Source organism: Lasioglossum baleicum, chromosome 13 (genome assembly GCF_051020765.1).
Source record: "Lasioglossum baleicum chromosome 13, iyLasBale1, whole genome shotgun sequence".
NCBI lineage: Eukaryota > Metazoa > Arthropoda > Insecta > Hymenoptera > Halictidae > Lasioglossum > Lasioglossum baleicum.
This window is the reverse complement of record NC_134941.1, coordinates 1,056,232-1,128,320: the sequence shown is the minus strand read 5'-3', so window position 1 is coordinate 1,128,320 and position 72,089 is coordinate 1,056,232. Positions and strand designations below refer to the sequence as shown.

At 43.5% G+C, this 72,089-nt stretch overlaps 4 protein-coding genes across 4 annotated transcripts; 2 read left to right on the top strand and 2 right to left on the bottom strand.

Annotated features, from left to right (window-relative positions):
* Positions 1 to 9,876: 9,876 nt before the first annotated feature.
* LOC143215116 (uncharacterized) lies at positions 9,877 to 11,917 on the top strand. Its single transcript, XM_076436927.1, has 2 exons — positions 9,877 to 9,960; positions 10,382 to 11,917. The coding sequence occupies exons 1-2, from the start codon at positions 9,877 to 9,879 to the stop codon at positions 11,915 to 11,917; spliced, it is 1,620 nt and encodes a 539-aa protein (XP_076293042.1).
* A 24,934-nt stretch (positions 11,918 to 36,851) lies between these two features.
* On the bottom strand, positions 36,852 to 71,094 carry LOC143214783 (uncharacterized). The gene is made up of 2 exons (XM_076436171.1): positions 70,961 to 71,094; positions 36,852 to 39,676 (listed from the first exon to the last, which is right to left on the bottom strand). The coding sequence occupies exon 2, from the start codon at positions 39,663 to 39,665 to the stop codon at positions 38,349 to 38,351; it is 1,317 nt and encodes a 438-aa protein (XP_076292286.1). The 5' UTR covers positions 39,666 to 39,676; positions 70,961 to 71,094; the 3' UTR covers positions 36,852 to 38,348.
* Positions 41,182 to 46,166, top strand: LOC143214784 (uncharacterized). Its single transcript, XM_076436172.1, has 4 exons — positions 41,182 to 41,636; positions 43,802 to 44,242; positions 44,824 to 45,593; positions 45,977 to 46,166. Exons 2-3 carry the CDS (start codon positions 43,802 to 43,804, stop codon positions 44,995 to 44,997), a joined length of 615 nt encoding a protein of 204 aa, XP_076292287.1. The 5' UTR covers positions 41,182 to 41,636; the 3' UTR covers positions 44,998 to 45,593; positions 45,977 to 46,166.
* Positions 54,309 to 65,164, bottom strand: LOC143214785 (uncharacterized). The gene is made up of 2 exons (XM_076436174.1): positions 61,648 to 65,164; positions 54,309 to 61,542 (listed from the first exon to the last, which is right to left on the bottom strand). The coding sequence occupies exons 1-2, from the start codon at positions 62,092 to 62,094 to the stop codon at positions 61,510 to 61,512; spliced, it is 480 nt and encodes a 159-aa protein (XP_076292289.1). The 5' UTR covers positions 62,095 to 65,164; the 3' UTR covers positions 54,309 to 61,509.
* Positions 71,095 to 72,089: the final 995 nt, after the last annotated feature.

Sequence of the window (72,089 nt, the reverse complement as noted above, 5' to 3'; positions counted from 1 at the left end):
TTTTTGGGAAGCTAGAACAATTAGTTTAGTACAGGATGTAAAAATAATTTTTTCAAAAATAGTAACTGATCGGAATTGTAGAAAAAATGAGAGACACTTGGGGAAACTAAAACACCTGGCAGAAGACTGTGAAGGGGTAGAAAGAATTAACATAGGTATAGAAAAGATAGTACAGGAGAAAAGAGTGGGAGAAATTGTAGAATGGGTTAGGAGTATAGAGAAAAAAAGGAAAGAATTAATCACAAGGGATAATCAAGAGAGAGGCATGATTAGCGGGGAGACATTGGGATAGATCACATAGACAATAAGGTATTTGATGTGGCATGGGATATGGATGGATGGGTGGAGGAACGGATGAATGGATAAATAGAGGGATGAATGGCTTCGAGAATTATAATCCATGTACAATTTCTGGGCCACGAGGCTGAAATAAATAAATAAATACGTATTTACTTACTTACTAAAAATTGCATTTTACAACATCTTTATATGGGCCGACATTGAAAATTTAAAAAATACGTTTTGTAAATCTGTGTCAATTAAACATATTCTGAAAATTTCGTCAAAATCGGTCGACGTTGCAATGAGCTACAAACGTTTTAATATAAAATAATAATTCTTAAAAAATATTCTGTTATTTTACACCGATATACCCGACCCGACCCGTATCATGTTACAATGTTTCACTCCACTCCACGGCGACCGAAACCCTCGAGCTTCACTTCCCTTTCCTCCGTTCGTCATCATAGAATAGTGATTCCTGAAAATTGAATGTCTCTGGCCAGACTCGAGTTTTCGACATTTATAGCAAGCTTGCTATAATCGTATTTTATTTGTCAAAATTTAGTTTTCCATTTAAAATATTTTGTTGTTAAAACTCATCAATAGTTTTAAATAGTACTTGAACAATATTAAAAATGATACTGAAATATTGGAATATTACAATTTGGAATGAAGAGTGTAGCCGGACGAGGTAGTCCTCCGAATTATTTAAACAGCCGTTGCGCCATTCAATTTTCGGTCAATTTTTCCCATTTACTTGCATTAATTTAATCATATAATTGCATTTAATTGAAATTGATAATTGAGATTTTTTCCCGATTTTTTGGTTCAAAATGTTAATTACACAAACTGAAAAACACGCAAAAATTCGACAAATGCAGATTTATTTGAGAAACTGAAAAGTAGCATTGATCATATTTTTAGACTAGCAACATACCAGAACTTTTTTTACGACAGCGCGTAAACGACAAAGAGGGACTTTTCAATGACTCCAAGAAAAATGATAAACTTAATGACTCCGAGAAAAATAAAGAACTTAATGACGCTGAGGAAAATGAAAAATTTAATAACTCCAAGAAAAATGGAAACTTCAATGACTCTATGAAAAAACTTGACGGCACTGAGGAAAATGAAAAATTTAATAACTCCAAGAAAAATGGAAAACTTAATGACTTTGAAAAAAATAAAGAACTTACTGACTCTGAGGAAAATGAAAAATTTAATAACTCCCAGTTAACAAGCAGTCTTCAATGCCTCTTAAAAATGCAATTAATCATGTAGGGATTGATCAGGTGTTTCTCGCGATATTAAAAAATATTTACAAATCCTTTGACAAATTCTGCTTTGTGGCGTCAGGATACTGCTTTCGATATTCCATCACAGTTTGTATAGTATACATATATTATTTCTTCTATTTGTTTCTAGATAAAATTTTATTATGATCCTCCATTAGTTTAACGCCCCGTTCAGCGGTATCATTGACCACCTTCAGTCCATGTTTCAGTCAGACTACTTATTATTCATAATAACTTCTTTTTCCGATATTAGAACTATTTTCACCACGTTTTTATTAGCTCGCTTTCTTGTTCTTCTGTAGATTGGAGCGTATTAATGAATTTATTTATATATAATATCTCTGTCAGTTATGTATACATATATGAAAAACTCTTCAAACAAAAGTTGTAGTATATAAGGAGGTGGATATAGTATCAAAGAAAAAAAATTTTTTCAAAGTCATTATTTAAAGTTTTCAAGGTCACGGATGTTTTTCTATCAACAACTGTTTATGCTATATATGGATTCTTAAAGAGAAAAAAGACAAATTCAACGATATATCATAACGTCTATTTATGTCAAGATTTAAAAAATTCAAAATTTTCAAATTTGCTGCGCCTCATTTTCCCATGATCCAATCGGCCCCAACATTTTTCCAGATCATTTTCTCAACATTTGTTACAATTCTGGTTTACGGGACCAAAAAATTTCATGGTCGAAAAATAAAGTCCAGCCTAATGTACATATACGTAAATTACGAGAAGCAGTAAAGGGTGCTTAACGTCGAAGAAGAAAATCCTGGTAATTAAAACTTAATATGTACTACATTCTACGTTATTAGGATAATTGTAGTTTAATTATGATACATTTTATAAGCAATGAAATTAGAGCATCATTGCGAAAAAAGATGAGTTTACAATAACCTCAATATTTTATGAAATTCTATTATAATTATAGTTATGACTGTATTTTTTTATTATAGGAAGACAGAAGATCAAATAAACTTGTGTATGCTAGTATAAAATCAATTTATATATATTATACAACTTATTTTATTATTTGTTTGACAACTAATAAATCTACAAATTGTTTCATAAACTAAAAAATACTTCCTGCATTTTCGTATTCTCCAATCAGTCCAAATAAATACCATCAACCTGTTCTCGATCATATACCTATAGGTATAATGAGGTATTAATATATTTTTATTAATGCAATTATGACAGTAACAAAACGTTTCTATTTTAAATGAATACATATTTTGAACATAGTTTTTATATTTTTAATTTTTTGGAAGGTTAAAAAATGTAATTAAAAAAGTAATGAAAATTAAAAATAAAAAAAAATCCCCGCTGCACGGGGACTCGAATGCTAGCTCCAGATTGCCATTCATACGCTCGACGGCTCGACAGCCGAATTTCAGTTTCGTTTCCGCCGTAAAGCAATGCAACATGGCAACATGGCAAGTGCTAAAAATAGATTGTGGCTGGCATAAGCGCACAAGCAGTGCACACGGATATAGTACAGGTACGCTGGTGAGTGTAGCGCGCGGGCGCGTTGCTAACACGATACATACAGTGTCTTCTGCACCGACGAAATGCCGTCGGTGGCCTCCTGTTTCTCACTCCAGTCAGAATATATCCTAGAGGGCATAAGAGAACACCGAAAAATTTTAGGCTCGCCAACTCCCGTAAGGCTGGCAGTCTTTAATAGTATCTCGTCGGTGGCCTCCTGTTCCTCACTCCAGTCAGAATATATCCTAGAGGGCGTAAGAGAAATATTCGAGCGACACGGATGTCGTCAGATGTGCTAACAGTAAAGTGGGTTCTGTTTCTTGCTAAAGATGATGTAGGTTCTGTTCCATGCTAAAGATGATGTAGGAGCTGTTCCAGGCTAATGTTTCAGGCTAATGTCACCGACGAGATACTGTTAAAGACTGCCAGCCTTACGGGAGTTGGCGGGACTTGAATTTTTCGGTGTTCTCTTACGCCCTCTAGGATATATTCTGACTGGAGTGAGAAACAGGAGGCCAACGACCGCATTTCGTCGGTGCAGAAGACACTGTATTGGTATCGTGTTAGCAACGCGCCCGCGCGCTACACTCACCAGCGTACCTTTACTATATCCGTGTGCGCTGCTTGTGCGAGCCACAATCTATTTTTAGAACTTGCCATGTTGCCATGCTTTACGGCTTACGGAAACGAAACTGAAATTCGACTGTCGAGCCGTCGAGCGTATGAATCGCAATCTGGAGCTAGCCTTCGGGTCCCCGTGCAGCGAGGATTTTTTTTTTATTTTTATTTTTCATTACTTTTTTAATTACATTTTTTAACCTTCCAAAAAATTAAAAATGTTAAAACTATGTTCAAAATATGTATTCATTTTAAATAGAAACGTTTTGTTACTGTCATAATTGCATTAATAAAAATTGGTATATGATCGAGAACAGGTTGATGGTATTTATTTGGACTGATTGGAGAATACGAAAATGCAGGAAGTATTTTTTAGTTTATGAAACAATTTGTAGATTTATTAGTTGTCAAACAAATAATAAAATAAATTGTATAATATATATAAATTGATTTTATACTAGCATACACAAGTTTATTTGATCTTCTGTCTTCCTATAATAAAAAAACACAGTCATAACTATAATTATAATAGAATTTCATAAAATATTGAGGTTATTGCAAACTCATCTTTTTTCGCGATGATGCTCTAATTTTATTGCTTCTCTCGAATGTCCATTTCCTTCCGAGACAGTGCGTTTCTAAGTGTAAATAAAAAATGTTGATATAAAATGTATCATAATTAAACTACAATTATTCTAATAACGTAGAATGTAGTACATATTAAGTTTTAATTACCAGGATTTTCTTCTTCGACGTTAAGCACCCTTTACTGCTTCTCGTAATTTACGTATATGGACATTAGGGTGGACCTTATTTTTCGACCATGAAATTTTTTTGTCCCGTAAACCAGAATTGTAACAAATGTTGAGAAAATGATCTGGAAAAATTTTGGGGCCGATTGGATCATGGGAAAATGAGGCGCAGCAAATTTGAAAATTTTGAATTTTTTAAATCTTTACATAAATAGACGTTATGATATATCGTTGAATTTGTCTTTTTTCTCTTTAAGAATCCGTATGTAGCATAAACAGTTGTTGATAGAAAAAACATCCGTGACTTTGAAAACTTGAAATAATTACTTTGAAAAAAAATTTTTTTCTGATACTATATCCACCTCCTAATATACTACAACTTTTGTTTGAAGAGTTTTTTTATATATACATAACTGACAGAGATATTAAGGGGCGTAATTTGCACTATTCGGTAGCTATTTTCATAGCTACATGCTGCCGAATAATGAAAATTACGCCTCGTAATCGAAAAAATAGGACTTTTGAGGCAGATAGCGCCCTAGATCGATGTTTTATCTAGCGTTTTTGACTAGTGAAAAACCCCGTGTTTGTATTATCGAGAAATGAGTAAATGAATATCTTGCAATCCTGGAAGTCTCTCTACTACCTTAACTAAATTCATTAATACGCTCCAATCTACAAAAGAAAAACAGTTAAAATATCGGAAAAAGAAGTTATTATGAATAATAAGTAGACTGACTGAAACATAGACTGAAGGTGGTCAATGATACCGCTGAACGGGGCGTTAAACTAATGGAGGATCATAATAAAATTTTATATAGAAACAAAGAGGAGAAATAATATATACTATACAAACTGTGTGATGGAATATCGACAGCAGTATCCTGACGCCACAAAACAGATTTGTCAAAGGATTTTTTAATATTTTTTAATATAGAGAGAAACACCTGATCAATCCCTGCATGATTAATTGCTTTTTTAAGAGGCATTGAAGACTGCTTATTGACTGAGAGTTATTAAATTTTTCATTTTTCTCAGAGTCAGTAAGTTCTTTATTTTTCTCGGAGTCATTAAGTTTTCCATTTTTCTCGGAGTTATTCAATTTTTCATTTTCCTCAGTGTCGTCAAGTTTTTTCATATAGTCCAGTCGGCAGGTCGAAAAAAAGGCGTCTACCTGGAAAGTATTCCGAACTTAATGAAATTTTGACACGTCATTTAGGGGTACTCTGGGGTGTCGAATCTCAGTTTTCGACCTCGAGGACCCCGTGCTAACTTGGGGAGGGGGAAAAACCACGATTTTTATTACCTTGTTTTGGTTTTTCGCCTATTACTCAAAAACTGTGGGTCCTCAGAACTTTTGTTTTTCATTTTTGGAAAGAGCATTAAATTTCCTTCAAATTTCACTGGTCAATCTTTTTTTTTGACCCAACAGGCACCGATAGACAGGCGTTCAAAATTAGGAAATGTTTCTCAAAATGACATTTTGAGCCACGCATTGTGACATTTAGCAGGCAATTGCAAGTTTTTGGCTCATAACTTTAGTTTTTCAACATATCTATATATAATCTTCATACTACGGATACCCCTTACATTTTCACTATTAACTGAGGAGGATAGCACAATTTATTTACTTCAACCGAGTGGATTCAAGCCTTTTTATATTTTTGTTGGTATATGTTTAATAGCAATATAGATATTAATAATAAAAAAAAACATCCCCGATCGGACCCCGCCGTCGTTTTTTTCAGTTTTTGAGTAATAGGCGAAAAATCAAAACAAGGTAATAAGAATCGTGGTTTTTTCTCCCAAGTTAGCACAGGGTCCTCGAGGTTGAAAACTCAGATTCGACACCCCAGAGTACCCCTAAATGACGTGTCAAAATTTCATTAAGTTGGGAATACTTTCCAGGTAAAAGTACCTGGCGACTAGACTATACGCGCTGTCGTAAAAAAAGTTCTGGTATGTTGATAGTCTAAAAATATGATCACAATGCTATTTTTCAATTTCTCTAAAACACCTGCATTTGTCGAATTTTTGCGTGTTTTTCACTTTGTGTAATTAACATTTTGAACCAAAAAATCGGGAAAAAATCTCAAATATCAATTTCAATTAAATGCAATTATATGATTAAATTAATGCAAGTAAATGGGGAAAATTGACCGAAAATTGAATGGCGCAACGGCTGTTTAAATAATTCGAAGGACTACCTCGTCCGGCTGGGCCCTTCATTCCAAATTGTAATATTCCAATATTCCAATATCATTTTAAATATATTCAAGTACTATTTAAAACTATTAATGAGTTTTAACAACAAAATATTTTAAATAGAAAACTAAATTTTGACATATAAGATAAGATTATAGCAAGCTTGCTATAAATGTCGAAAACTCGAGTCTGGCCAGAGACATTCAATTTTCAGGAAACACTATTCTATGATGACGAACGGAGAAAAGGGAAGTGAAGCTCGGGGGCTTCGGTCGCCGTGGAGTGGAGTGAAACATTGTAACATGATACGGGTCGGGTCGGGTATATCGGTGTGAGACTACTAATCAAACAACAAAGCTTAATTATTTATCATTATTTTTTTATAGGATTTTCCTTAACATATTTGGTGAATTTTGTTTCTTTTTATGAAAATGATACCAAAATTATATAATTCCGATGATATTTGCTTATGCAATGAGCGACGCAAGTTTCGGACACAAAGAAGGACAGCGTCGGGAAAAAAAGAGACGCGGAGAGTCCTTATTCTTTTAAGATTTCGACTTCGACTTCGTCTGCTAGCTCTTCGTCTCGTCGCACAATGTACTCATAAATGAATCATGTTTCAGGAAGTGGTTCAGTTCAGAATGAAATAAAATAATGTTACACGCACTTTTTAAATAGCGTCATATATGGTGCAAGAAATATTCGTATAGAGTCAAATAGAATTATTTTTTTAGATATCTTCGTACGAAATACTGCCTCTAAATAACATTGTATGGATAGGAGCCGTCGAAAATTAGTTTAATTAGTTAATACTTTTATCTTGTTACTACCTCTACTTTAATAATTGCAGTCAATAATGCTGTCGAGCATTACAAGTATGGGATAAATAAGTAAAAAAATTAATTTTCTGTTTCCTACTAAGGATCTTAATAAGAACGATTGAATTTTGTCATTACACAACATAACAAAATATTTTTTAAGAATCATTATTTTATATATAACGCAATAATGTTCAAATTACTTTTAAATTCCAATACATTTGTAGAATATTACGTAGTAATTACTTCCATTTTTCCTACATCTATAAACTATCGATTATATTGTAAACAATTATTACAATGGTGATAATAAGGAAAATAAGAATGCAATAAGTGAATTATATATAGTATTATAAGGCAATTACAGAATAGGTAATGTCAGCATTCTACTATATCATTCTTCTTCAACTTGACGAATATCTCGTCGATTGTAGAACTTTTACCGCTGTGGTATATCAGATCACTGTAACTTTCCCGTTATCCCCGCGCCCACTCGCGCCCACTTACCGGTCCCGCGGAATAACACAGGGGCTGGCAGTCTTTAATAGTATCTCGTCGGTGCTCTCTGCTGCCAGCAGAGTAGTAATTATACAAAATAGTAATTATAATAGTATTATAATAGTATAATAGTATAGTATAATACTAGTGGAAAACAACGTAGGGGCAATAGTAGGCTATGGTGGGGGTATGGTTTAGTACCAGTGATGCCAAGGCTGTGGTACTGAGCATCATCTCCCCGAAACAAGTCTGAGCTATATCTACATAGATCTGAATTACGGTGCTTCTACAGTATTGATATTCTATTTAGACGCGTACTATCGCGTGTCCGTAAATTTGTCGGAATTTTTAGTACGCGGTGTGTGTGTGTGTGTGTGTGTGATCCGGAGATTTAAAGACAACAGTGCTCAGTGATAACACGTCGAACTCTAACGAACGAACGTTGATGAACTCTGGACACAATCTTCAGCATCATACGGTGGACCTCTCGCCCATATCGCCTCCTGCTGCAGACTTTGTCCATCAGCGAAAGATAAGTACCGATTATCAGCCATAATTTTCGACTGTGCGTTTTCGTAAATAGACTAGATTTAATCATACATATATACGGTGCGTGCGAGTACGTAGTATAATCATAATGGATAGGATCTGCATAATTGGTCAAAAGCGTACGTCGCTTAAACGACAAATAACGCAGCTCGAGAACTACATCACGTCGGGTCAATATGACGAAACGAATCTCAAAATGCGGTTGAATAGAGTCACGGAATTGTTTCACGCATACGAGGAGTTGAATGATGAACTCGCAATTATCGATCCTGAGAATAATCATTTGGACGAAATACAAGACATTCAGGATCGGTATTACGACATCGCAAGTAAAATTAAGTCTATGGAAGTCGCTGCACCTTCATCCGCGCCGGTAAACGAGACGCTCGGTAATTCATACTTAAATACGACCTTAGGAGAGGGACGACGGCGTACGTTGAAATTGCCGGTCGCCGAATTACCGAAATTTGACGGAAGCTTGGAAAAGTGGCTCTCATATAAGAACACATTTCTAACTATGATCGACGGGCGTACCGACATAACAGATTTAAAAAAGTTTATCTATTTGAAAAACTCGCTAATCGGTGACGCGCTGAACAAGATTTTGGTTTTCAATATAAGCGCGGATAACTATCAAAATGCGTGGCGTCTTTTAGTAGATTCGTACGAAAAACGGCGTATTCTCGTTTCAGAGCACTTAGACGCCATTATTGACTTAGGAACAGCAAATAAAATCCCAGCTAGCGGACTCGCGAAATTGGTTGACGATGTTCGTCAACATTTGAATATGCTACAATCATTAAAGGTTACTCCGGATAGTTCTTTGATTATTCGATTTCTAGAAAGAGCAATGCCTAGCGAGATACGTGAAAAATGGGAAGAGACACTGAGCTTGGACACTCTTCCTACGCTGGAAGAATTTTACAAGTTCATAAACGAAACGAAGTTCCGACGGATCACTCTAGAGAAGGGTGCCGTTCGCGATAACACCGAAACGGGAGTCAAGCGTCGGTCCGAACGGGAATCTCATAGAATCAAAACGCGTAAAGGTGAGGCTGGCGCGCGTGCCTTCGTTACAGCTACCGTGCGCACTTGCTCTTATTGCAACAAACACCATTTATTATATATTTGCCCGGAATTCGTAAAATTGCCCGTGTCCCAACGTTGGGACATTATAAACCGAAAGAATTTGTGCCGAAACTGTTTGCGATCTCATAGCGGAAAATGTCGGTCGTCACGTTGTAAACATTGTGGGCGTTTTCACCATTCGTTGCTGCACAATTTCGGCACGCGACAACCTTCTACCGTACAGGCTGATACTATGCTAAAGTCCGCGAATGGCGCGGCTGAACCGGGTTCAGCATGACTATCAAGGCTCGCATTGACCGCCGCGTGTCGCGTTCCTCGCTCACAGTTAATAATGAGTGCAATAGTTCGCATCCGAAAGTACAACGGAACGTTCATTGAAGCTCGGGCACTTCTCGATACCTGCGCGACGGCGCATTTTATGACTGAGACTCTCGCACAACAGCTAAACCTTCCTACCCAACCATGCTCGATTGCGATTAACGGAATCAATGAGATGGCCACGATATCAAAAGATTTGATTCAGGTTACGCTCCGATCGCTCCACAGCGACTTCCAGAAAACATTAACGTGTTTAACTGTCTCGCGAATTACGGATTCGGTACCCGATGAGGTATTTCCACGCGAATCAATAGCAATTCCTGCTAACATACGTCTTGCCGATCCTGAATTTCATATTCCGCGGCCCGTTGATATTCTGATTGGCGCTGGGGCCACTTTGTCATTGATATCGATAGGGCAGATCAACTTATCTCGCGATGACTGCGATCTAATTTTACAGAAAACCCAACTTGGATGGGTGGTAGTAGGCGGAACAACAGACAGCGCGGAAAATCGAGTTATCTCGTGCAATCTAGCAGAGTTGAAAGAACAAATCGCGAAGTTCTGGCTGATTGAAAACGTGGACGCAGAAACGTCGAAACTATCCGTAGAATCGTTATGCGAGACTCATTATAGCGAAAACACGACGCGTACTGAGAGCGGACGATACGTAGTACGATTACCATTTCGTGCCGGCGATAGAGATTTCGGCGACATGCGACAGATCGCCTTACGTCGGTTCCACTCACTTCAGCGAAAGCTCAACGCAAACTCAATTCTTAAGGAAGAATATCACAAGGTGATGCAAGAGTACATTACGCTTGAGCATATGTCATTGGTCACCGACGACTCAACTACTGGCTACTATATGCCACATCACGCCGTCGTAAAGGTCACAAGTACGACTACAAAAATCCGCGTCGTGTTCGATGCGTCGGCCAAGTCGCCTAAAAATATGTCATTAAACGATGGACTTATGGTAGGTCCTACAATACAAGACAAACGTTTCGAACATTTGTTACGATTCCGCACGTATTCCTATGTCATTACCGCCGACATCGAAAAAATGTACCGACAAGTCTTAGTTCACCCACAAGACCGCAAATATCAGCGTATATTCTGGTATCACGACAATAGAATCAAAACATTTGAACTAAATACCGTTACCTTTAGCGTATCGTCCGCTCCGTACCTCGCTATCCGAACCATACAACAGCTCGCGATCGACGAAGGCGCAGATTTCCCATATGCTTCCGAAATTTTGAAACGCGATTTATACGTTGGCGATCTTTTGACAGGTGCAAATTCTTTGGAGGAGGTTTTAATTGTTCGCAATGAGGTGATCGAACTCCTGAAACGCGGCGGTTTCACTATTCGGCAATGGGCCTCGAACCACAATCACGCCCTTGACTCCATAAGCGAAAAGCTTCTCGGAACGGATTACGCGACCGATGAGAGCCCGGTGATAAAGACCTTAGGCATCGGATGGCACGCGCAGGGGGATAAATTGGTATATACTGTAAATTCATCAGAATCTCCCACGAAATCGACAAAGCGCGAAATTCTATCTGAGATCGCCAAAATTTTCGACCCTCTCGGGCTTCTGGGACCAATAATTCTGACTGCCAAGGTTTTCATGCAGGAATGTTGGAAAACGAAGCTCGATTGGGACGAATTGGTTCCGCTAGCGCTGCATACGCAATGGCTAACCTTCTCGAACCAACTTCCGTGTATAAACAATTTATCGATAGATCGGAGACTTTTGCTCGACAATCCTACCAGCATCGAAATTCATGGATTTTGCGACGCGAGCAAGGTGGGATATGGCGCGTGTATCTACATTCGTTCCCGCAATCAGAAGGATCGCACCCTCGTTCGTCTGGCATGTGCTAAATCGCGAGTTGCACCTCTTAAAGAGACAACTATACCGCGGCTCGAACTATGCGGTGCGTTAACGTTGGCCCGGCTTTATCAAGAGACCGGGGTTGCTTTGTAACGATCCGACTTCGCGATGCCCTGTAGCTCAAGAGTTACCAGGGTTCGTTAGGATGGAGGTAATGAAGGTTGTGCGAAGTCTGGTAAAACTCAGGTTTATTTAATAATAATTCCTGGTGCCTGGACGAGTTTCTGGCGGCGGCGATCTCTGTCGTGACAGCGGTAGCTGACGCGACGACGGCGACGGCGGAGGTTCGTGGTCCGGCGAGAACGCGGCGGAGAAACGGCCGGCGAACAGTCAGCCTGGTCGGTCAAGGCTCGGTCGGCGCACTTACAACTAACACTACACTAATTTACGGCGCACTTACAACTGACACTACTCTACTTACGAACTACGGACGCGGGTTAAAAGACGGGCCGGGTGCGGTCCGGACAAGCGAGACCATGCTTCTGGCGGACACGGTGCGTTGGCGATTCCGGACTATGCTACCGCGGCTGGATTCTGGACGCGGGTAAAAACGGCGATCTCGTCGTCCAGCGGTATCTGGCACGACGAGCCGGTCTGGTACGGTGCGCGAATATTCTCGCGACTTGCGGGAACGTCTTTCCGGAGACGGTGCTACGGATGCGCGGATACGTCGCGGATTCCGGTACGTCGCGGTTTCGACGGGGAGCGTCTCCTGGAGCGGTCGTCTCGACCTGCGGACTGGACGGCCTCGTCGTCCAGCAGGAACGTCTGTACACTCGAACGGAAGCCCCCGATCGAAGAGTACCGAAGCGCTCGCGTCCTGGACGCACCCAGGAGTATTCGAGCTCGTTCACTGACTGGCGAGGATGAGACTGTCTCCAGGTGAACTCCGGTGAAAATTCGTCTCGTTCTGCCTTATATAGACAGAAGACGAAAGCACGGACCACGAAGAGTGCCGCTCGCGTCGCGGCTGATTCTTCGCGGTGATTGGTGCGGGCCAGTTTCGGCAAAGTCTACAAATATGACTGCCGTTCGATCGCTCTTACTCTTAGGCCTAGACGCGGCTCGCGACGAGACGTTGTCTCGTCGCAGCTTTTAAGTTCTCAGTTAATCGTGTTCTTTTCTGGACAGATTCCACCATAGTATTACAGTGGCTAAAAAAGTCTCCAACCGTGTTGAAGGTTTTTGAATCGAATCGCGTTGCGGAAATCCAGGCCATCAAGGAAGCGGAATGGCGGCATATCAAAACAAAAGACAATCCGGCCGATGCATTGTCTCGCGGACAACTTCCTGCGACATTCCGCGAGAACGATTCGTGGTTCGAGGGACCCCATTGGTTACGCGAACACGAGTCTACTTGGCCGGCAAGTTTAAACATTACTGTCAAGGAGTTACCGGGTTGTAAGAAAAATACATGTTTAACATTACAGCACGACAGATGCGAATTTTTTCACAATTTTTCTTCGTATAGAAACCTCACACGTGTAATCGCGCGTTGCTTACGTGTGCGGCGATCTAACAAATATACGGGCGAGTTGTGTATAGCAGAAATAAGCAACGCGGAATGCGTCATCATCAAAACGATACAAAGAGAACAATTCTCCGAGGAAATTGAACGCATTTCGGCATCGAAGGAAGTAAAAGGCAGTCGACTCGCATCGCTGAGTCCGTTTCTGGACGAATTCGGACTTCTTCGTGTCGGCGGTCGGTTACAGAATGCCAAAATTCCCTACACACAGAAACATCCGATTCTTTTACCATCTTATCATCATGTTACTGATCTTATAATCCGTGAAATACACGAACGCACGTACCATGCCGGTATTCAAACAACCCTATACACCACTCGCCATCGTTTCTGGCTCCTGGACGGAAAAAATCAAGTGAGGAAAGTCGTACGACGATGCGTTCGTTGCATCCGTTTCCGACCGTCTCCGTTACAAGGAAAAATGGGAAATTTACCCAAATCACGTGTCGAAGAAACGGCGGCTTTTACTCACACCGGTGTAGATTTCTTCGGGCCGTTCTTTATTAAAGAAAAAAAGCATCGCAATAGAAACAGCGTAAAGGCATACGGTTGCGTTTTTATTTGTATGTCGGTCAAGGCGGTCCACATCGAAATCGTAAGCGATCTTACAACCGAGGGTTTTCTCGGCGCCTTCAGACGTTTCATCGGGCGTCGAGCTATACCTGCACACGTATATTCGGACAATGGTACTAATTTTGTCGGCGCGAATAACCAGCTACGCGAATTGTATGCATTGTTCGAATCCACAGAATTTAAAGAAACCGTCAACGAATTTGCCGTAAGCAAGTCCATAACGTGGCATTTTAATCCACCGTTAACACCACACTTTCGGAGGCATATGGAAGGCCGCTGTAAAATCGTTCAAGCATCATTTTAAACGGGTTATCGGCGAACGTCTCTTCACGTTTGAAGGTCGACCACTTACGATGCTACCGGAAAATAATTATCTTTCCGTTCCAGAGAACCGGCTAACCTCTTGGAAGGTAATTTCGAAGGCTCGACAAGACTTTTGGAAACTATGGTACCAAGAGTACCTCAATGAATTACAAAAGCGCCAAAAATGGTTCACAACCCGTGGCGAACTCCAGGTCAATTCAGTTGTAATCCTGATGGACAAAAATCTACCTTGCATGCGATAGAGGCTGGGCAGAGTCATGGAGGTCCACCCCGGCAAGGATGGCGAAATCCGAGTCGCCACAATCAAAACCACCAACGGCGTTATCAAGCGGAACATCACGCAATTGTGTCCATTGACTGAACACACATAACGAGACGTGAACATTACATTGGATTGTCGGCGTTTGAATCCCGCGGAACTATAGCGACGTAGTTTATAAGTTAGATTTATTACTCGTCCACTCGCAACGGGGGGAGCGTGTTCGACCGCGACCATAAATTTTCGTCGCGACGAAGAGGGTTTTCCTTTTTTTTTTGTACTCGAGTCAAGGGTACGAAGTGAGGACCGAGAACGGTCTACGTCTCGTGACATAGACCAGACAGGATGTTCTTTGTTCACGGTTTTAGTGCGGGTCAGCCTCAATATAAGCATGTGCGCGCCATAACGTAAACCATCGGTCGACTGCGCGGCGCCGAATTTTCCTGGGGTCTTCGAGCGAAGACAAAAGGACGGTTGGGCCCCAGATGAGGGTAGTCGGAAAGGCACGATCGAGACAGTCGTAGAAGGTCGTCCGGTAGAGTCACTTCGATATCCTTCGGACAAGGATCAGAGAAGAGATCGTGTGATTTGAACCACGGTAGTGTCCAGTGTGAACGATATTGCGCGATATTGCAAATCATGTTTGAACATGATCATAACGAACATACATACATACCAACATAAGGGATCCCTCGGAGTCGTACTCCGCCAGCTCGTGCCGCAGCACACACTACATACTTGAGGGATCCCGCGGAATCACGATTTCCGCCAGGTCGTGCCGTAGCACACCTCTACATACACTCGTGTGGATCCCATGGAGGAGTGTCTCCAACAGGTCGTGCCGTAGCACACATTTATCCATATACACCAAGGGATCCCTCGGAGTCATACTCCGCCAGGTCGTGCCGCAGCACACACTACATACTTTAGGGATCCCGCGGAATCATATGGGATCCAGTAGAACTCCGAGTCGTATACATAACGCTACCATACATACACTCGTGTGGATCCCATGGAGGAGTGTCTCCAACAGGTCGTGCCGTAGCACACATTTATCCATATACACCAAGGGATCCCTCGGAGTCATACTCCGCCAGGTCGTGCCGCAGCACACACTACATACTTGAGGGATCCCGCGGAATCATATGGGATCCAGTAGAATTCCGAGTCGTATACATAACGCTATCAATACATGATAATTCATTATTAGCGCTACTCTAACGCTCACATCTTCATCGTTATTTCTTTTGTAATCAATGTTGAATTCTATATTTCTGGGGTTTTTATGCCGCAAGGCTTTTCCCCAATGAGCCAATAAACTATTCAAGATATTTCGGCTCAATTCTATTTTCTTTATTTATAATTCATTCCTTTTCCACTTTTATATCCTAACACTATTTTTTTGAAATACGGGATTTCTCCATGTTGGAGAGATTTCGACGATACAGCAAGGGTCCGGCTCCCGACGTTATTCGTCTCGCTAATGCACATTTGGGGCCCGAACGTAGTCACAATCGCTAGATAAAAGATCAATCTAGCGCGTGAGCTCGTAAAAGTGGCCTAATTTTGCGTTTTCGAGGCGTAATTTGCATTATTCGGCAGCATGATGTCTGCTCGGGAGGCTCTGTAAGCAGGCGTGAAAGCCGGACCGCGCGGCGCACTCAAACACTCACCGCTCGGGCAGCGTGTACGTGTGCCTAGGCGGATTGCAAGGGTCCGGCTCCCGACGTTATTCGTCTCGCTAATGCACATTTGAGACCCCTACGTAGTCACAATAGCTAGATAAAAGATCAATCTAGCGCGTGAGCTCGCCCAAGTGGCCTAATTTTGCGTTTCCGAGGCGTAATTTACATTATTCGGCAGCATGATGTCTGCTCGGGAGGCTCTGTAAGCAGGCGTGAAAGCCGGACCGCGCGCCGCGCGGCGCACTCACACACTCATCGCTCGGGCAGCGTGTACGTGTGCCTAGACGGATAGCAAGGGTTCAGCTCCCGACGTTATTCGTCTCGCTAATGCACATTTGAGACTCCTACGTAGTCACAATCGCTAGATAAAAGATCAATCTAGTGCGTGAGCTCGCCCAAGTGGCCTACTTTTGCGTTTTCGAGGCGTAATTTACATATATATATGTTGTTATAAATATATATGTATATAAATAAATATTGTTATAAATATATATGTATATATAAATGTATACATCTTTAAAGAACGTTGTTTAGTACTTTTTAATATTCAGAAACCATATATCGTACTGGTACATATCTTTGAAGACGCTATATAGTGCTTTTATTTTTATATTTTTACTATCATTATTGTTATTGCCATTATTTCTATTACTATTACTAGACGACGGATGTTCTGTATTTATGAAAAGAATAAGTATAAATGTAACACAAATCAGTAAATAAAAAAAAATTATAAAAATGTATAATTCTATAGACATATAGTTTTATATAAAATTTTTTTTTTTAATTCTATGTATGTATACATATATACAGGGTGTCCCAAAATTCGTGAAAATCCCGAAAGGGGGTGGTTCCTGAGACCATTCTAAGAGACATTTTCCTTTGCTCCAAAGTCAACTGCGGCTTTGTTTAGGAGTTATTAACGAAAAACACGGACCAATCAGAGCGCGCCCTGGGCCGCCGCGCCGTCACGATGCGATGTCACGGCGTACCGCGACACTCGCTTGCCGGCGCGGCTTGGCCAGGGCGCGCTCTGATTGGTCCGTGTTTTTCGTTAATAACTCCTAAACAAAGCCGCAGTTGACATTGGTGCAAAGGAAAATGTCTCTTAGAATGGTCTCAGGAACCACCCCCTTTCGGGATTTTCACGAATTTTGGGACACCCTGTATTTTTGCATACATACAGGGTGTCCCAAAACCCCTTCGACTCCGGGAAATGGGAGGTTCCTTAGGTCATTTGAAGCAACATTTTCCTTTGCACCAATGTCAGCCGGGGCTTTGTTTAGGAGTTATTAACGAAAAACACGGACCAATCAGAGCGCGACCTAGACGCGCGATGGCACGTTCAGCCCGTCGCGCCGGGAGACGAGCGTGGCGTAACGCCGCGATGCCGCAACGAACAAGAGTTTCTCGAGATTATGTGAATCTTCCCCGATTTGGATGAGCTTTGGATATGTTGTCAAGACCATGATTCTGAACAACATTTCCCTTTACAGTTTTTGTCGGTCGGCTTTAGTTTACGCGACAAATGTAAAAACTTGTAATTGTAAATCGATCGATTGTACTATCTTCTACCCGATTTGGATGAGCTTTGGATATGTTGTCAAGACCACGATTCTGAACAACATTTCCCTTTACAGTTTTTGTCGGCCGGCTTTAGTTTACGCGATAAGTAACTTGTAATTGGAACGAGGGAAAAAGCAGAAACTGATTGTATTAAAACCTCACTTATTCAGCCGTAAATCCATTTGCTGCTTCGAAATGTGTGTCTCTGGGTCACTCGGTGACGAACTGTACAGATGTCTTCAGGTATACGACAGTACCGAAAGCTAAGGGACGTACGGTCAGGTGAACGAACTGCACAGGTGGTGGTAGATAGCAGGTATACGACAGCCCGAGGGATGTGCGATCAAATCAACGAGATCCGGACTTTTCACTTTCACTTTCACACAGATGCCATGAAATTTTTCCACACTTAATTGCAATACCACAATTCCACAAACAATTGCAATATCATTTGTATTGCAGCACACATCACAACAATCAGATAACATGATCACTAGCGAACGTAAACTTTCTAAAAGAAGAATATCCCGAATTTTTCTTTCACTTCTCACTGTACGTTTTAGCACTGGGAACATTTCACGGCGACAGTCGATGCACTAAAATCCTTCAAAGTTGACGAATTGATCACTCACAATTATTTGGCACGTGTACGGTGTCCCTCCCTCTCGTTGTCCATAAATTAGTCTTATGGCCAGGCCGGTAATTGCACCGCTGGTGGTAGCTGTCAGGTACGCGATCGCAGTCAAATCCTAAGGGCTGCAAAAGGAGGGCTGCACGGCAAGTGCGTCTGGACGTTGACCTGGGTCAACGCACCTGTCACTTCAGTACGTGGCAGGTAGTTCTTGCCTCATTCCTGCATTGTATGTAAGCATTGAAAAGGGCATCTTCGTGGCCTTGAAAAGGGCCGATTAAAAGAAAAGGAGTTGGTGTTGCGTTAAATATTGGGGCCCTGAAAAGGGCCGATTGGAACTGTGACCCCAAATCAGTGCATCAGATGTTCGAAATGGCCGCCGTTCATCCGAATGCAAAGCTCGGCCCGCTGAATTGTCTGTTGAACAACTCTGTCAAGGGTTGTCCGGCTGATGTTCACAATGGCACCGTGAACTAGTGCAACCAACTCTTCCGGGGTGTTAACCGGCTGCTTGTACACCTTTTCCTGAAATGACATTTATTAAAGAAAAACAAAATGTAAGTAAACACGTGTACGATAATGAGTGGAAAATACCTAAAAAATACATGAAAATTGAAATTACCTTCAAATAGCCCCACAAGTAAAAATCCAGCGGATTAAGGTCAGGTGACCGTGGGGGCCACGCAACAGGACCACCGCGGCCGATCCACCTGTCCTGATAGGCTTCGTCCAAATGGGCGCGGACACTTGCGGCATAGTGCGCTGGCGCACCGTCCATTTGGAAATACATGTTCTGCCGGATCGCATAAGGAACATCGTCTATGAGATCCGGCAGAACATGTTCCAAAAAGATTCGAAACGTCGGGCCGTTCAGTCTATCGGGTAGAATGTACGGCCCGATTATGTGCTCGCCACAAATGCCGGCCCATAAGTTTACCGACCAGCGGGTCTGTGCTGCGCGTTGCCGAAGCACCCGCGGATTCTCTACGCTCCACATATGCGAATTGTGGGCGTTGAAGCACCCTTCTCTTGTGAAGAGTGATTCGTCGCTCCACAATATGCATGCGGGGAACGCCGGATTCTGCGACACTTCATCCAGCAGCCACCTGCAATACCGAAGCCGCCGGTCGAAATCCGCAGGTAGCAGTTGTTGTACCCGCACATATTTGAACGGGTGCATCCCACGATCCTGCAGAATTCGGTGTACCGACGACCGGCTGACCCTAGAAGTAAACATACATGAAAATGCATAAATCTATTGTTAAATTATATTTCTTTTCGCTTTAATGAAATACATGATAGCGGTGTACTTTTACTTACCTTGTTCGGCGACTGACGTCGCGCACGCTCACGGTGCCATCCTCTTCAACAATATCCAATACTTGTGCGACATGATCCGCGGACCTCGCTGTACTAAGTCGACCGGTGCCCACGCGATTAAAATCAAACCTCCCGAACGTCGAAAGTCTACGTGCCAACTGCCGAATGTAATGGGCTGACGGTGGTGGTGTGATGTGTGGCTGCTCTAGTATGATGCGTCTCGCAGTGGCAGCAGCATTGCCGTTGCAATGGATGTGCGTGGAAATCATTGCGTAGTGTTCTCGGTGAGAGTACATGATGCGACGTGGACTTGGACTAACTGCAGTTTTCCAAACAAGCTTCGACCACCCCTAAATATCCCTACCACGAAGCAAAACTGAGGATACAGGAACATTCTAAAAAACACGTGTTTTGCAGAAGTAGAAAGTGCAGCAGTGTGACTCCTACCTTTCCTCCGCGATAGAAAACAGGGATCCGCATCTCCGAAAGGGATTGTGTCATAAATCAGAACTCTTCAGTTACTCGGGAGTGTCCGCAGGACACGGGAATGGAAAAATTTTCTCTTGCACATGTTGAGTTTAAGAATTTTTTGGGCCGTGCAGTTAGGTCCTAAAAGATTTACGGTGTGCGCCGCTTGACCTTACCGAGGCAGTCTAGCCGCGATGTAGGAGGCACGATACAGGAATAATGCAAATTACGCTGCCTTCCAGCAGTGTGTGACTCCCGCCTTTCCTCCGCGATAGAAAACAGGGATCCACTTCTCCGGAACGGATTGTGTCATAAATCAGAACTCTTCAGTTACTCGCAGGGACCCTAACTGTTATAACCAAAATGAAAAAAGTCATGGAATCTATCGATCGCATTATCGATCGCACATAATAGTTATCATCATTAATAAGTTATCTCATAAATTTTTTATTCATAGAATTGATCATTGATCATATCGAAATAAATTTCTCTCATCGATAATTGTTATTCCATGACTTTTTTCATTTTGGTTATAACAGTTAGGGTCCCTGCGAGTAACTGAAGAGTTCTGATTTATGACACAATCCGTTCCGGAGAAGTGGATCCCTGTTTTCTATCGCGGAGGAAAGGCGGGAGTCACACACTGCTGGAAGGCAGCGTAATTTGCATTATTCCTGTATCGTGCCTCCTACATCGCGGCTAGACTGCCTCGGTAAGGTCAAGCGGCGCACACCGTAAATCTTTTAGGACCTAACTGCACGGCCCAAAAAATTCTTAAACTCAACATGTGCAAGAGAAAATTTTTCCATTCCCGTGTCCTGCGGACACTCCCGAGTAACTGAAGAGTTCTGATTTATGACACAATCCCTTTCGGAGATGCGGATCCCTGTTTTCTATCGCGGAGGAAAGGTAGGAGTCACACTGCTGCACTTTCTACTTCTGCAAAACACGTGTTTTTTAGAATGTTCCTGTATCCTCAGTTTTGCTTCGTGGTAGGGATATTTAGGGGTGGTCGAAGCTTGTTTGGAAAACTGCAGTTAGTCCAAGTCCACGTCGCATCATGTACTCTCACCGAGAACACTACGCAATGATTTCCACGCACATCCATTGCAACGGCAATGCTGCTGCCACTGCGAGACGCATCATACTAGAGCAGCCACACATCACACCACCACCGTCAGCCCATTACATTCGGCAGTTGGCACGTAGACTTTCGACGTTCGGGAGGTTTGATTTTAATCGCGTGGGCACCGGTCGACTTAGTACAGCGAGGTCCGCGGATCATGTCGCACAAGTATTGGATATTGTTGAAGAGGATGGCACCGTGAGCGTGCGCGACGTCAGTCGCCGAACAAGGTAAGTAAAAGTACACCGCTATCATGTATTTCATTAAAGCGAAAAGAAATATAATTTAACAATAGATTTATGCATTTTCATGTATGTTTACTTCTAGGGTCAGCCGGTCGTCGGTACACCGAATTCTGCAGGATCGTGGGATGCACCCGTTCAAATATGTGCGGGTACAACAACTGCTACCTGCGGATTTCGACCGGCGGCTTCGGTATTGCAGGTGGCTGCTGGATGAAGTGTCGCAGAATCCGGCGTTCCCCGCATGCATATTGTGGAGCGACGAATCACTCTTCACAAGAGAAGGGTGCTTCAACGCCCACAATTCGCATATGTGGAGCGTAGAGAATCCGCGGGTGCTTCGGCAACGCGCAGCACAGACCCGCTGGTCGGTAAACTTATGGGCCGGCATTTGTGGCGAGCACATAATCGGGCCGTACATTCTACCCGATAGACTGAACGGCCCGACGTTTCGAATCTTTTTGGAACATGTTCTGCCGGATCTCATAGACGATGTTCCTTATGCGATCCGGCAGAACATGTATTTCCAAATGGACGGTGCGCCAGCGCACTATGCCGCAAGTGTCCGCGCCCATTTGGACGAAGCCTATCAGGACAGGTGGATCGGCCGCGGTGGTCCTGTTGCGTGGCCCCCACGGTCACCTGACCTTAATCCGCTGGATTTTTACTTGTGGGGCTATTTGAAGGTAATTTCAATTTTCATGTATTTTTTAGGTATTTTCCACTCATTATCGTACACGTGTTTACTTACATTTTGTTTTTCTTTAATAAATGTCATTTCAGGAAAAGGTGTACAAGCAGCCGGTTAACACCCCGGAAGAGTTGGTTGCACTAGTTCACGGTGCCATTGTGAACATCAGCCGGACAACCCTTGACAGAGTTGTTCAACAGACAATTCAGCGGGCCGAGCTTTGCATTCGGATGAACGGCGGCCATTTCGAACATCTGATGCACTGATTTGGGGTCACAGTTCCAATCGGCCCTTTTCAGGGCCCCAATATTTAACGCAACACCAACTCCTTTTCTTTTAATCGGCCCTTTTCAAGGCCACGAAGATGCCCTTTTCAATGCTTACATACAATGCAGGAATGAGGCAAGAACTACCTGCCACGTACTGAAGTGACAGGTGCGTTGACCCAGGTCAACGTCCAGACGCACTTGCCGTGCAGCCCTCCTTTTGCAGCCCTTAGGATTTGACTGCGATCGCGTACCTGACAGCTACCACCAGCGGTGCAATTACCGGCCTGGCCATAAGACTAATTTATGGACAACGAGAGGGAGGGACACCGTACACGTGCCAAATAATTGTGAGTGATCAATTCGTCAACTTTGAAGGATTTTAGTGCATCGACTGTCGCCGTGAAATGTTCCCAGTGCTAAAACGTACAGTGAGAAGTGAAAGAAAAATTCGGGATATTCTTCTTTTAGAAAGTTTACGTTCGCTAGTGATCATGTTATCTGATTGTTGTGATGTGTGCTGCAATACAAATGATATTGCAATTGTTTGTGGAATTGTGGTATTGCAATTAAGTGTGGAAAAATTTCATGGCATCTGTGTGAAAGTGAAAGTGAAAAGTCCGGATCTCGTTGATTTGATCGCACATCCCTCGGGCTGTCGTATACCTGCTATCTACCACCACCTGTGCAGTTCGTTCACCTGACCGTACGTCCCTTAGCTTTCGGTACTGTCGTATACCTGAAGACATCTGTACAGTTCGTCACCGAGTGACCCAGAGACACACATTTCGAAGCAGCAAATGGATTTACGGCTGAATAAGTGAGGTTTTAATACAATCAGTTTCTGCTTTTTCCCTCGTTCCAATTACAAGTTACTTATCGCGTAAACTAAAGCCGGCCGACAAAAACTGTAAAGGGAAATGTTGTTCAGAATCGTGGTCTTGACAACATATCCAAAGCTCATCCAAATCGGGTAGAAGATAGTACAATCGATCGATTTACAATTACAAGTTTTTACATTTGTCGCGTAAACTAAAGCCGACCGACAAAAACTGTAAAGGGAAATGTTGTTCAGAATCATGGTCTTGACAACATATCCAAAGCTCATCCAAATCGGGGAAGATTCACATAATCTCGAGAAACTCTTGTTCGTTGCGGCATCGCGGCGTTACGCCACGCTCGTCTCCCGGCGCGACGGGCTGAACGTGCCATCGCGCGTCTAGGTCGCGCTCTGATTGGTCCGTGTTTTTCGTTAATAACTCCTAAACAAAGCCCCGGCTGACATTGGTGCAAAGGAAAATGTTGCTTCAAATGACCTAAGGAACCTCCCATTTCCCGGAGTCGAAGGGGTTTTGGGACACCCTGTATAGGTATATCTTATGCATGAGAAGTGAGCATTCTGATACGTACCAAAGTATATAAGACTTAAAAAATAGATGTACTTGAACGTCCGAAATTTTGGTCCCATGGACGTCCCTGGGACAAAAATAATGAGCGTCCCTGGGACATCCGTAACGGACGTCGGACGTATGGACGTAAATTGGACAAAAACTGGACGTCCAGTGTACGTCCGGTGCTACCTGGGAATTGCACGAGTAAATATGACAAGCATTGATAACTGTGTGTCCACGCGGCGATAGACGAACACTCAGTAATCGATGAAAACTCTGAACAGGATTCTGGTTATTATAAATGTTTTTAGAATCCAAGACTTTCGGTTTTCTGTGCAAGTCAAGTAACTGGTGTGATGTTCGTCTCGATTCTGTAACCGCGGGACTTGCCTCCAGATGGCACAAACGATAGATTTTATAAATTCCGCGGTAAGGATTCGAACGCCTTTAAAATACTAAGGTATTTAACTCCCGAACGCGGCTTTAATTAGGAAGGTGATCGATGATAATAAATAGTATAAACTGTGACTATGGTGAACTTTCTCTGTATTTCGAAATGCTTTATTAAAAAGGTCCGTCTGAAGTCTATCAGTGATTTTCAGAGAGTGTCTCCGCTGTTCTTCTGCTTTTTCCATCAGCTCTCTGGTTCCGGGGTGCGTCTTTAGTGGGGACGTCGTGAGGCCCGATCAGAAGGGTAGTCTCCTCCCCTAAGTCGATGACGCGTAGCAGTCTTGCGGGGGAAGATGTCGTCGGCGTCCCAATTTCCCACGCTTGGTGCGAAAGGCCTCGTAGGGGTGGCCCGAAGGGAAACTGTCCAAGATCGTGCACGTGTACTCAACGTGTCGCGTACTTGACCGTCGCTGCTCGATTGCTCCTAAAAAGGTCCTTTGTTCAAGGCAGCAAATTTATGGGTTGAAGTCCTTGACGATAGCTGGAGAGTTGTCCTCGGGTCTGCTTTCCCTTGCTATTCTTTATTGAAGGGGTCCTAGTCCCGTCGAACTGTTTCCGCTCCTTTATGGGTTGCAGATGGCCTTCCTCTCCTGTGTTTTCCCTACTCGAGTGACCTTCTATCTTTATCGCAATATTTCCTAGCTACATATCTACGAGATTACAATTAAATGGGTTCCTACTTATTCCGGCATTCAAATACTCGCGGTAACGTGACTCTAATAATAACTAGGATGGCGCTGGTGTAGGTTGAAGTCCCCAGATGTGTAGAAGACTTCTAGCTATCGGCGCCTACTCGCCGCCTCGACCCAGTGTCGAGGTTACGTTCGACTATCTCGAGGGACGAAGGAAATAGTAGACAGAAAAACTCGCTGCTTGACGGACAACCGTCCAGCTCGGGTGTTGCAGCTCAAGAGGGTAGAGCGGGAGCTCGGCGTTGCCAACGGCTTCCGCCGATACCCACTCTGGTAACATGGGAGTGGGGGAACAGAGCCCCTACACTGGTTTCGATAGAGCGACATCACACTGGTGACAGAGAGGATATGAGAGTGCTCACGTCCGGGTTCTGAGTTGCCTTGTGGGCTCGGCGCTGCACTCGTCCAATCACGAGGCTCCGCGCCTGCGCACAAGCTTCTAGAGAGCGAAACGCTCTCGTGAGCCGTTGTGCTCGACCTGTTCGTTTCTCGATCTCACTGAGTTAACACATGTTGTTCTGCGCTCCTGCATTTCATTAGAGCATATTCTTTCTCACCACGTTGTGGTTTTTCCGTTCAACCATTGTATAATCAGTCGGGTTATTGTATCTATGTGTTGTGTGAACTTCACCGCGAAATAAAATCGAGGTGAACGGTGATATCCTGGAACATTTATTTTCCTAGACGAAATCCCTCGTTGACCGTGTCATACTTCGTGAGAGTGTAGGCTCACGGACAAGTTACCTACGCTGGTGACCCTCTCTCTCTCTCTGAGTTAATTATCGGTACACCGCGTGCGAAGAGACGGTGGAAGATACAGTCACTCCACATTGGTGACCCCTTCACCCTCTCATTTCCACATTGGTGACCCCGACGTGATCTATTGTCGTGGGCATCTACATTGGGAACCACGACCGTTCAATCGGACATCACGCAACCGACGCATTTCGCATCTGGTTGGTCATCGTGGGAGGAAGGAGTTCCAGAGTTCCTGTTCAAGGACACCGACACGCCGTGCGGCGTGGAATTTGCAGTACACCAGGAAGCGAGCATCTGGAGGTCATTGCGGCATCCAGCTACCACGTTTTCCTGCATCAAAGGAGCGAGAATTCCGCTGGCTGTTCGGTCCAGCGAGGAAGGAGCTGCTTTCACGGCCCTTGGCGTGTTCTTGCCGCCATTAAAGAGATCAACGAACAGCACTTGGCGTGTCTTTCAGCTTTGAAGCCACTTAAATTTTGGGTGAGACAGTCGCCATTTCTTGGCAATAAAAGGTGTGTTTCAGATTTAAACCGAGACGAAGGAATTGGGCGGCCATTTTGTGTTCCCGCTCGTGTCTCGTGCACGTACTTGGAAAGGTCGACGCTGTTGACGTTCTACCTCAGTATCGTGGTTGCCAAGCAGTTTTTGCGGTGGCAGAGGACAACATTTCGTCTTCAGACTCTCTTCGCCTGTTGCCAAGCGGTTCTGTTCCTGGTCAAGGTCAACGAGGCGGTTCTCACAGCATCGTTGCCTGTTGCCGGGCAGACCAGACCTTGAAGGAGGTTACCGGTGTTTACAATGTCTCCGGTGCCTGTGGATTTGGCGTGTGCCATATAAACTCATAAACATTTCAAGGTCTTGCGAACCTTCGTGTGTGTGCGTTTCCTACTGTATAGCTATTCGCGTGCGTGTGCCCGCGGTGCTCTTTCAGGTCAGGTTACGTCGTCGTTGACAGTTCGCGCGTGTTGCGCGATCACACAGTTCGCGAATTTTTTTTTTAAAACTCGATAATTTCGCTATCGCGATTTTTCTTTTTTTTTACACTCTCGCGTGATACCTCGAGCGTCGCGAACATTTTCAGATTGCTCCGAGATTCCGCGACCGATATCTTTCAATCAATATTGCGAGCAACAAGTACAAGTGTCGCATGTGACAACTACTTGTTTTCTTATTCGCAAAGCATTAGGAGTGATATTGTAACACGCCTGTGCGTGATATCAGGGTATTGTATGTGCTACGCATTTGCGTAAGGGTAGAGATAGCTTGATAAAACCGGTGTTAGGGTTTTAGCCCGTATTTCGCTTCTGGCATTTTGCTTTCTAGGCTGCGACATGTCTAGTTCAAACCGGAACACAGACTCTAATGCTGCGTTGGCGGCACAGCTCGAAGAGACGCGCCGCGAACTCGCGATTATCAGAGCCTCAATGGCTAATTTAGCTTCTACTAGTGGTAGTTCCGAAGGGGTTACCCAGGTCGCAGTAGCAAAAATACCGAAAATTCCCACTTTCTCTAGGAAGAATCCGGTACTCTGGTTCCACCAGATCGAGGCGTCTTTGCGCCGTGCAAATGTCTCTTCTGAGACAGCTAAATTTGACTATCTCGCCACTTCTCTTGATGATGATGCCATGGCTAACATTAGCGATATTGTGGTTAAAGAACCTCCCTACCCTGATATGTTCACTAGAGCTAAGGCTAGACTCATCAAAGTCTATGCCTCAACTGATGAGGAGAATCTTCGCAAACTCTTAAGAGGACAGGTCAATGTTGACTGTCGCCCATCTCAAATATTACGGCAATTGCGTGATTTGAACGCTGCCTGTAGGTGCACGGATACAGTGCTTAGACAAATATTTTTGGAACAGCTTTCCGAGCATCAGCGTGAGGTGTTAATAGCCACAGAGTTTAACGATTTAGACAAGGTTGCTGAAATTGCAGACAAACTTGTGGCAATTTCTGGCAGTCCTTCAAGGGTGTGCGCTGTTTCCAGCGATTCTCCCACACCTAAATCTTCTTCTGGTTCCTCCAACCCTATTGACAATAGGTTTCAGAGAATAGAATCTCTTCTGAAGGCAATTACCTCAAAGTTAAACGCTCATTCCGGGCAGGATAGGGGAACGCGTCGTGGCCCTTCTGCGGCACGATCGCCGTCGCATTCGCGACAATTCAGGAGCAAGTCTCCTTCATCTTCTCAAAGGAGGTCGAGTTTATGCTATGCGCATTCTCGTTACCCCCTCAACCCTACTTCTTGTAAACCGGGTTGTCCGAAATTTGCGGAATTCTCCGCTGCAAAAAACTAGAAGCTCCCTCCCGTACGGAGACGGTGGGTAGTGGAGCACTCCATTCTAGACGTCTTCATTTAAAGGACAGGATCTCGGGTCAGAGTTTTCTGGTCGATACTGGCGCGGATATTTCCCTGCTTCCGGCGGATCCTAAGATACGCCGCAAGCCGTCAGAATTTAAATTGTTAGCGGCCAATGACTCGAGAATTGATACCTTCGGCGAATCATTTCGCATCCTAGATTTAGGATTGAAACGCGAGATTAAATGGAACTTTGTCATTGCAAATGTTCCCTCTGCGATTATTGGAGCGGATCTCTTATACCATTATGGTCTAGCTGTTGATCTCAAGAGAGATCTTCTTGATAAAACAACCAAGGTAGTCTCGGTAGGTGAAATTAAACATTCTGCTGTTCACTCGGTTCATACGAGTGCTTTGAGATCCTCTTGCCCAGCAATTTTGTCTGAATTTCCAGAAATCACGGGAAGCTCCATTCCGGTGCCACCCTCTTCGTCGGAAGTGTTTCACCACATCTTGACGAAGGGACCACCGATCTCTTCGCGTCCACGCCGTTTGGCGCCGGACAAACTCAAGGCTGCTAAAGCCGAGTTCAAAGCCTGGGCTGAGGCCGGCATTTGCCGCCCCTCAAGTAGCCCTTGGGCTAGTCCCATGCACATGGTGCAAAAGAAGGACGGCTCCTGGAGAGTCTGTGGAGACTACAGACTGTTAAATTCGGTAACAATTCCCGATAAATATCCCACGCCGTACCTTCATGACAATAGCAACAATTTGGCAGGGAAGACCATATTCTTTTCGTTAGACCTGCACAAGGCGTTCAACCAAATTCCGGTTGCGCCGGAAGATGTGCAGAAAACCGCTATAACCACGCCATTTGGCCTTTTCGAATTCATGTTTATGACGTTCGGATTGAGAAATGCAAGTTAATCCTTCCAGCGCTACATTAATCGAGCGCTGGGGGATCTCGACTTTGTTTTCATCTACATTGACGACATTCTGGTCGCATCGTCGTCGTCGGAGGAGAATTCGGCTCACCTCCGCATGGTATTTGACCGTCTAAGAAAGTTTCATTTTAGACTAAATGTCGATAAATGCGTGTTCGCAGTTCGCGAACTGGAATTCCTAGGTTATACGGTCAATGCTAAGAGCATACGCCCCACGGCTTCCAAAGTTGAAGCTATACTTAGCTTCTCGAAGCCCAAGACAATCGTCGAATTACGACGCTTCTTAGGAATGGTAAATTTCTACCATCGGAACATTCCGAATGCGGCAGCCACTCAGGCACCGCTAAATTCATATTTTATCGAATCCAAAAAGAATGATAAAAGAGAGATCAATTGGTCCAGCGAGGCAGAAGCGGTTTTTGACAAAATCAAGAAAGATTTTGCACAAGCCACTCTATTAGTGCATCCGCGTGCCGGGGCAGATCTTCGGTTGGTTACCGATGCTTCCGATTTCGCCATTGGGGCGGTTTTGGAACAAAAAAATTCCTCTTTCGGTATTAACTGCTCGGCCTGGGAGCCCCTCGCCTTCTTTTCTAAGAAACTCACTCCAGCGCAACGTAATTATAGCGCATACGACCGTGAGCAGACGGCGATTTATGAGGCAATCAAATACTTTTCATATTTACTAGAAGCGCATCAATTTAAAATTGTCACGGATCATAAGCCGTTAACCTTTGCGTTTTCTCAGCGTCCTGAAAAGGCCTCCCCGCGTCAGCTACGTCAGCTTTCTTATATCGCGCAATTCACGACGCTCATAGAGCATGTCAAGGGTCCTGACAACATTGTCGCCGATGCGCTATCACGGGTGGAGTCACTCAGACTTCCCTGTGAAATTAATTTGAAGCAATTAGCTAAACTTCAAAAGGAGGACGATCAACTGGCGAAATTACGCAAGTCGATCGATCATTCCTTGGTGCTCAAGGATATTTCCTGGGGCCCAGAGCACCACACCGTCAGCTGCGAAATTTCGGCAGAGGCCATTCGGCCATATATTCCACCAACGCTGCGTCGCACGGTGTTTAATATCTTTCACATGCCGGCGCATCCAGGTCCTCAAGTGACCGACAAATTGATCAGACACAGATATGTGTGGCCTGATATGCACCGCGACATTCAGCGCTGGTGTAAGGAATGTGTTGACTGTCAACAATCCAAAACTGCCCGGCATGTGAAGATGTTGCCGGAAAAGATCATTGCGCCTGATGGTCGATTCGACCATGTCCATGTGGACATAGTCGGTCCGCTCCCTGTGAGGAACGGTATGCAGTATCTCCTAACGATGATTGATCGTTTTTCGCGTTGGGTCGAGGCTGTTCCTCTATCTGAGACGTCAGCCCAAACAGTTGCCCGCGCATTTTTTGACACTTGGATATCTCGTTATGGCGCGCCGAAAGCCATAACGACAGACCAAGGCGCCCAATTTGAATCGCAACTCTTTACAGCGTTGCTGTCTTTGATAGGTTGCGATAGAATCAGAACTACTGCATACCATCCCTCCTCAAACGGTTTAATCGAACGCTGGGCATCGGCCCTTAAAAGCGGCATTAATGTGCCATCGCGACAAAGATTGGACGCGCTCGCTATCTACGGTCCTGTTAGGCTTGCGATCACACGTCCGTTCGGACACTAACGCGTCCCCCGCGGAATTTGTATTCGGAACGACGTTAAGACTACCCGGAGAATTCTTTCTTTCGGACGACTTTACGCCGGACCCGAATATATTTATTGAAGAGCATCGCGAGCACATGTGACAGGTACGTCCTGTTCCGGCGGCGCACCATAATAAATCTCGCGCGTTCGTTTATAAAACGTTATATGAATGTACGCATGTATTCATGCGAAACATGGCCAAGAAGGCCCTGGAGAGACCTTATACGGGACCTCATCGGGTTCTTTCTCGTCCTTCCGACCGTGTTTTCACGATCGACGTGAATGGCACATCGAAAAATGTGTCAATTGAACTCTTAAAACCAGCATATCTGGTTAATCAAGATCTTGACGACACGGTCGTGAACGATAACCTTGCTGACGGCTCGGCCCCCGCCACGCTAAGACCATACTCGCGGAAAACAATCTCGTTCAAGAAATGAACGAGATCGTTTTCAGCAGTTGTTTTCATTGCTTGAGCGTAGGAACTATTTAAGATTGTTGTTGTAAATGCAGTAATTGCATCTTTTACCCCTGTTAAATTTGTATCGTGCCATTGCACTAGGGGGGAAGTGTGTGGGCTCGGCGCTGCACTCGTCCAATCACGAGGCTCCGCCCCTGCGCACAAGCGTCTAGAGAGCGAAACGCTCTCGTGAGCCGTTGGCTCGACCTGTTCGTTTCTCGAACTCTTTCAGACAACACGTGTTGTTCTGCGCTCCTGCATTTTCATTAAGGCACATTCTTGTTCACCACGTTGTGGTTTTCCGTTCGACCATTGTTTAAACAGTCGGGATATTGTATCTCTGTGTTGTGTGGACTTTACCGCGAAATAAATCGTGGTAAACGGTGATATCCTGGAGCTTTTCTTTTCCTCGACGAAATCCCTCGTTGACCGTGTCATACTTCGTGAGAGTGTAGGCTCACGGACAAGTTACCTACACTGGTGACCCTCTCTCTCTCTGAGTTAATTATCGGTACACCACGTGCGAAGAGACGGTGGGAGATCCAGTCACTCCACATTTGTGACCCCTTCACCCTCTCATTTCCACATGAATCCGAGAGCACGGCGTGTCGCCGCTCTCTCCCGCAGCCACGGTGTGTCACCAGCTGAATCCTGTTCACTTGCACTAGCCTTACATTCCTGTACACTGATAAATAGTCACACCGGTAAAGACTCCGTTCCCGACCGATTTCGCGTCGTAATCGATCTCCAAGCACCGCGATCATCGTAAACATATTTTGCGCCCCGCACTCTCGCGATCGCGGTAGAATGAAACTCGCTGGCAGCGAGCGCACGTTAATCTAAAATTCTACGTGTCTTTATTTTCCGCCGTATACGAATCCTGGCGCGGCGAGTTAATCAGCAACGGAGGGAACCCAGATCCAGATCCAGATCGAGATTCAATCAAGACCGGGAACAAGACCCGTTACAGTATATTGTATATATGTACAGGGTGTATGAAAATTATATGTCACGACCACCATAGCGTGATTCTACACCTCGCGATCGATGAAGATCTGTTAAAAAAAGTTTCCGCAAAATTGTGCTTGACCTTGAATTTCAAGGTCAATTTTTTTTATTATTGCATTGTATTCTAAGAATCATGTGGATGAAAAGTGTCAAAGGAACCATGGGTCAAAACTCAACCGTTTTACCAGAAATTGATGCACAAGTGCTGTCGGCTGTAAGATGAATTTTATTCATAGAAGTTGAAGATTTCAAATTGAAATGCTACTTGTTGACATAAAAACAGTCATGGAGAGAATGAAAACACACCGCTACAGCTTTAAAGGCTACATGAATACAGTTCGAGTGATCTCCACTATCGTGATTTTGATTACTTTGCTTTTTGATTCAGGACTCGGAATTATTTACCCGTGACTGCCGATTTTGGAAGGCTACGCCCCCCGATCCCGCCGCGCCCTGCTTTGATTGATATCACATTCGTGTAGGGATACGCACGTGTGTGCGTGCACAATCGGCACAGCCCGGCGGTGACGTACCGTCTAGGAGCGCAACATAGCTGCCAATCAAAGGATCCGATCCTGTTGTCCGAAAGAATCGCCGATCTCGTTATCGTAAAGCGGCAGCCTCCGAAGACACTGAAAACGTCCTTTGGTAATTTCCCGATTTCGGTAACTGAAAAGCAACGTAAGGGCGAGCACTGCTTTATGATGACGGGATCGGCGATGGGATCGGATCCTTTGGACGGCACCTATGTTGCCCGAGGTGGCGCGGCGCGTCACTGCCGCGCAGTGTTCCGATTGAACCCACCGTAACTCGCGCATGCGCGACCAAGACAGTAGCGTATCTACAATGACGCAGCAGAGCGGCCAGGGCCAGGGCCCTGGCCCTGATGCCTTGAGGCAGTTATATTGGCGGGAATGTACCGGTGTTATTAGCAGGACGACTGATGGACGAGAGACGTGACGCGGAACGTTAATATTTTATTATACAATGGCAGTTAATACAGTCTGGACACACTGATGCTGTTTCACTCTATTGACTGCAACAGCTAAATTTTGATTTCCATGATAATATGTTTTTACTGCTAACAGAAGGTGTTATGGCTCCATCTCTACCAAACGTTTCTTCTCCAATTTCATTTTCTCCCATTGAGACCATAACATTTTGTTTTGTGCCTCTGTACGGGAATACCTTAAACCGAGAAAGATGTTTGTACATAAATCTTTGTAAAATTAGACAGACGTTCTAGTAGATCTTAAGCTACTTACCGATGGTCCCTTGAGCGTGCTGTTACACTTAATAGATTCATTGTGTTCCATGTACCGACTATATCATGCACAGGTACCAAGTTACCAGTCTCAAGCACGTGTTCAGAACCCATAAGAGTTAAGGAACCATACACTTTAAAGACAGTGTATTTTTGCTGACAAAGAGAGACGGTATACTTCTATAGTACACTTTAAATGAAATATAAGTTTGTCTACATATAAATATGGTACAGTACATGATAACCCAAGCCTCGAGGAAAATGAGAAGTCTTGGAATTATTAAGATTCCACTGCATTTCATAAATTGATATCTAGTTCTGATATAATTTTTATCAGCCCTTGTTCAATATGAAATTTGTAATGTTAAGGATCATACTTACCCATATAGCATAACGGGAACTATTCGAGTCCTTCATGTATATGTCTGGGATGCTTAGGTTATTGAAATAAATTGGTATCTCCGAATTATTTCCCAATGTCAGAGATATGATGGTAGCAGACGTCTCCGTTTTCGGAACAAGTTCTCCCAAAGTTTGGATTGTTTTAACACCATTCTCTTGGTAATCCTCGGAAGAACAGTGTATGGAGATGTCCTCAACCAATATGGGAATATATGGAGTATCATACTGCAAAAGGCTATTACGCCTTCCCAAAGAAAAACTCCAATTTGTAGGACTCATTTTCAGGAATTTTCTACCCTCATTTTCCAACATTTCTCTGCTTGTATCAAAAGCTCTGCTTGTATGCAGTGCTGCGATTCGGCCCAATTTTTCTCGCGCACAGTGATCCCATACATTGGGATGATGAGGAAGCAGAGGCAATTATATTGGCGGGAATGTACCGAAACAATCTGTACCGGACAAAAAGACTCCAGGACGTGTACTACGAGTTACAAAATATATACAAATACACTTGTTATACATTCATTTTTCAGAATCAAATCATTTACTTACTTAACTCGTCCCGCGTCACGTCTCTCGTCCATCAGTCGTCCCGCTAATAACAGCGGTACATTCCCGCCAATATAACTGCCTCAAGGCTGCTCTAGGCGTCTGGGCCCTGGCCGCTCTGCTAGGTCATTGTAGATACGCTACTGTCCTGGCCGCGCATGCGCGAAAAACGGTGGGTTCAATCGGGGAACCAGTGATGCCAGAAATGCGCAACATTCCACGCGCATGTGCGGCGATTAGGCACAGTATAATAACATTCTCGATGAAATGGGGTACTTTGAGCTCCCCGCAGACTTTTAAAAAATTTATATGATTTGATTCTGAAAAATGAATGTATAACAAGTGTATTTGTATATATTTTGTAACTCGTAGTACACGTCCTGGAGTCTTTTTGTCCGGTACAGATTGTTTCGGTACATTCCCGCCAATATAATTGCCTCTGCTTCCTCATCATCCCAATGTATGGGATCACTGTGCGCGAGAAAAATTGGGCCGAATCGCAGCACTGCATACAAGCAGAGCTTTTGATACAAGCAGAGAAATGTTGGAAAATGAGGGTAGAAAATTCCTGAAAATGAGTCCTACAAATTGGAGTTTTTCTTTGGGAAGGCGTAATAGCCTTTTGCAGTATGATACTCCATATATTCCCATATTGGTTGAGGACATCTCCATACACTGTTCTTCCGAGGATTACCAAGAGAATGATGTTAAAACAATCCAAACTTTGGGAGAACTTGTTCCGAAAACGGAGACGTCTGCTACCATCATATCTCTGACATTGGGAAATAATTCGGAGATACCAATTTATTTCAATAACCTAAGCATCCCAGACATATACATGAAGGACTCGAATAGTTCCCGTTATGCTATATGGGTAAGTATGATCCTTAACATTACAAATTTCATATTGAACAAGGGCTGATAAAAATTATATCAGAACTAGATATCAATTTATGAAATGCAGTGGAATCTTAATAATTCCAAGACTTCTCATTTTCCTCGAGGCTTGGGTTATCATGTACTGTACCATATTTATATGTAGACAAACTTATATTTCATTTAAAGTGTACTATAGAAGTATACCGTCTCTCTTTGTCAGCAAAAATACACTGTCTTTAAAGTGTATGGTTCCTTAACTCTTATGGGTTCTGAACACGTGCTTGAGACTGGTAACTTGGTACCTGTGCATGATATAGTCGGTACATGGAACACAATGAATCTATTAAGTGTAACAGCACGCTCAAGGGACCATCGGTAAGTAGCTTAAGATCTACTAGAACGTCTGTCTAATTTTACAAAGATTTATGTACAAACATCTTTCTCGGTTTAAGGTATTCCCGTACAGAGGCACAAAACAAAATGTTATGGTCTCAATGGGAGAAAATGAAATTGGAGAAGAAACGTTTGGTAGAGATGGAGCCATAACACCTTCTGTTAGCAGTAAAAACATATTATCATGGAAATCAAAATTTAGCTGTTGCAGTCAATAGAGTGAAACAGCATCAGTGTGTCCAGACTGTATTAACTGCCATTGTATAATAAAATATTAACGTTCCGCGTCACGTCTCTCGTCCATCAGTCGTCCTGCTAATAACACCGGTACATTCCCGCCAATATAACTGCCTCAAGGCATCAGGGCCAGGGCCCTGGCCCTGGCCGCTCTGCTGCGTCATTGTAGATACGCTACTGTCTTGGTCGCGCATGCGCGAGTTACGGTGGGTTCAATCGGAACACTGCGCGGCAGTGACGCGCCGCGCCACCTCGGGCAACATAGGTGCCGTCCAAAGGATCCGATCCCATCGCCGATCCCGTCATCATAAAGCAGTGCTCGCCCTTACGTTGCTTTTCAGTTACCGAAATCGGGAAATTACCAAAGGACGTTTTCAGTGTCTTCGGAGGCTGCCGCTTTACGATAACGAGATCGGCGATTCTTTCGGACAACAGGATCGGATCCTTTGATTGGCAGCTATGTTGCGCTCCTAGACGGTACGTCACCGCCGGGCTGTGCCGATTGTGCACGCACACACGTGCGTATCCCTACACGAATGTGATATCAATCAAAGCAGGGCGCGGCGGGATCGGGGGGCGTAGCCTTCCAAAATCGGCAGTCACGGGTAAATAATTCCGAGTCCTGAATCAAAAAGCAAAGTAATCAAAATCACGATAGTGGAGATCACTCGAACTGTATTCATGTAGCCTTTAAAGCTGTAGCGGTGTGTTTTCATTCTCTCCATGACTGTTTTTATGTCAACAAGTAGCATTTCAATTTGAAATCTTCAACTTCTATGAATAAAATTCATCTTACAGCCGACAGCACTTGTGCATCAATTTCTGGTAAAACGGTTGAGTTTTGACCCATGGTTCCTTTGACACTTTTCATCCACATGATTCTTAGAATACAATGCAATAATAAAAAAAATTGACCTTGAAATTCAAGGTCAAGCACAATTTTGCGGAAACTTTTTTTAACAGATCTTCATCGATCGTGAGGTGTAGAATCACGCTATGGTGGTCGTGACATATAATTTTCATACACCCTGTACATATATACAATATACTGTAACGGGTCTTGTTCCCGGTCTTGATTGAATCTCGATCTGGATCTGGATCTGGGTTCCCTCCGTTGCTGATTAGCTCGCCGCGCCAGGATTCGTATACGGCGGAAAATAAAGACACGTAGAATTTTAGATTAACGTGCGCTCGCTGCCAGCGAGTTTCATTCTACCGCGATCGCGAGAGTGCGGGGCGCAAAATATGTTTACGATGATCGCGGTGCTTGGAGATCGATTACGACGCGAAATCGGTCGGGAACGGAGTCTTTACCGGTGTGACTATTTATCAGTGTACAGGAATGTAAGGCTAGTGCAAGTGAACAGGATTCAGCCGGTGACACACCGTGGCTGCGGGAGAGAGCGGCGACACGCCGTGCTCTCGGATTCAGGATTCAGCTGGTGCACACCGTGGCTGCGGGAGAGAGTGGCGACACGCCGTGCTCTCGGAGGCGACGCGCCTGGCGAAAGTGACCGGTGACGCACCGGGTTTTTCGAGGTGGAGCACGGCTCGCACCAGCGGAGAGACAGGATAACATGGTTCTTCGACGAAGTCAAAGAGGTGACGCACCACTTCTTGTTCGTCGACTCTCGGAGGCGACGCGCCTAGTGAAAGAGACCGGTGGCGCACCGGGTGTTTCAAGGTAGAGCACGGCTCGTACCAGCAGAACCAGGATGCCGATAACAGGAGGTGCGTTCGACGAACGGCTCGAAGTCAGCGGCGGAGACGTGGACAACAGTTACAGGTAGTATACTCACAGCACTGGAATATCGCACGTGGTTGTTCCTGGATGACTGCTGGCAGACTCAGGTGATTCTGATCAGTCCGCGACGGCTTTTCTAGGGATGGTTTGGTGGTAAGGGATGGTGGTGCGGTGCGGTGTTTTGGTGGTGACGTATAACTTCTTATGATCGTTTTGGAAACTTGATTTTGGATTCCGTTGACCTAGGTGTCTAGGTACGGGGTGCGTGCGGTACAGGCGGTGTTGATATGTTGACAGGAGGCCGGCGGTACGTTCCTTGATCCGCGTCGACACGTCTAACCGGTGGAGGTGTGATAGGGGTTTGTTCGTAACAGGCCTACGTTGTGTAGGTCTGTTACACCCCCCTCCTTCTCCGGGGTCGCGAGCGAAAGGCGGCGAGATTGATCTTTATTCGGATGAAAGCATGTTTTATACAACATTTTACAGAGGGTGGTGTTTGTTACACGTACTGCGATATTTTACAAGAATTATGTGAGCGCGCCGGGAGGTCAAGCCTCTTTATTTTCATATTTACATGTAGTTTATTTGTACTTCTCTTACAGGCTAGATCCCCCAAAACCAAATCCCTTCACCATTATTTTATTCCGTGTTCCGCGTATTGCCGGTCTCATTGCGTTGTTGGGCCGGTGTCCGTGGGTCCGCGTTGTCGACAGCGTAGTAGTCGTCCTGTACGGTCGAAGTTCAGTATCCATCTCTCATCCCCGATGGACGTCAGAAATCGCTTGGCGGTGGTTAGCCGTAAGGATACCTCGACGCGTCGACCGTTCGGTAGCAGGTACCAAGTGGAAGGGCATGGTGCGTCCTTCCCTTGGTACCGTGCTGGTGTTAGGGTGTCGCGGTGGTCGGAGGTCGTGAGAAAGCCTCCGTTCCCTGGTTCCTGGTTCTGGAGCTTCTTCGGGCTGTGTGCGCTTGGTGGCTGTTCGTCGGCGGCCCGCTTGCGGCTTGTTGTTGTCGCTGGTTTTGCCGGGGCGGGTGGCGTCAGACTGGCTGATCGTCGCAACGGTTGCGTCGGCGTTTGTTCCGGTGTCGTTTGTGTCCTCTCGGTGGCCATGTACCGAGTGGTCCGGTTCCGGTGTGGCGGTGGCGATGATGCTTTCCCGGCGGCTGCTATGGGTGCATTGCCCGTCGTTTGTGTGGGCGTGCGTCTTGGCTGCGGTTGTTCCGGTGGTGGCGCTTCCTTTGGCAGTTGACCTGTTGGTTGTATTTTCCGCCTGAGTTGGTGCGTGGGGGCTCGTGTTTTTGTGCCTTGCGCCCGTCCCTTCTTGTTTTGTGGGCCCTTTGCTGGTGGCCATAGTGTGGCCATGTCTTCCTCCTTGCGCCATCGTGGCGGCTCGGGGAGCCCCATGGGGAGTCCTATGGATGGCCCGTGGCCTGCGCGCCTCCTGTGCTCCTCTATGCTAGTGGGTGGAATCGTCAACCCACTAGATAGGGAGCTAGAGATTGATATGGAACGCGGCCGGTTATCTCCCTGCGCTGGTTCCGGTCGCCACGTTACTGCCCGGGTTACCGTCCTTTTCCTCTGGTTTTTCGCGGGTGTGTCGTCCTTCTCTGTGTTGGGGGCCCCCGATGGTCGCCGCGACGTAGCTACTGGTCTGGGGCGGGTGGCTTTACGCCTGGTGGCCTCCATGCCTGTTGGCCCTTTTGAACTGGCCGACATGGTCAGTACTGGGGCCAGAGCTGTCCTCTCCCCCCGGGCTGTCCCTTCTTGCGTTTTAGAGATCTTTGGGATCCGGTACCGTGTTATTGCGCTACCGGTTGCCGTGTCCGTGGGCGGTGTCGGTCCTTCTCGTCGGGGTGGGTTCGGTGTTTGTTCCCCTCCTTGGACCAGGTGCGCGTGGGTGGTCGGCGTGGGTGGTCGGTCTTCGAAACCCGACATGTCGCCAAATAACTCCCTCAGCTCACCGTAGAAGTCGTCCATTGGCATGGTTCTGTGAACTGAACAAAGGCTATTGATTATTTTTCGGGGCCGGGGTGGTCGTCGGGGCGGGGGTGAGTGTGGGCACCCTGGTTCGCTCCGCGGGGGTATCTGGTTGCGCGTCCGAACTGCAGTGATATAAAACTTCAAACATGCGGACCGAATTTGTTGGGCACATTCCAACTCTAATGATTCTAAAATACTATTGCATTCCGGTCCCACATATACGTTTTGCAAGTCTAACAAATTATTCGCGTCATTTAAATCTAAATTAATTATGTCTTCTAAAGCTGCAGGCTTAATAAAATTTTGCCCTATTTCAGAAATTAGCTGCCGGCAATTCTCAAATAATTTATGTATTAAAATTTTTCCAGACTGAAATAGGCGATTAAATCCAGTGAAAAAATGCAATGAAATTTCAAGAAACAAATGTATGCTTTGATGGACGTGTCAGTCAAATACTCCAAAATTGTTTCTGCAGATTTTAATTTATCTTCAACTACGGCTAAACGGAAAAAACTTGTTAACACGTCCCAATTTTCTAGTAATCTAATGACACATTGGTGTAAACAAAGCCATCTGGTGTTAGATAACTTTAAAATTTTGTGATTTTCTATGTTACGTTCCGAACATAATTATCTTATTGCTTTCTCTTTCCATCGGCTGTGCGGCGGTTTGATAATGCATTAGCATTGATATGTTTAAAATATTAATTCTTCTAGTAACGCGAGTAATGTATATATAGGTAACGCATACTCTCTTTGGAATCAACGTCGTTCGTAGGTAGATGTAAGCTACAACCCAAAGATGGGATTGTTGAAGCCAAGTTGTTATTATCATTAAAACAAAGAAATGTCGACAAGCATGTAATCGTAGTGATGTGCGAGAGGGGACAATTGTTTGGAAGCTATTTATAGAAGCATGGTAGCAACGTTCGTCGTTGTGGGTATTCCCTAGCTACACATGTTTCTCCTTTACAAGGTCCTTCGAATACTCTCTCTCTCTCTCTCTCTCTCTCGCACACCGCTCGGCGACAGCAGCGGCGTGTACAGTCACGGGTAGCGGCACAGCCGTACGTGAGATTCGGAACTCGAACGCAAACGGTCGTTTCCGAATTCTTAAATCTGATTGGTTAATGCGCGCAGCGTAATAGGAAGGGACTCGGGACCAGTGCTTCGATTGAGCCCAACTTTTTTGATACGATGGATGGCCGCTAGAGGCGCTGCGCGGACAGTAACGTATCTACTATTGGGTAGATGAAATGGGGTTCCTTGAGCACCCCGCAGAATTTTAAAAAATTTATATGATTTGATTCTGAAAAATGAATGTATAATAAGTGTATTTGTGTATATTTTGTAACTCGTAGGACACGTTCTGGAGTCTTTTTGTCCGGTAAGATTATTTCGATACATTCCCGCCAATATAACTGCCTCAGGGCTCTGGCCGCTTTGCTACCCAATAGTAGATACGTTACTGTTTTTCCGCGCAGCGCCTCTAGCGGCCATCCATCGTATCAAAAAAGTTGGGCTCAATCGAAGCACTGCTCGGGACAGGCACTCTCGCCTTCCGTGAGACGGCGGTCTCGAGTCACTCTTCGACGTACAATCGCGAGGTGCGTGTCGTTTTTTCCGTAAGCCAAATCCGTTAGAGTTGTTCAGAACAAAGGAAAAGCGTTTCCTCTCTGTTCAAGCAAAGGCTCGGTTTACGTTAAACTTTTATATATTAACATTCTTTCTTTGCCCAGGTCATCCTGGTATAGTTAATTAGAAAGTCGTATTTTTAACTCGTATTAGAATCGTTCTGTTTAATATCGGCATTTCACACGTGGCATTGTAACGGTTTCCGCCATCTTGACTTTGTTTAACCGTGCGTGTGTTTCAGTTTCTTTACAGGTGTTTTCCAGCAGTATTATAGTATAATAAATCGAACACAGGCTACATATCTCGTTCAAAGTAATATATTATTTGTAGTGTTCGAGTGGTGAGTTGCACAGAGTATTATATTATCGTTGATCTCATTGAATGTTGAATATCACATGTGCGAATAATATCCAGTAGTCATTTTCGACTGTGGGTTTTCCCTCACTGGTATATTATACTATTCAAATCGTTGAATGTCGAGATTCACATCTGCATATAGTTTCCAGTAGTCCTTAACAGACTGTGGGTTTTCCCTCACTGGAATATTATATGTAAACCGTTGTACTCGCGATACGAATAACAAACATATTAAAATTCTGTCGTTCAGCTAATATTGTAACGCACGTATTCTTTTGTTCACTCATGATCATTCTTTTGATCTAACACGTTATATAGATCTTGCTTTTTGATATAATATATTTATGTTTATACCAGTTAACCTCTAAGATTCATTGTGTCTCTTACCATCTCTTCATATCCAACAAACGATTAAGTGAAACTGCCCATTAGGGAGTAGAGTCATTCCGAACCCAAATAATAAACATAATTATTTCTGGCATTGCCTACGGGAATCCGCGTGTATCTCAATCGGGCTTTCGTCAGAGTGAAATACACGTAGGCAATTCGTAACATCTACTCCGAAAAAATTCTGAAATTCAACCAGAATTGCGCATCTTTTAGCACTGCCCGAAATGTAAGTTGCAACTAATCTAATTAAATTTTCACAATCTGCAGGCAATTGATGGCAAGATTTACTTAAAGTTACTAAATGCGATACTTCTGCACGTAAATGTGTCATGAAAGAATTGTTACATCCAATCATGACGGATGCATTGTCACACGCCATTCCGACAATATTTGAAATAGGAATTTGTTTATCGTCCATAAATTTTTTAAATGTTTGAAATACACTACTCGCGGAACAATTAGCACTGTCTAACGGCAATAAACCTAATAGCTGCGTGGTTACTTTATTGGTTGATGGAGATACGAATCTTACTAAAATACACATAATTTTTATATCTGTAATATTTGTTGTTTCGTCTAATAGAATAGAAAATTTGCAAATTTTTAAATCTTCGACTAAATGCTCTATTTCGCGCTGGGCAATTACGTTCCTAACAATGTTAGCACACTTGGTTTGAGCGAGTGTTAGATTCTGCACAACTTCTGGTTCCTTGCAAATGTCTTGGATTAAAGGTGTTAAGTGATTAACTGTTTTAAATGCTACGTTATGTTCGGCAAAAAAGGCTGCTAATGTAATTTCTGCACGTTTTACTTTATCTTGGAGGGATAAAGTTGTGCTATTAGAACTACTATTGCTGCAGGTGGCATCGGTTTGAATTGAATTCATATTGCGTATATGTTTCACCGTCTGCGAATGCCTCATTAAAGATGCTTTGTCACATGCGACAGCAGTATCACATGGAGTACAATGCCCCTTATTTACTAGTGGAGAAGGAGCTAACCATGCTTTAAAAATATTCTCCTCCCGCCAAGAATATTGAAAACGGCGAATTCTACGCCTCTTTGTAGCTCTTTCTCCACTAGTACTTGACATTTTATAAAAATATTTTTTAATAATATCTTAATACTATCACATAAACTAACGGGTCACTCACTAACTTATAAAAATATATTTTAATACTATCTTAATACTATCACATAAACTAACGAGTCACTCACTAACTTATAAAAATATATTTTAATAATATCTTAATACTATCACATAAACTAACGGGTCACTCACTAATTCACTTATACGCTCGTCTCGTTCCGCGGAGAACTTGACTTATCCCGGATAAGTTATCCGCGCCGCGTTGCTCTAAAGACTAAAGGGATTTTAGGGATTTTGCTATTTTGTTTTACATCCCCGATCCCCCGGGGGTGACTTCTTTAGCCAAAGCTGCTCTGATTGGCTAAGCCAATAACAATGATTGCTGGCGACATTGCCTGGCCAGGTTACCGTAATCGTAATGTAAAGTCGCGATATTTGTAAACGACCCTGTGCGCGATAGTTTTCGGGTGCCCGCGCATTCCACTGTCATGCTGTCATTCTCTACGTTTATAATGTCGGTATGAGATAGTTGTCCGTGCAGAACACAGGCTCTTTGACAAGAATCGCAACTTTTTACTGTACTTTTTATTGCTACTTGGCCAGATATTTTGAATATTTATTGAGTGTGTGTTAGTGTTTTGATTAATTTGTTTTTTTTCACAATGTAGATGGACTCCTTCAACCGACTTACACTACAATCGCCGCAGCCACATTTCATCTCAACGGCAGCGGACGCGGATTCCCACCAGGTGTCAGCGGAGCTCACCAGAATCCGTCAAGCGTTCGCAGAATCTAACGCCCGGGTTGCGACCCTTGAGGCAGCCCAAGAGAAGGCCAGCAGGTTTGCGGCCCGCCAAGCCGCAGCTGAAGCCGCAGCTGAAGCCGTAGCTGAAGCCGCGGCCCCGACAGCGGCCCCGTTACCACCCGCGGGAAGGAGTTATAATGCAGTGCCGCCACCCGCCTCACTCATAGTCCCACAGCCCGCCTCTTTCGTGACAGCAGCCGCGACAACGTGTGGGTTCCCATCAATGGGAAAGTGGTCCCACTTGGTTCGTCCAGCCGCCTCTTTGCCGTACTCATCGTCCGCGACAGAGACCGAATTGCTATGGGTGAGTAACATACTATAATAGTTCATTTCACCGGAATCACATATATCCAGTATCGGACAAAGTGTAGTATCCTTAAAAAAAAAAACGTAAACTTTTTAAATATTGTACTGTAAAGTCTGACCCATATAAGAATAGACTTCTCGAATGATCAGTTTGCGTCGTTCGCTGCGGAGGTTCGCCCTGATTGGTGGAACTCCCAATGCACAACGAGCATGAGCCAATGAGGGGAGTTGGGAGGCTCGCAGCAAGGCGCTGCGATCAGTCGAGCTGCGCACAACAAGTCTATTCTAATATGGGACAGACTATACGATTTGAACTTTTTTGATGAAGCTATTCCATATTCATTGTTTACATTATCATTTCCGTAATAATATCGATTCAAACAATTGCTTCAACAATAAATTGTTATCAAGATGATAATTCAAATAATGCATGTAGAGACATATTATAAAAATGCATTTATTTTTTAAAAATGGTTCAAATTATAAATAAGAACTTATCAGAACAGTTTTCAATCTCCGGTCCCAACTAGGTCTCCTATGTTATTTTTATTATGATTAATTTTTTTTTATTTGTTGCAGAACAAAGTATTTGTCGACGCGCAGAGGAGGTTTATTCACCTGCATCAACGCGCGGCAGCGACCGCCGAAGCCCGCGGACGCGGAGGCCGAGGAAGACGAAACAGAAGAGACAGACGAGACGACAGACGAGACGACAGAGACAATCATAGCCGTCCATATAATTTCTATTTTTAAATAAAGATTACACATGTATATATATTGTAACGAGTGTGTTTCGTCGTCGTTCGGCTTCCTCGCGTCCGGGCTCCTTGATGCTGAGCAGCTCGCCGATCCAGGGTCCTAAACGACAAATGGAGTAACGACGCGAGGGACGGAGTCGGTACGGGTCACCCACATCGGTGTCCACGGCAGCGGCAGCGAACGCCGCCCGACGAGCGACGGCGACCTTGGAGGCAGCTCGAGAGGAAAACAGATCACTCGGGGCCCAGATAGCGGCCCTTAAGGCAGTCCAAGAGAGGGCCTGGAAATCAGAGGCCCTCCAAGCGGGCAACGAAATCGTGACGGCGGCCCCGGCAGCAGCATATTCGTATCCACCGGCGATTCAAAGCTTCCTGGCGAGATTCCCGCCAGCGGCCCCGTTACCACCCGCGGGAAGGAGTTATAATGCAGTGCCGCCACCCGCCTCACTCATAGTCCCACAGCCCGCCTCTTTCGTGACAGCAGCCGCGACAACGTGTGGGTTCCCATCAATGGGAAAGTGGTCCCACTTGGATCGTCCAACCGCCTCTTTGCCATACTCATCGTCCGCGACAGAGACCGAATTGCTATGGGTGAGTAACATACTATAATAGTTCATTTCACCGGATTCACATATATCCAGTATCGGACAAAGTGTAGTGTCCTAAAAAAAAACGTAAACTTTTTAAATATTGTACTGTACGATTTTAACTTTTTTGGTGAAGCTATTCCATATTCATTGTTTACATTATCATTTCCGTAATAATATCGATTCAAACAATTGCTTCAACAATAAATTGTTATCAAGATGATAATTCAAATAATGCATGTAGAGACATATTATAAAAATGCATTTATTTTTTAAAAATGGTTCAAATTATAAATAAGTACTTATCAGAATAGTTTTCAATCTCCGGTCCCAACTAGGTCTCCTATGTTATTTTTATTATGATTAATTTTTTTTTATTTGTTGCAGAACAAAGTATTTGTCAACGCGCAGAGGAGGTTTATTCACCTGCATCAACGCGCGGCAGCGAGCGCCGAAGCCCGCGGACGCGGAGGCCGAGGAAGCGGCCGAGGAAGACGAAACAGAAGAGACAGACGAGACGACAGACACAATCATAACCGTCCATATCATTTCTATTTTTAAATAAAGATTACACACATATATATATATATATATATATATATATATATATATATATATATTGTATGGACATGATATTTGGTCCCCTCAGGGTTTCAAATTCATTTACCAATCCTCTCCTTTTTCCACTCTCACCATCGCCTTTTCAGCGGGACCTACTGTTTATGGTGGGTTCCGAACCACCTTTTGCCAACAACACGTGAAAAACACCCCGGGTGGGTCACTTTCCGGTTTTTGACCAGACGGTCACCCATCCTAGTGCCGGTCACGTTCCACGTTGTTTAACTTCGGTGATCTAACGAGAACCGGTGCTTTCAACGGGACTACGGTTGTTGGCTATATATATATATATATATATATATATATATATATATATATATATATATATATATATATATAGAGAGAGAGAGAGAGAGAGAGAGAGAGAGAGTTTTGGTATTTTACTTACCCTCACACGTTCCTTTGCGTTCCATGCTGTTCCCTTACGCGCGTAATAATTTTTCTTTGTAGTGTTTATCTAAATTTTTTACATAGTCTAATGCGGCTGAACATGGGGAGGGAAGAGAGAGTGAGAGAAAGAGAGAGAGAGAGAGAGAGAATATGGCGGAGGAGCGCTGCACAATTTTTCTTTGTATAGCCAATAGAAGTAAATGTTGTATTGAATTTTTGTATTTTACTTACCCACACCTTCCTCCATCTCCTTCCTCCCACACCTCCACCACCCGTTTGCGTTAAATTGTACGAAAGTTCTATTGTACAAAAATTTTCTGTTGTGATTATACGAAAAATGTCAGAGAAGTTAGCACTGCTCAATAAGGTAAATATAATGGCAAAATAAAAAATTTTTTGGAAATCATATTTTGCGAAATTTCAAGGTAATCGTTATTTTTATTTAAAGGAGGTCATATAATTACTCTATATTCCTATTCAGAAAAAATGTATAAATCCAACAATGTGCCATGTTCCACAGTTTAGGTGAATTTTACACAATTTTCAATTTATGTGCGCCACGTCATCCTTTTATCCGATCGATCTCAAACTTTGCACAAATTTTTTGCTCACCTAAAGGAACAGTACTGGATAGTTGCGTGCATTGTGTCTTGATACAAATTTTTCTCCAAGTATTGCATAGGGGCCACCCTAATGTACATATTGGACAGGAATAAACGTTGAGTTAATGTTTTTTCCGCTTTCGGTAAATATATTTCGATAAATAGATATTCCAAATATCATAAGTTTTCCAATATCTTTTTATTTTATTAGAAATTCTACAGAACTCTCGAGAAATATGGTCTTATTTACATTTCTCGAGAAATGAAAAATGTTGAGAGATCAGGAACACCAGTCAAGCCTGCTTGCAGAGCCTCTCGAGCAGACATCTTGCTGTCGAATAATGAAAATTACGCTTCGAAAACGCAAAAGTGGGCCATCTTACACACCATGCACGCTAGATTGATCCTTTATGTAGCGATTGTGACTACGTTGGGGTTTCAAATGTGCATTATATGTAGAGAAATGGTCTGTCAGATACCGAACCCTTGCGATCCGCCTAGGCACACATAGGCGCTGCCCGAGCGGCGACTGTGTGCCACACACACTCTCACTCGAGCACACCGTCACTACGTCATCGTCAGCCGTATTGTGACGTCACGCTTGCTGGTGAAGCCTGACTTACCGGCAACATTTACTAATGCAGTGACTGCTGTCACCGCCGAGACGCTGTTGTGCGCTCCGCGACATTGAACCGTAGAAGATGTACCCAGCACCCCTACTGGACGAAAATGTTATTACTTAGGTTCTACTAGCGGCCGCTCTTTCGTTTTTGGCGTGACCATCGAAAAGTTGTCATGGTCAACTAAGGATCGGCACCCTTAATCTCCGAAATTCTCGGCGGTGATTTAGACGAGTGCAAACTCGTCGTACCGGCCGAGAAAAGAACCGAAATTTTGAGGGAAAGTCACGACGAGGTGCAAACGGGTCATTTGGGGGTTGAGAAAACCTACCATCGAATAGCTACCCGGTACTATTGGCCGGGAATGTTTCGCACGGTTGTAGAATACGTGCGACGCTGCCCCACGTGTCAGTTAACGAAGGTTCCTGCTTGTAATTCAAGATCTCTTTACGAAATGGGTCGAGTGTTGCCCCCTGCGGAAGGCCACCGGGGCCAAAATTTCGGACGCGCTCGAAGACCTTGTCTTCTCACGTTGGGGGACGCCCGAGGTATTGCTCACCGATAACGGTACCGAATTCGTGAATAAAGCGATTCACGAACTCGCACGAACTTACGGGATCGCAATCACGACGACACCCCCGTATCACCCCCAGGCGAACCCTGTCGGAAGGGTGAAACGGATATTAAAAACGATTATCGTATCCTACATCGAAAAGGATCATCGTACTTGGGACGCGCATTTAGCGAAATTTCGATTCGCGTATAACACCGCGTATCACTCAGTGCTGCAAGCTTCGCCCGCGTTCTTGAATTTCGGACGCGAACCGAAACCAGCGTCATGTATTCGCGAGAGCGAGGAATCGCCGGTTGACCTGGAGGTAGCGCTTATCGAGGGATGGTCAGAGCGTATGTCGCACCTGGCCACGTTATGCCACTGGGTCACCGAGAATTTAGAGCGAGCTTACGAAACGCAGGCGAAACATTACAATCTGCGCCGAAAAGATACGCGTCTCGTGGAGGGAGACCTCGTCCTCCGGCGGCAACGCGTCCTTTCGTCCGCCGCGCAGAACATCGCGGCCAAGTTATGCCCGAAGTTCAGCGGCCCTTTTCGAGTCGCGAAAGTACTATCATCGGTCGTTTATCGACTAAGTACCCCGGAAGGGAAGGACGCCGGGAAATCTCACGTGTCCGATCTGAAGCCGTACACTCCACCGTACGACAGCGAGCAAAGCGGTAACCCCCCAATCCCCGAATCATTTTCAGATGCCGTACCCGGGAGAACCCAAGGAAGTTAGGGAGGCGAAATTGAAATTACGGGAAGAGATAGATAAGTTGGGGGAGGAAGCCTCGCTCCTCCAACGGGCAATTGACAGCATGCGGCCCGAAGCAGGGCAAGGGGAGGCACTCCGACAGTGCGATGAGATGCGTAAGCACCTCAAACGCATTACACTGGCGACCAGGATCCTGGCGAATTACATTCGCGTGCCGCCGGGCCAGGAGCGTGACGAGGGAGAAGGCGAGGCACCACTTTCGGCGCAAGAGAGAGTCGCGGCCATATTGTTGCCGCAAAACGACCCGGCACCACCTCAGTCGCCGCCAGAACTCCTCACGGCCGCGCCGACGATAGAGGGAGTGTGGATTCACGAGGACGCGGAGCCGCCGGTCACGCCACGGGAGGAAATCGCGGCTGAGCAGGCGACGGCCGAGGCCATTCCGCCGCGCGAAGACGCGGTAACCCTTTCGCCGCGAGAGGAAGGCGCGGTCACGCAACCGACGGAGGAACCGATTTCGACACGTAAAGACGCGGGAGCTCCGTAGCAACGCCCTTCTCGAGGGGCTTGAAGACCAAAGCCCTATCGGTCCGAAGAGAGTCGGACGGCCCAGTGACGGGCAGGTGGCCCTTTCGGCGGGTGGCACAAATTTTTTTTTGGGGGGTGTGCGAACTCGCTATATATTTTTTTTCTCTCCCCTCGCACACACTATCGTTTGCCACGAGTACGCAATATTTTTTTTAGTGAAGTATGTATTGTGACGTGGCAGCTTTGCTGACGTCTATCCGAACCCTTTAACCGAGACCGGGTCACCTGCGAGCCGATGCGAATCGAGGCGAGCGTAGCGATCGATCTCCCTGGAGACAACTGGCTTCCAGCGGCGGAAAATTTATCGCATTTGAATGTCGCGCCGCTGGGCGCGACACGAAGTTTCAGGACCTGCTCCCTTGCAAGGGGAGCCGGCACCTATCCGAAGCTGCTAATTGGCGAGAGCCATTACGAGACGACGCCCGGCCGACCTATCGCGTAACAGCGCGAACGATGAAGACAACGGGGATTGGACCGAGCTCGGACCCGCCAACCCGGAGATGCCGACGAGGAAATTACGTCGTGGGGACGATCAACTGCCCAACCTTGCCGACTCTCGTCCAGGAACAGCCATGAGAGCTCCCCTGGAATAGCTCGGGTCCATCCCATCGCCCCCGCAGCGTTATCGGACGCGGCCCCGAGAAAATGAACAATTGTCGGAGGCCCGGGTCCGAATTCACTGAATTCGACCCTGTAGCGAGGAGCCACGCGATAGGTCCGGCCGTCGTAGCAGCGAGGATAGATGAGGAAGTAGTGGGGGACGCCCCATTTCCGCGTTTCGAGCCGACACGAAGTGGGTCACTAGGACGCAGGACTACGTAGTAGAACCACGTATTTTGTAACCGCGCTGTTGTCGAAAAGTATCGTGTAACGACCGCCATTATCGGGCTTGAATCGTGCCGTTTGGTAAGTACCGGTCATATTATTGTGAATAAAGTTCTGTGATTACTCGTGTTGGCTCGGGACGTCGTTTGACAGGTTCTTTAACCTATTTGCGCGGGCTAAGTGCTTCGGCATGTCCGGGGTCCGAGGCGAGCGTTCTCGAGCCGGGCGCCGAAGCAGTGTATCGTAGCGATCCCGAGTGGTTTTTGCGGGACGTACGACTTTCGGTTGCGGCCCTTAGATTTACGATCCTCGGAAGTTCCACGGTGGGACGACGCGACGCGCCCGCTTCGATCTCGCCACGTGTTTGCCGTCCTCGCCTAGTCTCTTCGCATTGCGACGCGTATTCCATCGCGACTCGGCGGAAATCGTGCCTTTCCAGGCTTGTATTATTCACGCGGAATCCTGTGACCGCCGAGTCCGACGCGAACCGGGAATATTACGCGCGATCGACCGAACAACCGTCGAAATCGATCGAGATCGCGCCGGCAGCCATATTGTTTGCCGCCGGCTCTCGCCGGTGGCCTGTAAACGTTTTGTTTCCGACGTAATAAACGATCCTTGTCTGCCGTAAACGTCTCGGTTCATTCTTCCCTGTGAGAAACGTTCCCGTCGCGGGGAATGCCCCGTCCTTCATCCCACGTGAAATCCTGGACCGTTCTATCGCTATCCCAGGTCGCGCAATCCTCGTGTGTTCGAGAAGCGGTCCCTCGGGTTTGAATCCCGATTGCTTTCGTGTGGCACGCCTACGTGTCTGGCGCCCGTAGGTTCCATTTCGAACTCTCGAGGGAGAACGATTTCGAATACACGAGTGATTGTTTGTCCCGGGAGGACCACGTTTCGCGCGACCGAGCGTGGCCCGGCCGTCAGGCCATAATTTCCCGAGTCCGGTCACCGATTCTGTCGAGAACCGGTGAACGGCGTGACAGTATCATCTCTCATAATTAGCGTGAAAGATTTCTTTCGAGACACCCGATCCCCTCCACAGGTCAACCGACGCCTATAGCTCGTCCGAGGTTCAGGTGCAGTCATCAGGGATTGTCGTTCGCTTGTGCTGTCTGTGTTTTGTTGTATGGTATTCGTAGGGCGTGGTTGTCGCTCTGTGGTGAAGACTCCGTTGTGTAAAGGACATCTCTTAGGGAGGAACGCTCTCTCACCTGTCCAGCCGCGGATCACAGGGTCGGCGAAATCGTGTCGGTCCGGTCCATTTTAAGGGGGGGGGGGAGAGTTGTGACGTTGCAACGTTTGCGACGTCCCTTCTCCGGTAACTTCGCGTATGTTCGAGAACGGTAAAGGACCGGACCGCCCTCTAACGGGACACGTACCGAGACAGGATTCGAGAGCGCTCCCCTAAGAGATCCCGATATTATCGAGGACCTCCTAATGACATCTGTCGCGCGTGCCGAGAACGGCAAGTTTCAGGGCCGTATATGGAACGCGCAGAAGGAACCACCGATCTTCCGAATTATCACGGGAACGTAATAGCATCCCGCAGCCAGGAAGCGCCCGACGGAAAAGCAAATGGCCGATTTCGAGAAATTAGAGCTTGGTGCGAGGACACTCGGCAAGCAAACCGGAGGCGCCGCCAGGACAGCAGCTTTCGAACATCTCGTCCGATACGGACCGACGGAAAACCCTGACGTCGTCTCGCCCCATCAAGGGAGAGCTGCCCCGGGGTCGGTGCCCTCGTAGCCAAGAAGAGGAAGCCCCTCCGCCGGTCAAGCGAGCGATAAGCTCCTTGACCAATTTCGTGATTGTCCGGGGCCCTAGGACGCGAAGAGGGTACGCTCCTGTGCCATAGAGTTCACGCCGTGGAAACACGCCATAGGAAATTCGGAAAAGCGATCGAGTGGGGGGGAGCCGAGTTCGATCCGCTAGGCGGCCGAAAATCGATGGATCACTGTCGCGCTGGCTTTCGTTACCGCTTCACGTGTCTCGCCGTTGTACTCGCGTTGAGAATTATTGCAAGTTGCATCAAAGATCGTGAAGTGCCTGTTAGAGGGTCTCGTGCCGCTTAGGATACCGTTCACCTGCGTTCAGGCCATGCCCACGCTATCGGGAGCCGTTGAAATACGAGAAGAATTGAAAGACCACGAGAAACGGTAAGTCGCACTTGTGATCCATTCGGTATTTTCGTTGCGCGACGGCTCGACCTTCGACGCGAGAGGACGAACGCTTCCCGTTCCGTCCTCGATAATTCGCTCGCATTCCTCTCGGAATGCTTTGAGGTTTTCGTGAATATTTCGTGAGAGTTTTCCTCTGTAAATTGCGTGCGAAAGAGTGTCTTACGAGGAGTCGCGTTCGTGAGAGTAATCTTTTCGGTATCTTCGCGTTTCTCGAATCCTGTGTCTCCTGTCGAAGCGCGTATTCTTTCCGTCGGCGTTCGATCGCGTAATCGATAACGTACGCGTCGGGGCGAATCACGTACGGAAGTCATCGCGGCAGTCTCGCAGTTCGCCGGTCATCTGCGCCTCGCGTTTCCGAAGTTCGTTGCGAACGAAACAACGGTAATTGTCAGCGGTATCGTTGCGAGCGAAATCGGTAAGACAACCGCGCGGCGAACGACCATCTTCTCGCTATCTTGTACGAAGAGCGCGGGCTCTCGGGTCGCGGCCACGTGGCCGCTGATTTTGTACTTCACCGACTGCTGAAATAAATAGCTCGAGACCATATCGCTTTCGAATTATTCGATCCCCTGTGAGATCTGTCCTGCCGAGAGGGCCGTCCTAGTCATTCCGTGTTCGAACCATCTGGCTTAGTCGCGACGTCGTTTTCGATCCGCGTATCTCGAAGATTCGACTCTCGGCCTCGGCTTCTCCGAGCTCGAGCATTGTTCCGCGTTTCGTGTGGCATCCTAGCGGTGCCTGGCGCCCGAACCTTTAGTTTTTCGTGACGAAATCGTCGAATCTTCGAGTCTCGTATTGTCTCGGGCGGACCGCGTGTTCTCAGCTTGCACGCGGCCTGGTCTCAGAGCCTGCAAGGCCCGAAGTTAACCGGCTTCCGCGAGTCAAACCGCTCGTCAGAAAAAGGCTAACGTGACAATATGTATGTATTTCTCTCCTGTATGAGAAAACAATTTCTAAACGAATATCAAGTTTGTATAGAATCTGTAACAAAATTCTCAAAATTCATAGAGAAATAAACTACGCAGCTATTTTTTTCCATATTATCTAGTTTCATTTTTTAATTGAAATAAAAATTTCAACGCTCAGAATCTTGTTACATAAAAATATATAAAAAAACTTTTTAAAAACCGTTCCGGCCGATCTAGACCTGGCTGATGCGCTCCAACCGACGTCGCGTAGCCGAGCGGATGACGTCACGTCAGCCGCGCGACCCCCCACTTCGCGATACGCCGAACGCGTGATTTTCGGCACGCACTGGCGGATCAAGAGGCATTCGTTCGGTTAACGGTCACTGTCTCAGCTCGTTACCACCGCTTCGTACGACCGTTAACATCTCGTTTCACACCGCTTTTCGCTACACCGCTGGTTCGCACATCGTTTAACACAGTTTGTTACACAGTTAAATACAGCTATTTGTTACACATAGTGTTCTGTCAATGCAGTTGTTCTTGGCATACAGTGTTCCGTTCTTTCACCCGCTAACGATCCCAGACTCTCGATCCGATCTCAAACAACCACGCTTATATTAAATTGCATTAAAAAGGAGAAAATAATTTTTTAGACATTAGCGACAATAAATAAAAGCGTGGAGCGCCCATGAAGATTGCGTCAATATAGTTTAGCGCTCCACGCTTTTATTTATTGTCGCTAATGTCTAAAAAAATTATTTTCTCCTTTTTAATGCAATTTAATATAAGCGTGGTTTTTTATATATTTTTTTATTTTCTACTTTTTAGTCTTTACATATCTTGTAATCGATTTTAATTACCACTTCAACCAGTAAATTCAACCATCTTTTGTAAAAGGAAAAATATTGTGTCATGTGTGGCGGCTGGAAATAGAAGTTTCCATTCTGTAGGATCAATCGTTCAGGAGCTATTGCAGTGTTTTTGACAGGTAAGGGCGCCGCCATATTGGTTTGTAGTGACGATCGCGAGCTGGTTACCGACATAGACATATAGAGATAGACTGCGCGGCCTGTACGAAGCGCTGAAGCCCACAATGGCGGCAAAAAACAAAAATAAAACATCAATAAATACATCAATTGGAAAGAGAGCGCTATGGACCCCGGCTAATGCTCTCTCTCTCACTCTTTGTACCGCGCGCCGCCATTGTGGGCTTCAACTCGCCCATAAGACGGCGCAGTCTATCTCTATATGTCTATGGTTACCGAGCAGAATCGCCGGTCCTTGTCACCCTCCACCCCGACCTAATCCTAACCAACTCAGTAAGTAAACTGAGCTCCTTCGATGCGAAGTGGGCCAGTGGAGTGGGGATGAGTCGGAGTGGGAACACGTAGTGGAGTAGGGAGCGCTGGCGCGCGGAGTGAGGATCGCTGGCCGCGATGACGTACTACCGAGCGTCGCGCGGGGAGGTGTAATGGTTAAATTTTTAATAGTTTATATCTCCTAAACGCATAGTTTTTTTTAAATTTGTTTTTTAATATTGCATTGTCACCCAGTTCTGAGCTATGTTTAAAGTTTCAAGTCTCTAGCTTATCGGGAAGTGGTTTAAAATTCGATTACACGATTTGACGCATACAACAACGACAACGTGAACGACAACGACAACGACAACTCGGCAAGTTAATATAAGCGTGGTAATAATAAAAAGCTGTTACACTCGAGGTAATTACGCGTTCATTATCGCCGGCAGTCACGATACTATTAGTAAGCAGTGGTAAACTGTTGTATCGAGGGGCCGTGGTCTCGAAAAGCGGGGGAAGGAAACGGTACCGGGGACGTAATCGTCGTGTGAAATTCATCGTGTCCGCCTCGGTGGAAACGCGAGAGTTCGACAAACTCACGCGAAACGCGTGACCGTCGGCGAACCTCGCAGAATACGAGGATGGTTGGCAAGGCTTGTTTACTATTCTGACCGCGACTGGCTCGCTACCCGTTGTCTTTTCAGTTCCTGGCTGCGAATACGCTGTCGAACGGCCGATAGGCAGCCTGGAACCGCTGCATCGTGACCGATAAATCTGCCAACTACCCCTATCGGGGGTGAGGACGGTCTGCAACCACCGTTCTTGGCCCGAGTCTCGTTCCACGATGAACACGAGTTTCTTCATGTTAGTCTTCCCTTTATACTGTCACAACACTTGGATGGACACTTTATTAGGGTGCTACATACGAAACGTTCGATCATGAACAGCAACGTCAGACAAACAGTCGATCCAAAAAGTATTTAAACCCCACTATTCTCGAAAAATAAAAAATAAAACACATTCATTACATACAGTCATTCTAAAAATTTTAACTTACACCTGTGTGCTTTTCTGTGTAAATACCTACTAGTCTTACTACAGTGCTGTGAATAATTAAAACTCACATTTATTTCCTGTATTTTTTCGTTATTATTTCCAAGAATCCACTAAGTAAGTTTTAATACATTTATGATGAGGTAGTACGACCTTTTCTATGTTAACAGTTTCTTGCTATCTCTTCTTCGTGAAATGTAGTAGCTGAATGTTTCAAAACAAGGAGATTTGAGCTGTGAATGTTTATAAACTCAGTCACTGTCATACGTCATTCAGAACGTTTATGTGAAGTTTTGTCAGATCTCCTTAGTGACAGTAATAATAAAATAAAGGAAAATGTACTAAATACTAAATGAAAGATATTAAAATTAATTATGAGTTTATACTTGTTCACAGAGAGGCGGATTAGGGCAACGGTACGCGGACTAAGCGGTCGCGGGGGGCCCCGGATACCAAGGGGCCCCGAGCTCTTAAAATATCTTAAAGATTTTGGAAATGACCGAAAAGGTTCAAAAAACCCTCCATAAAATAATCGAAAAAATCTAATATAAATAATAAATACATATTGTGCAATTATTTTTGTCACAATATTTATGTTCTTGTGAACAAAACGTAATGCCTCGTACAGACCTGAACATTTCGACGAACCGCGCACAACGGCGAACGGCACGGATTTGTGCAATTTCCAGAATTTCTTGCGAACAACTAAGTAAAAGAAGAAGAAAAGTTATACCATAGTGGAGGCGACTTCACTCCTGACAAAACTGGACAAATATGAAACCGCCCTAATGATAGTGATTTGGAATACTATTTTACAAAGAACAAATGCTACTAATAAATCACTGCAATCAGTGGAGTGCGAACTATTGAAAGGATCTACCCTACTGAAGTCATTAAAAAATTTTATAAATAATTTCAGAGAAGAATTTGAAAAACTTGAAAAAGAGGCAACTGATTTTTCAGGGCTATCATTTAATGTAGAAGAAGGACAAACTCGCAGACACAAAAAGAGAAAAATGTTTTTTTATGAAAACAAAGAAGTCGGATATGAATTTACAATAAGAGAACATTTTATAGTCAATTAATTTCATTTCATTCAGAACTATCTCGAAGAATTCAAGCGTATGAAGTTGTGTAGAGCCATTTCGAATATTTTTTTATTTGAATTTATCAAAAGAAGAAAAAAGGATCGCGATGAGTAAGTTGAAGGATATTTACAAAAATGATATTGATGTTTATACTATGAAGATGAATGTGTGACCATTTTTTAATGTTTCTGAAAGAAAACGAGGACAGCATAAAAATCACACCAGACATCTATCGAGCAGCCAAAGAAATGTCTTGCACATTTCCGAATGTTGAATTATTATTGAAATTTTGTTTAACAATTCCGTTATCTAATGCGTCAGGAGAAAGATCGTTTTCTGTTTTAAAGCGTGTAAAAAATTATTTAAGGAGCACTATGGGAGAAGAAACGCTAAATGATATGGCTATTCTGTATATGGAGCTGAAAATTTTAAGCCGAATTGATACTGCCAAAATAATTCATGAATTTGCAAGAAACAAAGCAAGACGGAAATTCATATGAAATAAAAAATGTGTAAAATGTATGTATGTTTTTTAATAAATTTATTTAATGTCTTATGGTATGGAATTTCTGATTACTTTTCTTTTTTGTTTATAACTTAATGAGAGTTTTCTTGAAACTTTTTGTTGGGGGGAAGGGGGCCGAAATTTTGACCGCTTAGGGCTCCCACTTGCCTTGGTCCGCCGCTGTGTTCACAGCTTAAACCACAATTTTAAGAACAAATGCCATTTTTTTCAAGAGTTCTGAGGAACAAAACTAATATATTTTGTTTGCTCACTTTTGTTTCGTATTAGAATATAAAAATGCATAAACAGTTTCGTCAATTTTTGTTCCAGTACTATGAAAAACATAAAAACATGGTTGAGTTTATAATTATTCACAGCACTGTATGTCCAGAAATGCACTTTTCGCTACTACAGAATAAATGAAGCTTTTAAATTACACAGAATGAAGTAATTTCAATAATGGCAATTTTAAATACCTGCGGTAAAGAGCTTGTGTTCTGGCAGTGAAACAATCTTCTTTTTATGAAAAGGGGGGAGAGGTCATGAGGCAAGGTGTTACATATTTCATCGCTGTTCCAAGTATCGATAGCAAGCTGCAAGCTTCCGGGAGATTGATAGATACATCACGGTGAAAATTTATTTCGAGCCCGGAATGCGCGAGGGTAGTTTTCCGGAATTGTTCCAGGCGAATAGCTCGTGGAAATAGTCAAGAAATTGCGAAGTATACGTAACGTCGTCACGTACGCACGCGGAACAGGGGAAAAGACCGCGGGTTCCTCTGTCTCTCGGGCCGAGTAACACGCAATGGGGTGCAACATTGATTTAATGCCGCACGTGCGGAGCATGGAAAACGCTGGAAACCCAGTAAATTGGTTGCACAGTTTCGGAAATTAATTAGGAACGTTATTCGACGTTAAGTTGCTTGATACATTTATATCTGACATGTTTCCTATCTAAAATATTTCCGATTCCTACTGCCTCAGAAAGTATAATCTATCTTGTTGTTAGTGAACATTTTAAGCACTATATACCCTATACATACTGCTTGAAATTGATTGAAGCAGAATTTGTATAAGCATATTTTATTTTATACAGAAGTATAATTGGTCTTACAATTAGTGAACATTTTAAACAGAACATTCCCTATACTACTTGAAGATTTCATTCAATTTGAACCCTTTACTGTGAAGATTTCAAGCAGAATTTGTAAAAACATATTTGATCTTATACACAATCATAATTTATGTTAATGCAAACTGTAAGCAGAATCAACCCTGCCTTTTTTCTTTTCAAAAATTCCAAGCCGAACTTGAAACATAAATATTCCTGGAATACTCTAGTCTTATTTCCACCCTTGGAACTTGGAACTTTGTGTGGGAACATTAAGTTTATTTAAACCTATTTTAATTTTAATCTATTTGAGTTGAACCCCTATAAATTGCACTTGAGTAGCATGATCTAATTTAATTTTTGCAGGTAAGATTTCAGACGGAATTTTAACAAAAATTAATTTAACATCAATTTTCGTAAGTACAGTAAATGTTCTATAGACGCAACAATTTCTACACGATAGATGCGACCAAGAACATCCCCCCCCCCTCAACTTAGTAATCTGATCTCGGCTCGGTATATCCATGTGAACCACTACTAATGCGACGCGGAGAGGCGCAGTCGTCGGCACAGTTCAAATGCCCGTGCGTCCTCACAATGTAACACCAATATTCAATCTTTTTTATCATTATTCATTTTTTTATGAAACTTCCACCAATATATTCGTGGCATTTTTCTGCAAGCACGATATTTCAACTGTATTTAGAGGTTTAATTGACGATGAACATTTCGAACGCAATGAAGGACAGCGTATTGGAAAGAAACAGACGCGGACAGTCGCACTCGTTTCGGCCACGCGCGGTCTCTCTTTACACGCGCTGTCCATCTCTGCGTTCGGCTCGGTCTTTGAAGCTCAAAAAATAGCTACCCTGTACGGTAGATGCGACCAAATCCCCCCGAGGCTGTCGCGTCTATAGGACTCTAACGCAGCTTCACCGTCAACCCCAACGCAGCTTCAGTGCGTTCTTCAAGCAGGAGAGGATGTGAGTACCTATATATTTTCTATACATATTATATTACGTTTTATGTATGTATATATTTTCTTTTCAACATCTTAAATAGAAGAATAATTAATAGAAGGTTATTTAATATCTTGTTTCCCTTTTTGATTCCAGGACTCTAACGCAGCTTCACCGTCAACCCCAACGCAGCTTCAGTGCGTTCTTCAAGCAGGAGAGGATGTGAGTACCTATATATTTTCTATACATATTATATTACATTTTATGTATGTATATATTTTCTTTCCAACATCTTAAATAGAAGAATAATTAATAGAAGATTATTTAATATCTTGTTTCCTTTTTTGATTCCAGGACTCTAACGCTGCTTCACTGTCAACCCCAACGCAGCTTCACCGTCACCTCCAACGCAGCTTCACCGTCAACCCCAACGCAGCTACAGTGCGTTCTTCAAGCAGGAGAGGATGTGAGTACCTATATAGAATTTAGGAAGGGCATTTAGAGTGTCGAAATTCGAAATGCACGCTGAAGCACGAAAACGACGGGACGGTTAGACGAAAAATAGGATGCGAGAAGAGGATCGGTCGAGCGGTTAACGAGTTCATCTCACTATTATATCACGAATATACTCTGTTTAAAAATTAACAGCATCTTCGCCACTGGTGAGTATGTGTCTTCGACTTCTTCTTTCTTATTTGTAGGTATTCTCTGATTTCCTTTTATAGATCCATTTTACATCTAAGGCAATTTTATCCTTTGGTTTATTCACTAACGTCCAGGTTTCGTTCTTATTGATACTGTCCATCTCACGATCCATAGCTTCCATCCAATATTTGGCTTCATTGCTTGTGACCGCCTCCTTAAATATAACAGGTACATTTGCATTGCAATAATTGACGTATACTAATTTACATGACCCTTCACTTCCATATCGAACAGGTGGTCTTTTCTCTCTTACGGATCTTCTTAGTATCAGTTCCTCATCCTCTTCTTCTACATTGTCACGTTGTTCTTCCTTCAAGCTTATATTTGTATTATATTGTTCTTCTTCATTACCTTTATTATTCGATTGATGTCCTTCTTCATCACTTTTGTTATTCGATTGACGTTCTTCTTCAATTTCATCGATATCCTTAAATCCAATACATTTTATGTCTTCTTCAATGACATCTACATGTCGGGCTGTCACTATTCTATTATTTATAAGAATCCTGTATCCAACATCCGTGTATCCTAGGAGAATTCCAGATTCTGCTTTCTTATCCCACTTTGATTTCCTCTTGACTTCTGGTACTCGAACAAAAACTGTACTTCCATATAATCGTAGGTTATTAACGCATGGCCTTTTACCAAAGAATATTTCAAATGGTGTTTTTCTTTCAATGGTATTAGCCAGTGTTCAGTTTTTTAGATAAGCCGCTGTTCTTACAATTTCTGACCAATAGCTTCTATTTACCTTTGATTCTGCTAGCAAGCATCTTGCCATGTCCATTATTGATCTATTATACCTTTCTGCTGTGCCATTCAGTTCATGGACATATGGAGGGCACGGGTTTATACGAATTCTTTTTTCTCGTGCAAAACGATAAACATTTGAATTTATATATTCTTTTCCATTATCACACCTTAATGTTTTAATAAACTTGCCAGTTATATTGTGGACTTCATTTACATACTCCATGAAGCAATCAAACACTTGTTCCTTGGATTTAATACAGTAGACCTTTGCCAGTTTGCTGAAATCATCAATAAATGACAGGAAATACTTTTTTCCACCATTTCCTGTAGTTGTGTGTGGCCCATTCAGATCCGTATGGACTATTTCCAATATCTCTGTTGCTCTGTTTCTACGGTTTTCAAATGGCAAATTGTGCATTTTATTTTGTATGCATATAGCACATTTCATATATTCGTGCTCCAGCTCCTTTGGTGCCCCTGTCAGTAACTCACATTTTTGCATAAAATACTCAAATAATTGAAGTTTACATGCCCTAGTATACGGTGCCATTTTTCCTTTAACGTTATGTGTGTTTCACTTACCTTATTTATTATATTTGCTTTTCTTTCCATCTTTTCTGCATTACAATCGCTTGTAACTTTATACAATCCATTTTCCTTTTTTGCCATAGCAACCAGCTTCCTATTTTGATTATAAATTTTGGTAAAGTCTCCTTTGGATATTATCGTATTCTTGTCTGTCACTTTTGCGTAGCTTATCAAATTTGCTTCCATATTTTTTACAAAGTACACGTCTGGTAGCACTACTTTCACCCTTTCGTTGTACACTGAGAAGAATGTTGTTATTGTTCCTGACTTAGTTGCTTGCAGTACGCGACCGTCACCAACCTTTACGTTTACTGGAACTTTGAGTGTAACACATTCATCAAAATACATATCTTCATTTACAATGTGGTCAGTGCACCCACTGTCCAACAACCACTTCAGTTGCATTTCATTTTGTGCACCTTCATAGGTTATGTTTGACATGTTCACCTCTGTTACAAAACAACTTCCCTGCGCGTCCTTTTCTTGAGGCCTTTTATACTCATTTCGAACACTGTGATAATTTCCTCTGTGCTGGTATCTGCCACGGCCACGACGAAATTGTCTATAATTTCCGCGAAACGATCCAGTTTTGAATGAACGACAATCTTTCTGAAAATGGCCAGGTACAAACGCGACGTACTAAAAGACCCTACCTAGCTAAGAAACAGATTACTACCCGCAGGAATGCCTGGCGTTTCTACGGTCACTGTACTCGCTCAAAATCTAGCAGTAAGAAAGGCAGTTGTTTATTCGCGAACTACTTGTTGAGGTGAAGTGAAGTTGCGTTGGGGTTGATGTAAAGCTGCATTGGGGTTGATGTGAAGTTGCGTAGAATCCTCGAATAAAAAAGGAAACAACATATTAAAAAATCTTCTATTAATCTAATATATAAAAATGGATGTTTGTATATATATAATTAATAGACTTCGAAACTGTTTGACCGATCAACATGAAACTTGGCACATATATGTATTTTTTCATGGAGAAGGTTTTTACGCTATTCAATTTGTTGTAACTCGCCGCTGTAGATGGCGCTGCAATACATCAACTTCTATACCGTTGAACCTATCGCTATGAAAATTGGTATACATATGTATTTGAGAACGGGGAATCTTCTATATAAATAATATAATATATAATAAAATCGTGTCTGTATGTATGTATGTATGTATGTATGAATGTATTAATGTATGTTTGTAACGACATCACTTGAGACCAGCTCAACGTAGAAAGCTGGGGCTTGAACCATTAGACGCGGCGTTTCATCGGGAAGGTTTAGGAACGAACCGCATTCAAAAAAGTCTATTGGTTCAAAAGTTGTGACGTCATTAGGCCGCGTCGAACGGTTCAAACCGCAGCTTTCTACGTAGGTGAGTGCGAGAGAGAGTGAGAGAGAGAGAGACAGAGAGAGAGAGAGAGAGAGAGAGAGAGAGAGAGAGAGAGAGAGAGAGAGAGAGAGAGAGATAGACAGAGAGAGACATAGAGAGCGAGAGATAGACAGAGAGAGACATAGAGAGCGAGAGGAAGACAGAGACAGACAGATAGATAGAGGGGGAGAGAGAGTGAAAGAGAGCGATATAGAGCGCGAGAGAGAGAGTGAGTGAGAGAGAGCGAGCGGATGAGTGCGAGAGAGAGAGAACGAGAGTGCGAGAGAGAGAACGAGAGTGAGACAGAGAGAACGAGAGTGAGACAGAGACAGACAGAGAGACAGAGACAGACAGATAGAGAGATAGAGATAGAGATAGAGAGAGAGAGCGAGGAGATCAAGAAGAGCGAGTGAGAGAGAGAGAACTACAAAGCAACGCGAAAAGCGAAATGGAATTGAACAAAATAGATTATCACAAACACGTTTAATACGTATATGCTTTTAATAAATACTGTGCCACAGCAACGCGTGGCGGGGGAAAGCTAGTTATTCTTCTATTTAAGGTTTTCAAAATAAATATATACATACATAAAATAATAAATAAATAATAAATAATAATAATAAAACAAGAAAGCGAGCTAATAAAAACGTATTAAAAAGGAAACAACATATTAAAAAATCTTCTATTAATTATTCTTCTCTACTTAAGATTTTCAAAAACAAATATATACATACATAAAATAATAATAAATAAATAATAAATAAATAATAAATAATAATAATAAAACAAGAGAAAGCGAGCTAATAAAAACGTATTAAAAAGGAAACAACATATTAAAAAATCTTCTATTAATTATTTTTCTACTTAAGATTTTCAAAAAAAAATATATACATACATAAAATAATAAATAATAAATAATAATAATACAATAATACATACATAAATATGTTATTTATAGAAAATATATAATTACTCACATCCTCTCCAGCTTGAAGAAAGTACTGAATCGAATCAATGCAAATGATCGAACCAGTGCGCCGAAATCACTAAAAATATCGTTTTTAACAACAATATACGATCGACATAAGCAAACAGTTATCTTTGAATAGTTTGTTGAATTTTCTATTTTCTAAAATGAAAAACCTTTCAGACACATTCTGAGGAAGTGTGAAGTAGATTTCATCATTTAATTAAGAGATTCTATTCAGTAATGAAGCTTGTAAGAAATGTGTGTCTCTTTAATAGTAATGTTTAATAATTTCCTCATTGTATCTATTCTGTAAATTTGTCAATTTGTTATAAGTGAGAGAAGAAGTGGTAAAAGTGTTGAATTTATTGGTAATACTATTTCTAATGAAGTTCGGAATTATATTATTTGATCTGCATTTATTATTTCGTTTTCTCTCCTTGCATATCCATTCAAAAATCTTCAATATGAATTAAAAGAAACATTACTTTTGTCAGTAAGAAGGAACACTGCTACATATTTGTACGATATTCTTTATATTCAAATTTCCCTCTCAACGCCATTAATCGAACCTATAGTGCGGTAACGCTATCGTAACTCTGTTCGCGTGATCAACGGGTCACGCTACAACGGCATTCGCCACATTAGTGCGACCCTCTTAAAAACAGGCAGAATAAAAAGCTCTCTTAAAAACTAAAAAGTCCTATTGCATTGTTTTGGTCCCAAGATTTAAATAAAGACAATCCATACACGAAATATGTCTCGAACAAATTTAATATTCATAAAATCACTGCCCCTCACTAATGATGTATGTAAACTGAACGACGAACATCAAATTATTTATATGTATATTATTCCCCACACGTCCGAATAAGTATCGCATTATGCTGGCAAGGTGTGCTGTCCAAAATCGGGCAGATTCAGAGCATGCTAAGCTTCGAGCGTCGTTCTGACAGCTCGCATCGTGCGATTACAGGCTATGCTTGATATCTGCCAAGGCAGACCTGGCTGACTGGGTAGTTAAGCGCTTCGAAGATTCAAGGTTTTTCTGTGCGAGGAATATACCTGTTGCTATATACAGATCCTTGTATCAGATGATCGCATAAGTTCGTGCCCGATTTGAAAATAAAAAATGGTTAAATTTCATTTATATCAATTATATATAATTTATACTATATCATTTGTTTACACTCCGCCGTGCAGTACAGTTTGCTATATCTATGAAAATCGGGCACGAACATGTGCAATCATCTAATACTTGTGATACTTGTGTAAAAAGTTGAATCCGCCAACCAATTCAGCGAACTAGTTGCCAAAGTGTAATGGGTGAACATTTTTTCAGGCAATACACATTTTATCAGAATTATTATCTTATAATAACGAGATAATATTTTGTAGTTTAGATTTTAAATTAACATTTTTAAGCAATTTCAATGTTTTACATGTGGCATTCAGACATTAGCGTCGTGTCTAGTTCCCTGCTGATGCTTAATCTTTGATGCCCGATTTGTTCGCACTCGTATGGTATGGGTCGTAAAGTATTATATATTAATCAGCATTGATTAGTTTTCGGGAATGTTGCAATAAAGTGTGGCTATTTTTCGAGGATGATACAGTGAATGATGGTGGAATGGATTGTGTTTTGGAATGTATTTGTGTGTGCTCTCTTCGTAAAATAACAAATCTTATTCCATTCATCTTCTTCGGTGGCGACGTTTGCTTGTTTCTTGCGGGCAACCACTTACAGTGGTGGAATCAGCGTATCAAGATCGTTGTTAAAATTTGTATGTTTTGAAGAAATTCCAACGTAGTTTCATGTATTCCTCGATTACTATTAGAGGCTACTAAGGATTGCACATCCTTCTGCTATAAGGATTGTGCATCAAAACTGCACATGCTCCAATTCAGAAAACTGACGTTCATTTTGGAAGTTGTGTCCTTATTGTTTGATCCTTGGCGATGATGGCACATCCTGAACCTGAGAATCCGTCTTCTCAGCGTCAGCTATAGGAACTGATATACCATAGCTGTAACTAAGCCTGTATTATTCGAACTACACCTACACATAGTTTCAGTTGTACAAACACAGGCTCGTAGAGGCTAGTTTCGTCAACCTCATTTTTTGGAATATCGTCCACTGTCATCGAAACTGATGAAAACAGATTTGTTGGATCTAATCTGGAGGTGGTCGACAGATATTTGTGGGTGTTCCATTACGATGTCGAATTCCGTTGCGTGAATGTGTCGAGTCTAAAGCTCAAAGGTATGCTTTGACTGGATACTTTAGATTTGTCGATTCCGATGATAGATACTGAGCTGGGATATCATTGCAACAACCGAACTCCTCCAATTGCTGGTCAAGACGTTTGAATATGTTGTCTCGCCATGGGGGGGAATCGCTGATTGTTTAGAATTTACCTCCGATTTCTTCTATGAATATCGTTTTCATTTCGGATACTTAATGTTTTATTGGAAAACAAAGGATGGACAACAGTTTTGGTTGTTCTTCGAAATAATAGATCAGTTGCTATGTCATCTGCATCGAGTTTGTTGCGGACATAAGTGGAGTAAGCTGTTCGCTTTTCCTAATCGATTGCTCACCGCCAGATGGTGTCGTTGCATACAAAAAGACTTTATTGCAAACGAAGAACGTTTCCTCAACGGATGAATAAAATCGCAATGCAATTGAAATTTCCGAAAAACTTTGTATGGTGGAGAGAACCCAGTTTCGCATTCGTGCTCGACACATCGAGGTCTTCCATAATCGCCTGTCGGTAGTGTAAGTCGAAGGTGGCACTGAACGATGTAGTTAGAATATTCTGATTCGTAACTACGTTACTGCCGGTACATTCGTCGCACTGTCAGGTCCATGTGGATTTCCTTGAAGATGTCTCACGCACGGTGGACTTGCGGGTGTGATCGTTACCGCGAATAGCGACAACACACGTGACTCGAGACGGGCTAGGTAATTTGATTGGCAGGATTATTACGATCACTGCACGATAAATTCTCCTTGCTTTTCCTAAAGGCTTCTTTGGAATTTTGCTCGTTATTTTTCAAATCCCACCATGGTTTCGATAGTCGGATTCTTTTTGGCTGCGTTGAGTGCACGATGGCAAACTCCCTTTTTTGCAGTTCCATCAAGGTACCGCGTAGTCTCCCGATTTCCTTGGCACTGGTTGGTTCGGAAGATTTCGGCATTTGCTGCTGCAACATCCACGATTGTTTCGTCTGAATTGATTTCATGGCCTGTGTTGTTTTTCTGGTAACGAGGCCAGCCAATTGTATTTTACAGATGTTCCATTTGAGTAGATACGAGATTTGATTAGAGAGTTATAGGTACAAGTCCAAGGTATAGGAATCTGGAGATTGGATTTGTGAACAGTATCAGGTCAGACATAATTTACTGCAACATCATATTCCCAGAATGCATCGGCAATTTAGAGAAAGACAAAAGTAGAGTAACACCTTGGTAATCATTGGAGAAAGACGTATGTGTATCCAAACTATTCTGACAAAATGGTATGTAAGCTTGTTCTATGTTGACCGATTAAATATACTGCAACACATTGCTAACCATATTCTTCGAAACGCCTAATTCAAACGATGTACGTATGCGTTGCAATTATATTATCAGTACTTGTACATATAAAAATGCACAGTCTTCGCGAGAACGCAAGAGATGGATTGAGATATCGAGCAGTTATCGGGCACAGCCTTACAGATCTTAAGTCTGTGACAGCCTGGAATCGTATGATGCCAGCAGATGGCGAGCATTATGCTGTCATTATGTCAATATGGCTCTGAATCTGCTCGATTTTGGACAGCACACCCAGCCAGCATAAAGCGATATTTATTCTAACGCAGATGTATGGCATTCTGCTGGCACTATTAGTATGCTATGTGATAGCACCGCCGAGATACAGTCGGTGCTAATAGTATCTCGTCGGTGTACAGGACAGGTCGCACTAATGTGATAGATGTTGTTAAACTAAATTTCTATTGTACTAATATATAGCAGTCTTCCTTTTTACCGACAAAATTAATATCTATTTGTAGGATTAGGTGATTTGAGGTAAAAATCAACTCTGCGTGTCCTATGCTTGACAGGGGCGATATGTCTTCATTCGTTCTCTGTAGCTACAAGTAGTCTCGCTGTGCGCTCGGACTAGACTGACTTTTCTCGTTCGTCGTCACAAACAGGATTTTGACTTGGATCTATTCCGACTCTCGCATAACACTAGTTTACAAAACGATACAAAACGAAATTGATTTCATGTACATTTGATGAGAGGTAACTTTTGTTATGGATTTTCTCCCGCCGAATTCGAAAATAAAGGTTAAAATTTTTTTATGGAACAGTTTTTAAGATGGCAGTGGAAAATGTGTAACAAGGAAATAGAGTGTGTGAAAGCAAATACTGCATGTCACGATCGATACAAATGCGATAAAAATATTTGCGAGAATAAGGTAGGAAAGATCTTATGGTAAATTCCCCACCCCCCTCACGCACCCGGGGTGTCGGGTATGCGTAACGCATTTTCACATTAAAAAAGTATAAGTTGCATAGCGAAACACAGAGAACCAAATTCGTGTCCGACGTGGTCGCGCGAGATCCCTATAAAGATTTGGTAGTTTCATCAGCATGTAATCACAGTATTATAGGTTAATTGGTCGATAATCACGTCTAATTTATTAGTATAGTATAGTATATCATGGATGGCGAAACATTTACAAACAACGAAAGTTAGACGCAAAAGTTATCTCTTGAAAAAGATCCACATCAGGATCGAAACGTAGAGTTTCTAATTAATTTGCAAAATTGCTGTGTTTCATCACTGATCGAACCTGTGCGCCGAGATCATCGCAATTTGATTATAGGTTACGGTGCGCACGATCCTTCCAACGCAATTTTGGCAGGCGGCGAATTAATCGTGTACAATGTAACAACATACTTTTTCACCCTGATCGCCGACATTTCGCCAAAGCGGAAGATAATGAATGAGTTGAACAAATATAAAAAGAATACTTGTTCAAAAACCTCCAGTCCATTTTTGAATAGCCTCGCTTCGTGATTCGACAATTTTTAATATTATATGTACGAATGTTAGCCGCGACACCGGTGAGGCAGAAACTAGCTAGCGCCGGCCGTTTCTTATGTATCGACACCGATCATCTGTGCGAGTTTGATAACAAGCGACGGGGTGATCGACCGCACATGTATACCTCGCCGCATCGAAAGTTTGTCGAAGTCGTCATATTATATCGGGGGTCATCGTCTCCTGTGTTTTCCCTACAATGATTCCGTTACCTAATTCCTTTGTCTCCCTCACAGCCTCGTTTATTCGGTCATTGCCCTAATGAACGTTGCTGCGATCCTAGAAGTTTAATTTCAAAGTCCCCACTCCTTAATTCTTCCGAAACCGATGGCCCACCACTGTATAAAAGAGAGCAACGTTTGCCTCTCGCGGAATTATCGTAATTTCTACCTTGTCATACTGACACGCTACTGTTTTCTAAAAGTCGTTACGCCCGGTTTAGAGTTTAGACTCGCGATACTCGCTGTTCATACCGACCGTATTCACTCATCGTTCATTTCAACATTTATATCATATTCCTCTTGTAGTTTTCTGTTTTTCTTTAAATATATTTTCTTGTTACACATACCTGTCTCAACCTTCTATTTCATACCTTCGTTTCTATCCTTTCCCAACTAGAGTTTACAACAATACTTGTTATGCGGAGTATTAATTGTTCGTTTTGTTCAACGTTATAACAAGAGAGAGAGAGAGAACAGTTTCTCCTTTGTCAACGTCAAAATTTTAAATGCTCAAAAACGAGATTTCCTAGACAATTTGTTACGTTAAAGCTGAATTTGAAAATGTACGCAGAAAGGATAGTGAAAGAGATAGCCAAGGAATACAAGAAGAACCTCGAGCCGATGTTTGTGAGCGTACATGTAAATAATAAGGACAGATTACATAGATTATCTGTGGCAAAAACTGAAAATTAGATCCACTCACGTTAGCGATTATAGACTATATTTATTATTAATATATTTATTTAATGAAAATAATCGATTTTTTAAATAATCGATTAAAAATCGACATCCCTACCCTGTATAACATAAATGATATCTAGGAAGTCCGAGTCGATGACAGTCGACGAGTTAACTCGTCCTCGGCGGATTAAAATATGAAAATCAGCGGTCCGTCCTACGACGAAACGCAAAACACAGCTTAGAAACCTTGCAAGAACGTTTCTAAATCTATCAATACTCGATCACAAGCAAAACTAATATCACAAGAAACTCGCAGAAAAACCGCAAAACGGGAACGCAGAACAAACATTGCCCCGTGGGGGATGATTCTGGCTTTTACAATGATCTATAGATCTAAAAATAATCTTCTACTACCCTCATTCTCAGGAGAGTACTCATTACAAAGATTACAAACATTAAAAAAATAGTAGATAATATATTGCCCCAACTTTTTCTATCACAAAGTTAATGATAAGTAGAAAATTGCCCCGTACACCAAGTCAACGGCGCTCCTAGGGGCCAAAACCTCTCTTACTATCACTGCTAAGAAAATTATTCTTCTCGTTCCGGAAACTAGCTTCCTTTTAGCAAAATTACAATTCGATTTCTTCAATAGTGAATAACAAATTGCCCCAGAGGGCATGTAAATGTTGCCAGGAGCCGCGATTACCCTTCTCGCTATCGTTGAGGAAACTAATCTGTTATTACCGCTAAAATTCTATTTCTTAAACAACAATGAATAATATGTATATCGCCATTTTGGTTTTGTTAATGTACAGAAATTACGAACCACAAAAACATTCTAATTATTGAAACCGTGAAATAAATCGAACAGGCTGAAAATAGTATAACAGTACTTCTAAATTCTCCTAATGTTTCTAATAAATGCATCAAATCCGCTGTCTAATCGTTATCCGTAAGAAAACGATTTACCTTTTATCGCTAAAACTTGCTAACCCGGAACGTGGTTTCAATGCCAGACTTCCTCCTGGACGCTCTCGTGATCCTGTTCTTACCAACTTCGTTTGCACTCTCGTACTCTGTGTCTTCGGACCAGTTGCTATCCGTGGTCGTGCAGCCGGCCGGTGATTTATCGGATCTATCCGAGTACCCAGAATCGACGACGATGGTCTCGTCGATCTTGAAGAGGTTCCTGGACAGCGCAGGATTCTTTCTGAAGGTTGCTCCCCATGGAATGGAATGCGCGTTTTCGTTCTCACTGTCGCACAGTGGTCCCAAAGCCCGAAAACGTGGACAAAACCTAAAAAATGAACTTTCAGCTAGGTAAGTTTTAATTGTGGGGTTGGCTACTCTAAGAGTATGTCTACTTGGAGGTAAACGGCAAAAAGGTCGCATTTTTATACCTAACCCACAGTCGCAGTCCGAACTTCGGTTTCATTAGACAGTGCCTTCGTACTCTTCCAAGTCTCGGTGCGAGTTCTAACTGTACAGTGCGTAAATTGTATTGGAACGTATCGATTTTAAGTGTGCATTATGGATGCTGTTTGTGGAGGTAAGTTGCATAGTTTTTAGTGCAAAATATTTATTATTAACTGATAACTATGTATGGAGAAGAAAGGGTAAAAGTGAAGGCATAAATTTTAAAGATTGGGGTAAAAGTTGAGTCTCGTCCACCCTCGTTCGCTGAAACTTGTTCGAGCTTCTAGTTTATACTATTATGTTGCAATTTTAAAAAAAATTAACTGCCCCCCTCTGCCCCGTTTTTCGTATCACTGTTTTTTGTAATGCAGAGTAGGTATTTTGTGAGCTTTCGTTGCATTTCTTCTCAAACTGTGAGAGATATCCACCAAGTTTTTCTGTAAAATTTAAACAGTTTTTGAAGGATTATGCTTAGAACGTATGGAGGACACAGATTGCCAGTTTTTTTTATAAACAATCGTACAATATATCTGAAATTTTTTTATATTTTTCGAAGACAAACGCTGTTTTTATACGTAAAGTAACGTGAATGCTTCTTTGGGAATTTCCAGAAGCAATTGCATTGCTACAGACACCGGAAGTAAATAACGGAATAGAAGAGACGGAACCAGATGCCGATTCT

Excerpts from the sequence above, each read along its gene's own strand:
- LOC143215116 (XM_076436927.1), top strand. The coding sequence starts at position 9,877 with ATGACTATCAAGGCTCGCATTGACCGCCGCGTGTCGCGTTCCTCGCTC. Across the intron at positions 9,961-10,381 it reads GCAATAGTTCGCATCCGAAA|AAAACCCAACTTGGATGGGT; the intron begins GTACAACGGAAC and ends CTAATTTTACAG.
- LOC143214783 (XM_076436171.1), bottom strand. The coding sequence starts at position 39,665 with ATGCCAATGGACGACTTCTACGGTGAGCTGAGGGAGTTATTTGGCGAC.
- LOC143214784 (XM_076436172.1), top strand. The coding sequence starts at position 43,802 with ATGGACTCCTTCAACCGACTTACACTACAATCGCCGCAGCCACATTTC. Across the intron at positions 44,243-44,823 it reads CAGAGACCGAATTGCTATGG|AACAAAGTATTTGTCGACGC; the intron begins GTGAGTAACATA and ends TATTTGTTGCAG.
- LOC143214785 (XM_076436174.1), bottom strand. The coding sequence starts at position 62,094 with ATGTCAAACATAACCTATGAAGGTGCACAAAATGAAATGCAACTGAAG. Across the intron at positions 61,543-61,647 it reads AAGCAAATATAATAAATAAG|GGGCACCAAAGGAGCTGGAG; the intron begins GTAAGTGAAACA and ends AGTTACTGACAG.